The sequence below is a fragment of the Diorhabda sublineata genome, chromosome 10, assembly GCF_026230105.1.
Source record: "Diorhabda sublineata isolate icDioSubl1.1 chromosome 10, icDioSubl1.1, whole genome shotgun sequence".
Classification (NCBI taxonomy): Eukaryota; Metazoa; Arthropoda; class Insecta; order Coleoptera; family Chrysomelidae; genus Diorhabda; species Diorhabda sublineata.
In genome coordinates, this window is record NC_079483.1 from 11,870,241 (window position 1) to 11,942,329 (window position 72,089).

Consider the following 72,089-nt stretch of genomic DNA (forward strand, 5'->3'; position numbering starts at 1 on the left):
ATAATTAACTATGTTAATGAACATTTATGTATTTTTTGTAATATTTTTATTCCTGTGATCATCTAGACGTAAAGTTGTTAATACTAATACTTTTAGACGTCCATGTAGGAAAGAGAACTTGGGATTTGTATACAGTCATATTTATGCCAATACGACTCCTAATAATTTAGTTATAAATTGAGAGTGTGCGAGACACATTTCCTTGAAGGGAGTTTTGTACAAAATAATTCCACAAATAATCTGCAATATAATGCTGTTGCGTCACTGAATTTGATGGATAGCTAAGAACCAACTCTTGCTGCAAAATTTACACAATTCATCAATGATTCACTTAATTTATCAAATTTTCGGTATCTTAGCAACCTTAACGTATTCAGGTTTATCCAGAGAATTTTTCAGAGTTCGAAAGAAATTATTGCGGAAATATTGCTCTTCCGTCTGTTTCTTTTTTGTTGTCCTTCGACTTACCAAAGTTTTCTGCTTGTCTTGAATTATCCTTTCTCTGTCCTCACAAGCTCAACTGCCTCAGCTTACAGTTCTTCTCTAATGCATTTTTAATTATATCTTTTCTCTTCTTCTTCTTCTCCTTTGGGTAAGGATTTGGAAATTGAGGGAAAAGATCTTCTTAATCTTATACAACAGTCGAGTGTGCTAGAATTTGTCAAAAGTCTTGCTCATATCCAAGAACACAGCAGAGCAGTACTTTTTATCTTCTAGACCCGTTTTACCTATTCAATAATGGCGTGCTCTTCTTGAAAACCAAAGTGATGTTCAGGGATCAAATGGTTATCTGAAATTGATCGTTTCTAGTTTAGTTTTTAGTATATTTTCCAGTATTTTGGACAAAATAGGGAGCAAGCTAATTGGCCTATAAGAAGTTACATGTTTGGTTGGTTTACCAGCTTTAAGGATTAAGATGATCTCCATTAGATTGAAAAATGTCCCAACCTCAAAATGGCATTATAAATAACTGGGGTAGTTCTAGGAGAACTTTGGCATTTATCAAGTCATACTCTTGAGATTGAGATCTTTGGTTTCTTTCGGGACTTGGTTTCTAGATAGTTTTGTTAGCGGTAGTTTTAGCTGATACGGGAGTCCGATTGTTTGTTTTAGCTCTTCTTCTTGACCATCTATTGTTAAAGGATTTGGTTAGAAGAACTTTTCCAGGTGGTCAGCAGAAGCATTTGTTGTTAAGTCGACTCTTATCCAGTGGCTTTCTATAGAGCGGATAGGGTAGTTTATTGATTGTGGTCGGTCAACCTTTTTCGTTGCTTTCCATTCTATGACTTAGGTTGCATAAAGATTTCCCAAGTAATTTTCTTGAGTTGAGTTCTTGAGAGGCTCTGTTTCTTCTATCTTCTAGGTATCTTGTTCTTTGCCAGATTTTACGTAAACTTTATGAGCAATTTTATCTCTAATATTGTAGTTAATTCATGTATTGCACCTGACTGCAATTTGAAGTCTAAAACCATTTTGAAGGCCCTTTGAAAATCATTTTCCTCGAAATAAGTTCATAAGGTTAATATTTTATTCGTAATAAATTAATAAAAAACTAAAACGTTCATAATTAAGTGCACACCTAGAGAGAACATTTCATTTTTTTAGTAGGCATGAAAATATAGAATAATAAATCACACATTTTGTTTTATATAGAAGTTCATAAAAAGAAGCCTGGGACATCCTTGTAAGATTGAAGAACTTTTCTTCTCCCAGTTAGATTTATTAAGTGAAATTTCAAATAAACTTAAACATCATTAAATTTGATACCAAACAGGTACCCTTGATAAAACTCGATACTGTGTACCATTTTCGAAATATTTTGGTTTGAAAGGACATTTTGAGCAACTACTTTAATTGAATTCTATTTCATGTTATTAGCCTTCTTTTTAAATTTTCATCTTGTGATGTTTGGTTTAATTAATACATTTATCATTACTTCATACTGGTATCGGTTATAACTTCATAATTTTTAAATCGAAAACGATACACAATATGTAACAAGCGCCCTCTATATTCGTATAAAATTTCAATGCAATGTTAACAGTAGTTGCGACAAAATTGTTAAAAATACGTATTTTTTTTCTTCTCGACCTTTTTTTTAAACATCCTGTATAGGTGGAAGAACTGTTATTTTGTATTTTGATATTGTATATCACTTTTTAGTTTGTGAAAATCCATAATTATTTAGAAGTATTCATTCAAAAACAGATCATTTTTCCTCGTTTATTCAAAGCTTACAACATCAACTATGTGCTGGTATATAATTTTTGTTCAGCTTATAAATATTGTGCTCTGATAGTCTCGCCCTCATTTAAACTTGGAAACGACGGCTGAAAAACTGTATATAAGTTTGGCCGCCTGAAAAATAAAAACGAACGAATAATTATTTCTCAGTTGATAACTAATTTGGAATTACTGTAACCGTTGGTTATATTGATACTGAACATTGTTAACACTAACAAACTTAATTTTTAAAATTACGAACCCACCAAAAATAATAATAATGATATCAATTTTTCGTGTTAATGGAGATACATATTATCTGCTTTATGTCTATTATCTAAGGGTTAATTCAATGAAAGAAATTATAATTCGCATTCTACAATAAGAGGAAATATTTAATCTTCCAGTATTCCCACGCGTTTGTAGAGCACCAGAACTCGCGCTGGATCTACAAGAAACGTAATTATATTATTTTTAAATACATTTTTTCCATTAGCAACCCTTTGTTGAACTTCATATTCGGTTATTTGATTGCAGGGTGATCAGAATAACTTTTTTTATCTTATTAATCGAAAATAACTAATATTTTTACAAGTAAATAGTAATTATGTAACAAAAATATCAAAATTTTAACCTTCAACAGTAAATCTGTTGGTTTATTTTGGTCATTTGGACATTTGACTGGTCATCTGGAATCATATCGATTCCCACATACAGGACAGATAGCTAGTGTGTCACACAAATTTGACAACTGTTTTCGTGTTGTCCTATTTTGAATACAAAAAAAATCAGCTTTCCAGCTTTGGGGGTACAATATAGCTTTGAAGGTACAGTGATTTTTAATCAATCAGTGCAAATTGGAGATGTTATCAAGAATCTTCAAAATTCAATAAACAAAACAGACGTCAACAAAAGACGTATTTAAAGGAGATGAACAGTTAAATATCTAGGACTACTTCTGGATATGAAACTATAAACAATAAAAAAATATATTGGTTACTAGGAAAAAGCTCACATATTACTATTAAAAATAAGATACTGGTACACAAATAATACTCAAACCTGATGGTTTATAGCTATGGAGCTGTACTAGTGTATGTAATTATGCTGCAAATAGTCCAGAACTAAATACTGAGAAATTTACTTAACGCCCGCAATAATGATCTACACCGAGAACTCCATATCAAAACAGTCGAAGAAAAGATAAAGAAGATCAGTAAGTAACGAAAAACGACTTTTCGTAGGCTCAAACGCAACAAGTCTTTCAAACTTTTGTGAAAAGTTATAGTTATAACCCAGTTCAGTAATTAGTATAGTTCTTTCACTATCAATTGCAGAAGCCAGTTATGCGAGAAACAATCAATATTTCATAAACACGTATGGCTCTCATACCAAATTAAGAAATGATGAATAATGTGTACTCCACGTATAAAATTGAACATCTAACAAACCCTCAGTGCACGTGGATCATCATCTTTACACAATTTCTTTGAAATATTCCTGCTAGATAGTCTACGATAAGCAGTGGCGTGGCTTGGTGAGATTTATTTGATTCATAAATTTTTTTAAATAAATATAAATATGGCGTTCTTCAGACCACGGGCAAATGAAGACAATGAAATTGCACAATAAAGTGACAATAGAGAGAAGTATATAGATATATAAATATACAAACACAGCAGTTTATTTTAAATATAATAGAATGTTTAAAAAAGGGAAATATTCAGTAATCTTATAATGCAGCCATAATAAGATTTGCTTAATTAACTAGAGTGAATAATTTTTCCATTTTTCGAGTAGTCACGAAAGGGGTTGGTGCGGATCATTCACAGAACCGAAAAACATGTAAAGAAAAACTGAATTCAGTAGACAAAGCTACACACAAAAAAGTGAATAAATTGATGGCAATAACCGAATAGTCAAGGATAGTTCGATGGCGACAAGATTATTTGCGTCAGATAAAAGACTACAGAAGTTCTGATAGACGAATGGGGTACAAAAAGGGCTCAGTTCACATCTGGTACCCTGTTTAAACCCATCTCCCTTACAGTCAGGAACATTTTACTCGTCTATTTACGTTTAATAATTTAATATTCAGTTGTAGCAAGTTAACTAGGTATGATATCTAATGATTTTTTCCAACTTCCAAGTAGGAATACAATTTAGTGCATCTCTCTAAATAACGGCGTATAATGCCGTCCAATTTATAATGATTCGATTGCCTTTTAACGAATACTTTCTCGCATACGATATACATATTCCTAAAGGTATTTATGAAATCAATAAATTCATAAAATGAGGTATTTACACCTATGGTAGATCAAACAAAATGGTCTGCAAGGGTTTTTATTTATATAAGTTTTTATAATCTGCAATTGATATTGGAAGAACTATAGCCACAATAGTGTAGCGTGCATAGAAATACTAAGGGCAGTAAAGTAATTAGATTATGTTAAATGTAAAATGTCGGTTAATCGCAAGATATGGTGTATCGCTTCTCTCACAAAAAAAAAACTTTTACAAAAACTTATTTTCGGTTACCCCAAATGGAATGGTAAACAAGCGAATTCGTCGGTATTAGAATATGCAAAATCCGTTATTTATGTGGGAAGGTCAGATTCAGTACCCTATTGAAACGAACGTTTGAAATGTCATAATAAATAACAGAATAATAGGAGCACATTTTTTGCTACAACACTCACTGGAACGAGTAATTGGATTGTTCGTGATTCCTTGACCTGGCAAATATTAATAGAGACTTCCCAACGTACGTGGTCTATATGAAAAATTTCCTATCTCAAACTAAACATGTCAGCACTAATCAATGTAAGTTGAGAAATATATTTGCGCATGCGTTGAGAAGCATTATTTCTGTTTTACAAAGATCAGTGTTAGTCAAAATGAAAAAAATTGAGTATCGAACTGTCAATAATTATTTGATTTTGAAATACTATAAACCTATGCAAATGTAAGAGGTGGTTAACTCTGTGTACGGACTCTGCACCATCATTTTCGACCGTAATATTCGTATAATATTCTCAATTCCATGTAAAAATTCAAAATGAAACGTTGCGTGCTTGATACACTTACTTTTGTTATTGCCTGGTGGTTAACGAAAAATAACTTGTAGAATGAGATTTTCCATGGATTCTTCGTATTTGTTATCATAAGCAATAGAACTTTCCTATTTTTTGTATTCCAATACATCCAAGGACACTCGTATAACGTATCTCGAACTTCAATGGACTGAAAAATTAATTTCAACAAATTGTTTATCATGATAAACGGGAGAGAATATATTATACGGAATACAGAATTATGAACCTTCAAAGTTTGAAACTAATTTCGTTTTTTATTTTTATTTCCCGTATTCTTTATCTGATATTCATAAAATTTACATTATGTTTAGAATGAATTTGTATGTTTATTTTGATATGGTGAACAGATTTACAGTATTTCCTTGAAGCCAGAGACGAGCTGTTCGAAATAGCTAGCGAAAATGTACTCTGGTCGACATTTGATACAATGAACTGTTTGGCTAATAGTTGCTAATTTTTTCCTTTATGAAGATTTTCTACGTAAAGAGTTGATGTAATGTAATGGATTAATACCGAAGATTAACCTACTTAGAAATGGTTGACAATGGAACTTTTTAATTAATTGAAAATTTGATGAGAAGTTCTCAAACTTATTTCTCCGGTGGATCAAGTCAATATATAATTTGTTCTGTTAAATATCGGTCAAACCTAAAAATAGTTAATAAATACTTGAAAGTTACAATAGAAGAATTGACTTGTTCACTGTTTAATACGCGGACATGCTTTACATTAGAGGCTTTTAAAACCTAAAATTTCACAAACAAAGCATTGCTATATAGACAAATCGTATTTATTTGAGGTAACTAAAAACATGTATTCATAATTTAATTCAACTTAATAGTATGTTGTATAAAATAGAATTTGAAATTTCGCACCATGAAGAGGTGGCGAAGGTCCAGTAGTGATGTGGGAACTGAACAAGACGCAGTAAATAATTAGCTTTCAAAGAGTGTACGAAAACTATCAACAGAACATAATGTCTCAAAATCAGTTGTTTATAAAATTTTAAATAAAATAACTATTATATCATTTTCAAGTACGAAAAGTAGACAGTATAATAGCGGATGGTTATCCTGCACGACTTTATTACAGTCCTTTGTTTCTGCGACAATACTAAGCGAACGATACATTTATTTCTAATTATTTGTACGCACGAATCCTGCTTCACCAAAAGTAAGTCACTAATTTCCATAATATGCATTTATGAGATATTGAAAATCTACAAGAAATTATAAAACAAAGAACCAGCATGGACTTATTAAGAATGCTTGGACAAGAGTGACTGGCAATCATTTAATTGGCCGGTACTATATTGTCAGTATTTGTATTTTTTGTATACCGAGCTCTGGCATTAAGTTGCGCCAAAACAAACTCGAATTACTTCGTGGTTCGTGTATGATAGGGCGGGCTGGCTCTTCCTCATTTCAACATTTCACCGCGAACTGGAGAAATCGATCCCATTGATTTTTTCGAGTTAACTCAAAAAAACACCTCTGTAAACAAGACAGAATTCGATGGATAGATTTTCGTATCGCTGTTAGATATAATATGGATTACTCTTCATAGACTTACACGTGAGTGGGATAGGTCATATTGAACATTGATCCTTTTTTTTTCGGTTACTTTCAGTGAAATATTTTATGAGTTGTATCGTCACGAAAATTGGACGTAGTACGATTTTTCAAACATTTTGGTTTATCGGCTTCCTTGAGAATACATTTTTTGAGACATGCTGTGTAATTATTTTTATTCCTATCTACAAAATTACATAAAATCAGATAAACACAGTTCATTCTTCGAACAAAAAATTCCATATGAGACATCCCAAAGCCGTACAGAATATACGAACATGTTGTTAGGTTTACATTAACATACTGCAATTTCAAAAAAGTCGGCCGTTCAACAGCTTTCCTTAAATTCAGTGTCATACTAATGTCAGATGGTGAATAATTCATTTTAGGGAATAATTTCCTCAATTGCCGTTTAACCATATATTTCTCCGTTTTTGAGATCCGTATGCAGAGACCTCGAAAACATGAATTGAAAGTTATTTCAGCATAAAAGTATTTAACAAGAAAATTTTGAAGGCCATAATTTTTAAGTGTGAATAAAATTTATTCTTTATGCAGTTTTCCTGCTTCCTACTTCTTTTATTTCATATTCATTTGCGTTTTCCTTTGCTATTTTCTCTTTCGTCAAGTAATGTTTTATCTTCTTGTACTGCTCCGAACGTACTTATTCACGTTCTTCTTTTTTTCACCCCTGATATTTATAACTGTTTGACATTCATGCCGAGTCTTCAAGAAAAGTTAATTAATAATCCGTGAAATTTTGTAGAAATTGTGTGAAGATACTAATATTTTTTATAATTACCCATTTTCTAAAAATATAACTTTACCTTGTCCGCGATTGATTGGCAAAAAAAAGACAAAAATAACATATTAACAGCAGCAGCGAGGAGAACTAAGTAAATTTTAATCGATGCTCCTTGATGGGTGTTCTGAAAACGAAATATTAATAATGATTTAATCAGAGACAACTAGGCATCTACTGATCCCGACAGTTATAGTAAAAGTTTATCCAAATTATAACAATCATTAAGTATGAGATAAATGTAGAAATCAGAGACTTTTCTATCAAAATTGAAAAATAAATCTTCAAATCTTTATTACCAAAAGTTATAGAAATAACTAGCTTCGCATCTCACAGCTTCCATTCACTACCTAGTAATTTATGTATTTTTAAAAACAATTCTTTGTTTTTCTATAGTACAAAACATTTTGACCAATATATGGTTTCCTGGTTCTCTTAACTTGTCCTAGCTTTTTCAAATTTTTATCCTTCAAAAGTATTTTTTCTATTTGTATATTTCTATGGCTGTTCTGTTTTTTTAATTCCAGCATATTTGGTTTTCTTCGTTTCGTCGAACAGAATACCTTCCCAAAACGTGCGTGAATTGTTATGTGTTGGCCTTTTTTTTTTTTGGTAATGTCCCTTCTAAAGTAACCGAGAGTCATCAATAATCATTTTAAGTAGTTAATATATCTTCTAACTTTTGTTGACAACAAATTCTAATCGATGAAATATTTGCGTGATATTTTTCAGTGTACCATTATATGATTTCTGGTGAAGTTACTATGATATAACTGTCTCTATAGCTCATAATTTTCATTTCGTTACCATCTTATCTATAGTAATAATTTGTTAAAAAACCACTCTAACTTCTCTGCGAATCAGAATTTCTCAGTTTTCGGTTTATTGCAAAAAATGATGTGCATTTAGTGCTTAGTATAAGAAAAGGTTTCAATTAATACCTTCATAAATTTCTCTTTTATAAAGTCGAATATGTGTGTAGAGGCCACCTCTCAATATTTTCTTAGTTAATATATTGAATTTTTGCTTGAAATGTAAAAGTTATAGGGTAAAGAATAAAGCAGTATTATATGACTATCTATTTTTTTCTTTAAAATATATTTTGATAATTCAATAATTATTTTATTATTGAATTTAGTTTCATGGATTGTTTTTTTTTTGTACATAATTAATTTATCGTACTTGTAACTCTTCTAAGTAGAAGCCTTGAACTTCCTCGTCAACAGTTTTTATTTCAAACGGTTAAAACATTTCAAAATTGAATTGTGCTTTTTCTATTATATGAATTCCGTTATGATCTTTCTAATCATTGTTTATATATCCGGGTTACTTCAGTTAAGCTACCTTTTTGAAAGGCTGGAGAGGCTTTTCGGAATCAATGATTTTCATTTTCCTCGTAATCAATTTAATTTTTTTTTCCTTTCTAGTCAAAACACTTACTTCAGCGATGCTCTCACATTTTCAACACTTTCACATAATAATCCTTTTCTCCAAAACAGATATTTACGAAGAGGTCGGAGGCAAGATCTTGTGAATTTCTTGGTTGATCAACCAACTCATAGTGCAATTCGTGAATGTTGGATATGGCAATAACCGAAGTGTCAGAAGGTGCGTTGTCCTGATGAATATAATCCCATTACCATCCCAAAAAATGATCCAGGTTCCATCTAAAGTTATGAATTGATGTCCAGAATCTAGCTCATTTTGATAAACTGCCTCAAATTCTTCATTTAAATGCGCTTTTCGAGCATCGGCGTGGCGCGGCTGTCTTATGCATGAATCGATCGGTACAAAGCAAATGCGTTCTTTATACTTTATACTTTTTATACTTTTTTTTTATACTTTCATTATTACCATACCATCAAATTTAACCCACACTCACCAAGCTCTTATCGAATCAATATGACAATGATCCAGTTTCTTATACAGTTGTTTTTAAATACCTTAAATGAATACTCTTTTCCACTTCCATGGACTGCTGGCGCGTTTTACAAAGTGGATTTTCAAGTTTCAAATAAAGAAAATGTCTCTGACCGCCAAATATTGCAAACACAGCAGCTGAGCAATCACTTTCGCCTCGTATTTGTACAAAAATCATTCATAATTATTTTGGAATGTGGAATCACATTATCATGATAAAAAATTCGTAATCGGCCCACAAACCTAGTCGTTAATTATATATTCGCGTCGACGCCTGCCTCAAAGTGATACTCCCATCGCCCATCTGGATAGAATTTATGGTTGATCCACATACGGTAATCAAAGATTACCTCTATTTCCGACTGAATTTGTGGCGGATTTTTCGACTCCTCTTTTTGGAAGCTTTGTTCTTTGGTTTGTTCAGCAGTTTTGACATCAAATTTATATTAAAAAACGTTTTGCCATCAGCAATTATGCGTTTTATGAATGTGGGTTTCTCGGCACTGTTGAGTAACTCGACGTTGTTCATGCGTAGAACTTAGGTCTCTTAATACGAGTCTAGTATTGACACGATTCATACCTAAAATATTAACAAAAAAATGTTAGGTTCATCTATAAGAGATGTTGAATGCCCCTGGCATCTATCTTGTGCCAGAACGACTATTTTGGAGCACCATTTCCTGAATATTTTAATTTTATAATCAGTAACAGAGGTGGATGAACCACTCGCTTGAGATAGGTTTTCAACGGCTTTACGATCTCTAGTGAATACTTTCTATTTAAATAAAATTCAAATACTGCAATATTTTCATTGAAATAGGAACCGTAATTCCAACGAAATTTTAAGAACACTCGTTGTTCAATTTTCTCTTCATAGTCAATATCGCCATTATTACTATTCATACATTGACTTACGTTTCTTAAATTGTAAACACACATCACTCCAACGACTAAGCCTGAAGATCCCAGCATGATGATAGAGTTATCCTGGAATGAATGGATCGTTTCAAATGCACTAAAAAAAATCATCATTATTTCATTCGAAACCTGAATCGAAACATACAAGAAATGAGATATTTTGGTAACATGTTTTTCATGTTTCATTATCATCTCAGATTCATTGAAGCTATAGTCATAATAATAGCTATAGTTATAGTATGCATATTTTTCTAAAAATCAAAATATCGAAAAGAAGTGATATTATCGACAGATCTGAAAATAGGGGCAAACAGTAACAACTGTCTTGAAGTAAGTTGGAATTTCTGAAACCGTTGGTGGCATTCATACTGAACACACTGCTGTTTACACCACCACTACACCAACACTCGCGATTACACTGTCTGACGCGCGTTTTGAAAACCAAATGATTGTCTTCGGAGACTTAAGGTAAATTAAAACCTAATGACTTGATTCACCTGTTTTATACTGAATTTTACCACCAATAAACCCTCTCCCACGAAAATTAATTCCAGCGAGAAAAAACTCCTTGGCGGGAATCTTCACATCCATTCCTTGACTACTAAACTATAGAGTGGACTGTAAGGAATTGGCCCTTTGTCCCTATTTAAGCTACTCTATTAAGGAATTCCCGCTAGAATTTATTTTGGTATTATTTTGGTTTTGATATTAAATAGGTAAGTCAAGTTATTAGGTTTTAGTTTACTTTCAGGCTTTGAAGACGATAACTTGGTTATCGAAATGCGTGTTAGAGAGTGGAATTGTGAGTGTTGGTGTAGTAGTAGTGTAAACAGTGTATTCAGTACAACTGTCATGAAGTCTCCTCGATTTTAGCACCCCATGTGTGAGTTGATCTTATAAATTAATTATGCAGCACTAGGAAATTTGTTATCAAGGACTTAAATTTTTCAAGGTCATTGAGAAATTTTAGCATCTCATTCATGGAAAATTAAAACATGCCATCCGTCATCGAGCGAAAAGCATTCGCTGATAATTGGTTAGCTTTTATAAATACTTGGCAAATCGTAAAATCATCCGATTTCAATGATTTTTTCAAAAATCTTCGTTTTTACGGCGGAAAAATATGGGAAATATCTCACCTGGAGATGTCATATACTTTTATGACTTTAAATATGATCATAAACGCACTTTTTTACAAAGTATCAAACGCAGTTCATATATTTTTTTTGTTAATCTTTATTAAAAACGAATATTTTGAAAAAAAAAAATTGAAAAATGTTTGTTTATCTATTTTTCATCCTATACAGTAAAATAACATTGTTTTAATAATGAAAATTCTCAATTTTTCGAAGTTTCAAGTCAAACTTTTATTATTATTTGATTACAATGAGTGATTTTAAGAATGTTTTTGTTCATATAACTATAATGATTACTTAAAAAAAGATACAAATGATTATATGCGAGAAAAGGTCAATTTTAAGAGAAATTGTTATTATTTTCAATTGTGAAAACATGATAAATCACCATATTTGTAAAAATTCTTTTTTCAATTTGTTCGTTTTTTTTATGTAGATTATGAAAAAAAGTATAATAACTTCATTTGATTATTTGGAAAAACTCATCAACAATTATACGTGAATGAGTGCATTTTCATGAACATTTAATGCCCTGAAACCAATATAAGTCTTCATTTTCTTTTATTCCCATAATTTTTCTCGTAAGTCCGCCGTGGAAACGAAGAAATAATTAGTAATAAAAAATCAATTAACATCAATAACTAAACTTTTATTCTAATTTTTGAACGTTAACAGTAATGGTGCAACTACTGTTACCAGAAACATTTATTGTGGGAATTACTGAATGTACTTCTTTATTTTCAATAATACTGGAAGATGTATAGTTTTGGTTCATCACTTGTACAAAAATTTCCCCCCTTGTATCGTTCTTATTATTTTCTTTTTACTCTCGACGGATTTTTCCACATATCTTCGAGCCACTGATGAACTGTTCCATCCACCATACCGTTTTAAAACATTTATATCAACCTCAACGTTGGCCAGCAGAAGTCCTTCTGTGGCAATCTCCTGTGTACTTTTCTGGGCGCTCAAGATTGAGGTATTCAGAATTTTTTTGTGTGTTTTTGTTTGTAAATTATAAATGTCTTCCCTTCGACACCCTCGGGCAAAGCCAATTAATGCGATAACTTTCACCAGTAAATACTCTTTGTCTGGGGCGTTCCTCATAAATGATTCAACTTCATCCTGTGTTAACACCTTCGACTGGTTTGGATGGTAGTATACATTTTGTTTTTTAAAAAAGCTATTTACTTAAAATAACGGTAAATGTTGACATATTCTCATTTAACCATAATCATTGATTTGACCATAGTGCAAAGCTATTTGATGTTTTAACTGAAAATTTGAGGTTTGAAAAGAATGCTTCTGAAAAACAACTGTTCTTACTACGTCCAAAAAATAAGCCTACATCACATTTTCATCAGCACTTTCCATCTCGAATTTCTTAAGCCAGTCTCAAAACATCACATATTCTTTTTCGTACCTTTTCTTAATTGGAATAATTTGCCCAACTGCTCCCACACTTTTCTCAGAAATTTTATTTGAATTATCAGCAATTTTTTCGGAAAATTCAATATTTCCGCCTTCATTTACAATTTTACCTTAGTGACTTCTGTTAATTTTCGCATATTTAAATAATAAGGGAATAATCAACTTCTCATACTTTAATAAAATTTTGTTTTTCATTTAAAACCGAAAACTTTGTGAAAAAAACATATTTCGATATACGTTTTTTGTTAAAGTCGAATAATATTCTAATAAAGAGCGAAGTATATCGAAAAGTCAAGATTTCATCTGTTTTTAAACAAAATTTTAATAAAAAGAGACCCAAATCAAGACAGATCATCAGGAAATAGAATTATTTCGTCTTCAAACACTTACTTTTGAAAACACAAGTGATATTTAACTATATTTATGAGATGTTCATGGATCAACTCTTGATTAACATCGTTCCGCGTATACAAATTGAACTTCTTATGCAGGTTTTTCTTAATATAAGCCGACAACCACATCAATTGAAAAGTTATGTGGAATGTAAAATAACTCATGAATAGAAGTGGTAAAGTAATAGCAAAACCACCTAAAAAATTGATGATGACGTTAGGTTAGGGAATAGTAACAATATTAAGGCTTGTAAAGTGTAAACTCCTAGTGTAGAAAACATGTACATGAATGCAATCATCATAAAAACATAGTTTTCTTATGTCACGTCAACCGCTTAATCATTTTTTTAAAATCGTAGTTAAAACAATAACTACATGTTGTCAGAAGTGAGATTCTTTTTGACAGTTCAATTTTAAGTTTGAGCTACTCGAATAGATCAATATCATACTCATAATCTTTATAACAACCTAACCCTTTAATGATGTCATCTTTGTATTCACCTTCCTTCAGAGTTTTCACCCTTGCAATAAGTTCTTACTTTCCACGGGGATCAAGTCCTAGGATCGGTGTAACCTTTTCTTCAACTACCTTGAATATAATGTTGTTTTATTCATTTATTGTCATACTAAGTATATCTGCTTCACCTAGAACTGCTATGTTATCTCTGTGTAACTTAAACTTAAATTCTTTGTTCGGCTTAGTTTCAGACTTGCCTTCGTTTTGTTCTTCAAGTGTCTTGGTAACACGTTGCATTGTGCTCTTGTATCTAGTTTTAAAATTAATTTCGCATCATCAACTTGTATTCTTGTATATTCCCATTGCACTTGGTACTCGGTTTATTCAATTGCTCAACATTCTCTGCAGTTATGTTTTTTACAATATCTCTCGGTCAAAATATTTATTTTGTTAATTTTTGACACATTTACTTCTCACTGCTTATACTTTATTTGCTTTATTTTTACCTTCGAACTCGTCTAGTTGTTTGTGAGTTTTTCAAATATTTCCTCAGATTGTTGACAGATTTGGTTGACTCTGGTTTATCTTCTATAGACAATTTCTCTCTTACTTGGATGGGATTCCAAAAAATTCGCTTAACTGTTTATCTACGTTTTATAGAGTTTTGAAAAATATTTATCTCTGATATAAAATATTTGCGCGAAGTCCTCTTCAAACTTGTCTTTAATGATAGGCAAGTCCTGTTTGTTTACAACGCTAAAGTTAAAACTCTGATATACTTCGACCACTTTTTAGCCTATCACTGCCATTAACGTTAGTACCTGGACTTCTGCTGCGTTTTTATCTAATTTAACAGCTATGTCACCCCAGCCAAATTGTTGTAACCACTTTTTCTATCACGTTGATTTGTCCAAATTAATTTGTAGGTTAGCTGCGTCGTTCGTAGCCATTTTACATCTTTCTCAAGTATCGTTTTCTATTTTACACGATCTTCTATAATTCTGTCACAATGTAACAAATAATGCAAGGAGTCATAGCTGAACTAAAGCGATTAAAATTAGAACCAGCCAACTACAGTCATAAGCACATTGAAAACAATTTTGAAGTTAATGTAAAAGTCAGAAACAAAGTTGCTTATGGCCAATGAGAAGAAGTGAAAGTGGTAGAAAAACCTCTACCAAGATTTGCAATCATCGAAAGGCCAAATCCCATGCAGAAAGGGACAAGAGGTGAAACCCCACACACTAGGATTCAAGCTTTTCAAATAAATAAGACTGAATTATCCCTCGAAAATATCACTGGCTCTTAGATCATTATGATTACATAAGTTTGCCATTATTACCCAATTATTGGGAAATAATTGAACAATTAACCAAACATTGATTTCACAAAAGTTACATTAATTTGTACCGTGTTTGCATCCCAATTGAAAGATATTGATAATAGTAAGTCAAAAAAAATTATTAAAATGTTCTCTAAAGTCTAGATTGAAAATATTCTATTACTTGGTTACTTGGTACGACAGAAAAATAAGCATATGATAAATTCTGGTCTTTATTTTGAAATTTTTCAATCATGCTTTGTTATTAAAATCAATGGTAATCCCTTATCATATTTTTATTCCAAGTTCTTTCATGATTTTTCTCAAAAAGCTTTGAATTTATATGAAAACACCCCGTTAATAACATACATCTCTAGATGTCAGGGGGAAAAATTCATATGTAAGTTCATGAAATGAATTTTCAGTAACATAGTCACTCTCATCTGTCGGAAAATTTTTACATTGTCATAAGTGCGAATCTAGGGGCCAACAACTATTCCTTCTTCTAGTTTTGCTTTTATAATCTTTAGAAATATTGTTTGCGGATGCTGAAATACGGAACTAAGTTTTCAAGTCTTCCACATAGTTCTTCAGAAATCTATCTCAGTTTAATTCGTAAAGAGGTTAGAAAAATGTTTTTTGAGTTTCTAACGACTTACACTAGATGGTTTTTTTCGGCTGAAGTCTTGAAAAGACTATTATTTTCTTAAATAATGATGCTCTTTGACCCTGCTCTTTCTACAGTTTTCCCAAACTCACAAGATCAAAATTTTGCACTTTCTACTAGATATTTTATCTCAATTTCAAACCAAACATTGGATGTTGACTAAGAATTGACGGATATTCAGCTTAAGTCAGCTTAATTGATTTGGTTGAATAAAACAAATATGACATGGCATAGTATTTCACTTCGAAGTCTAAGGAAGGTTAGGTGAGGTTAGGTTAGGTTCACTTTCATGCACATTCGTTTCAGGTTAGGTTAGATTACTCTCTAGACTACTACTTAATCCACACTACATGTTAAACTGTTTACTTTGAATCTCTGAAGACGATAACTTGGTTTTTCGTAAATCGCGTCAGACAGCACATTGTGAATATTTGTGAAATAGTAGTGTGTTTATTTTGTACATTAGTGTTGATTATAAAAACAAATATGGTAAGTACTTACCTGCCGCTAGACAAAAAAATAATGAACACGATAAAATAGGATCTGGAATATTGCCATAAAAGCGTTTGGTAGTATAATAGATAAGATCCGCAAATCCATCATCAATTAAGAATGGTGTACAAGTAATATGAGTTAGCATGGCGAAAATCAATACCATAATCGGAATAATATTATGCTTATAGCTTCCTTTCAAAATTTTAGTTTCAAAATCGGGACTTTGCATTTCTAGACATTTTGATACACCATTCAAGTTTGACATGGCTTTTTCTATTTTATTCACAAACTTTAAAAATAACAAGAGACCCACACAACCCTGAAAATAAAAACATAAATGATCTTTTTATAAATAAATTTTACAGATATTATAGTTTTTCTATAAGATTTCATGATTATTTTATCAATAGTAATTCATGACAACTTTTTTCAATAACCGGAATACCTAGATTTAGTATGAGATATTCATCCATTTAACGACATTATACTCGAAGACTTTCATATAACCATTCATCTTATTGAGTCTATCCATCAAATTGTCATTGACTTACTAAAACACACTGTTAGAAACCTTGGAAATGTAGAAGAATAGAACTGCTACTGTAGAAGCTGCTTAGTATGCGTATAATATAATAGTCGGTTCCTTTTAATAGCTGCTGCTTTCGGGTGAACGTTTGAATATTGTAATTAAAATCCTCTCGCTTATTCTTCTTTAGTTACCATCTCCAGTTAATGAAGATTGACGACAATTTCAACATACTTATTTCGGTCCTGAGTGGTCCGAATTAAAGATAATGTGTTCATACCAGTTCAATCGCACTCTAATTGTCCCTTGTCGTACTCCTTTTTCTAATTTCTAATAAACTAGTATTGTCAAAAGGACATATAATTAACTGGGTGGAAAGCTTCCTCATAGTCTATGAAACAGGCATAGATATATTTCCTGATGTTTCGACATTTCTGGAAGAGTATTATTGAGCTGGCTAGTGCTTCCCTAGTTCCTAGACCTTCGCGAAATCCAATTCGGGTATCGCTTTGATCGGCTTCACATTTATTGTAGATTCGGCTCATTAAGCTTATCAGTCTGATTTCATCACATTTCTTGGCATTTGATTTCTTACGGAGGGGAATCTGATACGAGTTGTTTTATTGGAAGTTAAATTTTTTATTTTCTTATGAACTATGTGGCTGTCTTGTTTATTCTGAAGTAATTCAATTTCCTCGCATCTTTCTTTCATCCACTCTTATTTTGCTATTCGGATTTTTTTTCTTATTTCTCTATTTATTTGTTTGTATTTTTTGATGTTGACATGCTTGTGTACTCTCCGATTGCCCATCATCAGTAGTATTTCTTCTATCATCCATTTTTTCTTGGTCTTTGGGCTGGCATTTCATATTTCTTCCTACTTTCACTATTGCATGTTTAATTTGATCCCAGACAAATTCTATATTCGTATTTGGTGTTGTAGTTGACTTTATTGTTGCAAATTCTTCATCAATTCGCTCCTTTGTTTTTGTTTGAGTATCTTTGTCTCTAAGTTTTCTTATGTCAATACTTTTTTTGTTACCCTTTCTTAGCCCTTTTAATCTCACATCGAAGTTACGTTACCTACCTCAGGATTATGGTCTTCCGCAAAATTATCATAGATAAAGGGAAGCAAATCACAAGCTTAATTTTAATATAAACCGTTGAATAGCAGCATAAATATTTATTTATATTTATTTGAAACAGTTATTAGGACGAGATTACTCTGTTGAGGATTATGCATGATAATGTGACGATTAAGACTGTATACCTAACAGAGAATTCGGAAGTCCGGAACTGCGTAAAATCTGATAATTGCTATTACTTTACACTTTATCCCTATCTACAAAAATGATTATGATGAGATATACGACGATATATTGGAAAATTCTCAGCCTACTATAGAACCAAAGAAATTTTAAATGTCAAAATATTTTATTACTCAACATAATTCTCGTCTCGATTGGATACATTTATTTCAGCGAACCAGCAACGTCTCTGGACCTTTCAAAAAAAATGTTTCTTCTTGCCCTGCAAACCAGACCTCCACACCTTTTATTACTTCCTCGTTGGAAGAAAATTTACGACCTTTTAAACTTTATATATGCATTTTATTAGATAATATTAATAAGTAATTTTTTCCCTATTAATAACTTTTTAACAATAATTCTCTATGAATTACGTTTTTTCATTAAGTGTACTACAAATTATACGGTGGTCATGGTTGTATTCGTAATTCGTAAAATTGGTAATTCTGGACCTGTTTTCTTCTTCTGCTGCCTTGCACCTACAGTGCGTTAGCGATTGTCTTATGGTCAGACATCTATTTATAGCGGCATGAGACAGCTCACCGGTGTTATTTATGCCAGTCCAGTGTTTTATATTGCGTAGTCATGACATTTGTTTTCGCCCTATGCCTCTCTTTCCTTCGATATTTTCTTGTAAGATCAATTGGGGTATTGTATATCTTTCTCCTCTAAGAACGTGACCCAAGTATCCAACCTTTCGCACCTTGATCAAGCTGAACAGCTCTCTCTCTCTCTCTCTCTCTCTCAGTCCCCGCTCTTCTTAATACATCCTCATTTCTCAATCTGTCTGTCCATGGTATTCGCAACATTCTTCGAAGGGTCCACATTTCGAAGGCATCTAGTTTATTGATAGACGATATCTTTAAAGTCCATGTTTCCATGCCGTTTAATAAAATTGACCACACATAACATTTGACCATTCTATACTGAAAGTCAAAGGAGAGATTACAGTTACACAACATCGGTTTAAATCTAATGAAAACCTGGACCTATACACTCTGTATACTTCTAAGGACCAGAAATACTTGGTTCGCTGCTTTCAAAATTTATCACGATATCCAACGACACAAAATCAATCAAATAGTTCTCTAAAGTAATGAAATAATTGAATATAAAATTGAACTGGTATATACTGGTTGTAAGAAGGATATCACTGTAAAATATTCCATAAAGATGCTAAGCTTGATGTTTTGGTAGAGACTTAATATTCCTGGCAACGCACAAAATTCCAGTAAAAGGCACATGATTAGACTTAGAAATTGTATTGCCTTCCGATTGAATTTCTTATGATTAATTGTAATTATTCTGGAAATCAGTCTAACTGGGTCTCCTGAAACAATATCACATGATTAGTTTTAATACGACAGCAGAGTTAGTACATATATGAGAAAAGCTCCAAAAAATAGTCCCCTTTTTTCCTTCATCAAGTAAATTGTAGAACTCATCATAGCTGTGAAGAAACTTTACCAAAACACACACACAGGGCAGAGGTGATATTGCTACGGAGCACGTTCTCAGGCTGCGGATCTGGGAAACCTTGTTTTCCGCGTTGCATGGCACAAAGTAGGAGTGTAATGAATTAGCTTTTGCAAGGAACCAATAGAATAATGGGAACTAAATCAATAACAAGCAACTCAAGCGCTGAAACACTTGGGAACTCTTCAATGATCTTAAAGAGTTTGATAAAAAGAGCCTAAGACAAATGTCCGTAAGGCTATCAAAACTGAAGTGGCCATTGGTAGTGCTTTCAGAAAGCTCAAGGCATTTAAAGTAGCGCGCCCTATTAGTTTGGCGATAAACGTTGTTGCAGCGCCAACAACACCACGTAGACGAACTACTACCAGTAGACACTAAGACAGACGCTAACTGCGAATAAATAATAACAACGAACAACGAACGTCACCAGAGACATGGTAAAAAAATGAATGAGACAAGGCCAACTCCACTAACCACTGAAGTAATAAAGTCCACCGAAAAGGAAGAAACAGATTGACAAATAGTAAAATCTAGGAAAGATAAATAACTGCATCGCAAGAAGCCACCGAGATCAGTAACTAGGCCTAATGCACTAATCGTTTGTCAAAAAGACTCGGAAATACGCAGCCGAGTTGAAAAAATATCCCTGTTCAGGCCTCAGTTGATAAAATTCGCAGGACAGCCACTGGAAACTTACTAATAATTGAGATGACATAGAGGCTATGGTTTTTAAGAGACCATTGCTAGTAACCTTGGAGATGATGCGCAAGTGATTGGAAATAAACCACAGATATATCTGCAAAATGCAAACTAAAACAAAGGACAAACCATGCCGGATGAAATAAAGTCACCGCGAGAAACCTACGGTGGTACTCAGCTTTTATTAGTTACATTAGCTTCTGCCATTTCGGATAAAATACTGATAGAGCATAGCAGAATCAGAATGGGCTGGCTTAATTGCTGGATAAGAAAATTGGAAAGATTAACTGAATGTTTCAGGTGTCGTACACTATGGCCATTTTGTTCCCAAATTCATAAGCCAAGTGGACTGATACATTTGCTGTATGAAGTGGGAAGAAATTGGCCACAGAGCCGCAAAAATAACGCCCAATGCTTCTTCTGCTTCGAAAGTCAGGATCCCATCACCGAAAGATGAAAAAAGACTACTATAAAGATATTGCAGATAAAACTTATTCATTGTGAGGCGGTGCATAATTTGCAACCTCTGCGAGCCCTAAACCAAAAGCTTGCATTGATCTCAGAGCTATATAGACAAATTGCTAGTAAACCTTGAGAAACGGACAATACCACTAAGAGTGTCATTTGGTCATGTGGGAAGAGCCCGTTCCAAAATGGTGTCAAGGGTACTGAAGCAGCTGTTTTTGCGTTAGCGAAGCTGGGCGGAATAAACTTCTATAGCTGCTATGCCCAACCCAGCCTCGAACTAGACGAAAATGTGTTATTTCTAGATCGACTGACCAAAGACGAGGAACTCGTAGGCAACTGATTGTTTTACTGACTGTAGCACTAATGAAAACTGTGTCAACTCTGGACATGGTTTTTACATAATACAGGCGATAAATCTACATTTATTAAAGATAAGGCCACCTCGTAAGGAACTATCATCCTACTGCCCTTTCATAATCAACATGGCTTCTAAAAAAACCGCTTGGATGCTATTAATTTCGTCGTCAACACAGCTAAGGACGCAATTCCAGAGAGTAGATGGAAAGACGAAACTAAGAAGTACTGCTTGGTGGCAACGACGAAATACGACGCCGAGACCAGTCCAAGAAAGTACAAAAGGTACAAAAGTACTGGAAGTGTACCTGAAGGCTCCGTTTTAGATGTACTACTGTGAAATGTCAAGCTGGAATGCCAACGGATGTCAAGCTTGTGGTATACGAAGACGATGTAGTCGTAGTGATCGTAGTAAAGCATCTAGAAGAGATTAACTTGGCATTTGACATTACTTTAGAGAATATCAGCCAATGGATGGATAGAGTTAGCCTGAAATTGGCTGAACACACAACTAAGGCAGTGCTCATTACTAGTAGAAAGCAGCTGAAAACGATCTTATTGCAAATTGGTGCGAAATTGGTGATGCGAAATAACATCTAAACAGTAGGCACAGCACTTGAGCGACAAAGCGGCGATGTTCAGAGCAGTCTTAGGACGATATGGGCTGATACCTTTAGAACGGCAAGCGATTTCCGTACGGTGTCTCAAGATACAATGTGCGTTATAGCCGGAATGCTGCCTATTAGCTCACTTGCTGAATAGAGAACTGCCCTCTACCGGCGAAAAGGCTCTACTGAATTTTAAGCAAAGTAGAACATAAGAATGAGGAACAGTCTGAAATGATGGCAAATACATTGGAATTTCTCGGAAAAGACCGATAGATCGTCTTTGTCCACAAATACATACCTGGGTAAACCGTAAGCATGGAGAGGTCACTCGACTCAAATGATATCAGGACATGTGTGCTCTCGGGAATATCTGTATCTTTTCAAGCACGACACATCTCCCGAATGTCCGTTTTGCGCTGGTGTAAGCGAAGATGCTGAACATGTATTTTTTGCATGCCCCCGTTTTGAGTCATTCTGCAGTACTTGTTAATGCAGAAGCTTCGTCCAAAGACCTTGATTAGCACCATTTTCTCTTTAGAGACAGCCTGAGAAGAGACGAGATCTTTCGTGACTGATATTCTTAAGAAACTCCACTGTTTAGAAAGAGATCAAGCAGCTGGTGAAGCAGGCATTTGAAAAAAGAGTTGACTTCAAGGAACTTGAATAAAGAGTATGATTACTAGATTCTTTCCTCGCGAAGTGACACCTAACTGCAGTGCCGCGAGGAAACAAAGGTCGAAGAGAGAGAAGTATATACATTTAATAGTAGACAATAAAGTGAATTTAGAGCTCGAAAGGACATCATTATATTGGTTCGAGGTAGTAAAGTCGTATGTGAACAATGAGATTTGAAGTGATAAGTAGATCTTTTTTGATAATATTTTTCATAAAAATATTATGAATACCTAACAAGATCTCTTTGCAGACATCTAGACCATTCAGATTACTTCATGGGGTTATATAAGAAACAAAGTGTTAGTTTTGATAACATAGTGTAGAGCCCTTCGGCTTCAATGAACTTTTAGTAAGATTTTTGGTTCTAAGTGCAAAGAAGTCCTATCTAGCATCGTATTTAGTTCGTTCCTCCACGTTCCAGAATATCAGTTCAAAAACCTAAGTGCTTTTTATATTTGTGTGAGACAAAGGTTAGGAGTTTAAAATCGCTGACTCCTCGAATATCCTCGATGGAGTAGCAAGTAAGGTGTGGTAGGAATGCTCTGAATATATCGCAAGACGCACCACCTCAAGATATTAGACATATTAGTTTTCGATTTAGATACCAAAAGGCAATTCACTAGTGCGGGCATCATCTGGCGTTCAAAGGCTCAAAACTAACAGCAATAGAAATTCGGACGACAAATGGCTGAGATGAAAGAGATTCTAGAAGGCAAAAGATGTTCTCATACTTCATTCATGCACTATATATTTCCATGCTCTTTCCTAAAATTCGCAACTACAATCCACAATCAAAGGTTTGAAGTAATAACCTAATATAAAAACTAACACTCACTTCTCATGATGTAACGTTTTTCGACTCTTCAATAGAATTAAAGTGAGTTTTTTTAGATCTTATTAGCTTTGCCAATAACTAGGATCGCTTTATTTACAAATAACCAATTAGTATTATAACATTGATCATTACCCTAAGTACATCCGGAAGTAAACATTTGATTTAAGGAAATAGATTATCATTTAGAAAAAATTTATCGACCAGTTATAATGTTTCCATTTCCTTGCCATTGCTGCAATCATACCATGTAATTGATTCCATCGCTATCTTATCATTTATTTGGTTTATAAAAAGCAATTTATTTCAGATTATCAGTTAAAATAACATAAATCTTGGTCTTTGGTATATCATTAATAATGAAAATAACTATGTACTAGAATAAATGATCAGCAATTACAAGAATGTATAGTTGAATCGTTTATGTAAAATATTAATAATCAAGAGATATTGTGAATAAATTAACAACATATTTCAAGGAAAACAATTCAAATGATCTACTCAGCCTCGCTGGTAATGAGCGAATCAAGATAAACACTGTATCGTTTATAGACAGCTAGATATTTGATTAAACTTCACTTAATGTAGAGATTTTAATCATTTTCCGATTCTGCTTCGTTCCGACTTGAAATTAGAGATTTTCATAGTCATTTGTGAATTATTCAATGAGATTCGGATGCAATAGACTGCTTATTTTAAACTCATAAAGTACTATTTGGTAATGAACAATTATTTCAAGTAGATATTTGAATGTTTGGGTGAGATAATAAGTGAGTACAAGGGTTATACCAAACGATAAACTAAGGTGTACGAGGGTTGTTACTTGAGTTTTGAAATAAACAAATAAAAACAAATATTTATAATTGGATTTGTCTTCTCAGAATATTCTACATCAAAATCTATACCCTCGTATAAATAACTTCAAGATATTTAAAAAAATATTAGAAAAAGAAACATAAAAGGTTTCCGTAAGGTGCGTATACTGAAATTATCTTGAACTATACAAGGTTTTGTATATTTCCTTTACGAACCATATGATTTTATAAATGAGAAACCATGTAAATTATACCAAATTCGGATTACGTGTATCTTTTCAAAATTTCAATATAAAGTTTTCTTACGTGAACCCGTTTATGCGAAAACTGTAGTAAATCAACGCTCTGAATCTATTACTTACTGTATTTATGCTAGAAAAAAACTTTCATTTGACTTAACAGTATTGTAATATTGAAGTAAATGTTCAAAGCGTTTACGCTTAGCATCAATGTATTGTTCGAATCATTGACTGACATTTCCCCTAATAAATTGGATTACAGAGAAATCAATTTTCGTTAAATCGGGATTCAGAGCTGGCTGATCAGTTGTTACCCCTGATTTCGAGAAAGGTATTGAGATAATCCTGTGTAGACGCAGTAATATGAACTGGAATCATAATGCAGAAATCACATTTGTCACCAAATATTAAGTGGAACTTTCCAATAAAACTTACAGCTGGCTGTTCTAAAGAAACGTACAATTCCATCCCAAACATTACACGATCACCTTCATTGCCTACTATGGGTTTATTATTCACTGATCCATCTTAATTAAAATTCAACTGTGCATAAAGTACCAAATTAAAAAAAATTCCTTTGCCGATTGATTTTAGGGATGCATCTATTTTTAACACGCTCATATTATCTTCACCTGTATGTAGGTTTGTTTGTAACTCTCCTTTGGACTGAAGATGGTTTAATAAACTTTTACGTCCTCGCTTTCGCTGACGCTCTCGTTTTAGTTACGTTCGACTTCACGTTGGCTAAGTGATGGAACGCGAGTTTGTGTTTATAAGTCACACTTCGTGATCTGTTTAATTTATGTTAGAAGAGGGCGCCAAAGTAACCGCGAACGTAAAGTTCATAAATTGATGTTTAGAGCAAGTAGTTTATTTAATAAAAATTTCGTTCGACAGAGACTTTAACCCAGTGATCTCAGTGTTGGAAATTGAGCACCTCGACAACCTTAATAACTACACCCTTGCAAATCGATACAAGCTTCGATGAAATGTAGGTATATAAGCGGTATCAATTGAAAACCAAAAACTAAAAAACACGCTTGCGAAACATATAAAACTATAAAGTTAAAAATAATTTTTAAAATAACCTTGAACTAATAATGAATGAAAAATACTAGTATTGTTGTGAAAAAAGCATGCGACGTTTTGGTCTAAATATCTCGTACATCGAGCGCCCGGAGCTTATTTGAAAATAAATATTTTCTAGTCCTTAGATTGATCTGCTTTAGAAACGTGTTTTTTATTTTCTTTTTTGAACTATATTCATTGCACGGTGTCATGATTGCTGTCGTGAACACTTACAGGCGGATCCTCTATAATACTCAACGCACACACACACACACACACACACACACACACACACACACACACACACACACACAAACACACTAGGAGAAAACAGGTCGTTACCAGTGTACTGGTAGAACGACTCGATCACCAACCTCCGCAAAGAATGCAACTGAAGGAGAAGGCTAGAGCAACGGGCGGGGAAAAAACCACAATTAGAAGAAATGGAGACAATGTACAAGGAGGCCCGACAGAAATTCAATAAAGCTATCAAGTGGATTAAGAAGTAATGCTGAAGGTAGTTATGTAAAAACCTACCTATGCCACATGACCTCAACTCATGAAGAAAATGATAAAAATTTTGCTTTCAAGCGATCTCAGGTCCAGATAGAAAGGAGGAACTAAAAATTCTGTCTAGTGGCGACGCTAGATATAAAGAACGTATTTAATACAGCTAGATGGGATCGCGTTATGGAGGCTCTTCGAACCTATGGGCGTGCCGTAATACCTGCAGAGGATGGTAGCTTCCTAGATCACCGGCAGAATCCTCATGTATTACACAGAGAGCGGTACAAAATCACTGGAGGGTTACCCCAAGGTTCAGTGCTAGAGTCTTTCTTATGTAATATCATGTACGATGGGCTACTAAAACTGATCTTGCCGAGGGCGGCGAGTCTTGTAGCATTCGTGGACGATTTGTCGATTTGTAAGTGGATTAACTCAGCCTAATACTAGCAAAGCACAAAACAGAGGCGGTGATTGAAAGAGAATTGGGCTGCAAATTGAGGAATACGAGATCACATCCCAACCGTCCATACGTTACTTGGGAGTGATGATTGATGCCAGACTGAAATTTAAGCAGCCAGCAGAGTCCGTAGGTGTAAAGGCTTCTGGAGTAAGGAACATCTTAACTCAACTTATGCCGAACGTGGGAGGTCCAAAACAAAGAATGAGAGCTTTGTTGTCGTCGGTGGTCACATCAGTGAACACATATGTGTTTGGGTTTTATACTATGTATTATATGTACTAAAATGTTACTTTGTATAGTAAAAAAATCTAGTTAATCAATAAAAACTTTTTCCTTATTGCTAGTTATTTTGCGAATTGAAGTACTTTTTGGAACATGAAAACAAGTCTTTTTGTTATACCTTTACAAAAAAGTTCACAACAAACAAGACTTATAAATGGTCAACTACTTTTATTATAATGAGTCCAAAGCAAAAAATACAAAAATGAAACTGAAAAATTAAATGTTTTTATTCGTCTCCTATCAAATAAACATACAGAGCTCTGTATCTCAGTCAATGATATGCTTATAGTGGTATCACTCTGTTTATTCGTTCGAATTAAAAAAATTCTGAACGCATTATAATTATTTCTCTAGTTATTAAAATCGAATATTCGATACTCTTCTATGTCTATCGTTCATTAATAAAACAATATTAGAGACGTTGGTGAAGAAGCTTGATCGAATGAATATCGCCATTTCTATTGGAAACTGGTTACAGGAAAGTTCTTAGTCCAATACACAAACTGTTCCATTATGAGGGGTGAGTTTGAACAAAAAATTGTTTTTGACGTATATATTCATTCTAATTATCAATTCAAATATAAATTTCTCCATGTGTCAAAACTAGGATTTTTTTATTTATAATTTATTGGATGAATTTTTTTGCTTTTCGATCTAATCTAGTTATAAGGATATATAGAAATTATTAAAGCAAATAGTAATTTGTTTTGGCATTTCAATTACAACTGCAATCTAAAAATATTTAGACATGTTGGCCTATCTATATTTCATAACATTTTTCAATTTTACAGTTTAATCCTGCGTTTATGTATTTTTTAGTTTATATTCAAATGATTTCTAGTTAGAAATTTTTTGGGGGATAGAAACCAATCGATTAATTCTTAATATCTTAAATACGTGAAAATTTATGAGGAAAATATCCATAGTAACAAAATATATGGTCTAGAAGTTGCTTTGAAATCACTGTCATATATTTGTAATAGAAATTGGACTATTCGCAATAAACGATCAAAATTCATTGCTCAGCTAGAGAATGCAATACCGGTATACCGATATTGAAGATTTTGATTTTGAAGGTACACCAATTACATCTCTCTCCGCTATTAATACTGCAACTGTTTCGTTAGAAAACAGTTTAGAGAATGTGATTAACAAAGCAATGACAAAGGTTCCAAACTCAAAGAAACAAAACAAAATACTAGAAATAGAACTTAACTTGAAAAGGAGTTACAAATTTTTTTGAAGAGCATGGAATTAGGGTGATGCATGAATATGAATACTTGTTAATAATACCACCAAGTGTGGAGTTAGAGCGATTCTTTTCGGCTGCACAACATATAACTACAAGACGACGGTACGTTGTATCTTATATGTTTTTTATGTCATATTTCAATTTCCTCAAAAATAATGATCACTTATACGAATGTATGTAATATAGATTGAAAAAGTTGGATTTAATTTTGTTAAATTATTCTTAAATGTTAAGTTAAAAATGAATATTTTGATTTTTAGTGTTAGACATATATTTGTACTACACCTAAATAATAACATATCCTATGATAAGTAAATTTTAATTTTGTTTACATATTTTACAATAATACCAATATCGGTATTTTACCGCTATGACTCGTTCTAAAACGAAAATACCGAAATACCGTTGTCGAACATTTTTAACGGTATTGCATTCCCTAGCCATACGGTTAATCGATAATTCGATAATTCACGAAAAAAATTGTACTAAAATGTACTAATTCAGCAAATAACAATATTTTTCTGGTTTGGTTAAAAGTTGAAACATACAACAAGCATTTGCGATTTTTGAGTTTTTCAACTTATATTAAAAAAAATTTCTGACCCAAAACTCCACATTTTTATTAGCAAAAAAGTACACATTAATCTGGAATTTCACCAATAAGGCCTCTGGTAGAGATATCGCTTTTATGTGTTAGGTTCCAGTTTGAAAATTCACTTTTTTCGATTATTTGTATTACTAATACGTGAAACTGTCGAAGTACGATTTTATTTAGTTCTAGTTTCCGCATTTTTTGGTTGGAGCTCTTTATTTTTGTGGTCTGTGTCTCACGATTTTCTTCCAATTCATCTAACTTCCGGAAACGTTAAGGCTGGAACCAGGAGTTGAAATGACCCAATTTCCAGACTACTGCATTGTTAATTCAATAACTAAGATCGTTAATAACCTTTTTTGCTCCTCAGTGGAAACATTTATAGGTTTATGATATGCTTTTGTTAGATATTTTCGTAAATATTCTTCTGTTTGATTTCATCCTCATGCTGTACATGTTAAATTTTATAGTGAGTAGGCATCATTCTATACGTGCCCATATAAATATCTTAATTCTTAGATTATTTTTAAATATATATCGTGAATTGCAATGGCAATGGCAACTTCACGTGTTGTTTCGACTGGTATTGTGAAATAAATCCCAAAGAATTCATATTAACGCAAATATGAGGCACTATCGCGCATATGTGAAATGAATCGGAAAATCAAGTATTTCACCGGCAAGTAATATTGAGTATTTTCTATTTTCACTTCTAATCACTGTCAATACGACTTTCCTTGTAATGTAATTTTCAAAATTTATTTAAATTCTGTACTAGTACCAGTCTACCAAATCAATGCTTGATTCAAACAAATATATTTTTAGTAATGTAATTATAATTTGAAAATTCTTTTTTCATTGAGATTTCACTTTTTCTGCTATAGGTATTCAACTTTATATTCTGTTGAAACCAAAAGAGTAGCAATTAAACATTTTTCGATTATAGATTTTAGTGTCTATAAAAGATTGATTCAAAACATTTATTTCATTCTCAGCACAGTAATAACTTGATTTTTCATAGCTTGACATAGAAACGACATCAATCCCGTTACTGGACAATTTTAAAAAAGTAATTGTATGGTTCATAATTTATTGGTTCTTTTTGAGGTCATAAACACTCATTATAGCACAGCATTTAATGAGAAAAATGTCACATAAATCTTCTATCTAAATTCTATCAAAATATTCAAACTCCTCTTGGAGATATTTTAAAACATATTTAATACCAGAATAACAACAATTTCAAAAGTGAGGTTTATAACTAAACATACAAAATATAACAATTCCCAAAGAATATGTATCATATTGTATTACTTCTAGTTGTTGCATTATATACAACTATCCTTTTAACAGGGTAGTTTGAAAAATATGAATTCAAAAACCGTCCTTTTTCTTTGCATCAAAACGAAACTTTACAATATTACTATATGCCAGACATTTTGTTCCATTGCACTTTTATGTTGTGTTCTTGGAACCTTACTGCCAGAGCTAAAAAAGAAAATTCGAATGCAGAAAACATCATAATTTAAAAATTCTTTTTGAGAACACACGTTATATAAACTACAGAAACAAATAAAAAAATAGAATTATTGGCATTAATCTTAGTACAATTGGTCTTTACGAATGATTTGAATAATATATTCTGATGATGATGATGATGTAGTTGTAGATAAGTATAATATAATTGGAATTATTTTTTTATATGTCATGGGTTGTTGATGTAGTTCCATTTCTATTTATTCTATTGATGATCTTTCAATAACCTTTCTGAATACCGATATGTAAACAGATTTAGATTAGATTTCAGTTTAATGAAATATTCTGATAATGTAACGTTCAAATAATTCAATAGTTGTTGAAAAAGTCCTTGTATATATGGTACATAAAAATGTTCTATGTTTAGTTTGTATTTTGTTTCTCAATTAATTATAATATCTGTTAATTCTTTTTTTGGCTATGTTATTTATATTGCTTCCAGGATAAATATTTTCTTTTGATGCAGTTTTTGCTTTTTGAATAGCTGACCGTCCAAATTCAATATTTAGATAACTTGATCGGCTAAATATCAAGGTAATATAATCAGGGGTGTTTGAGTGTTTTCTGTGACATATAATGACATGCACTGAAGTTGTTTTCATTTTATATAATGTTACGAACGTGGAGTCGGTCCTGCTTGGATATAGTAGAGTTCTAAAATTGATAGTATACCCGGAATTCATTTGATCTTTGTTTTAATATCAGTTTTTATAATATCTGACGTCTAGCATAGCACTTCGTCTATAATTTTCACACAATGTTCTGTCTCCCTTTTATGAATGGATAATCTAATAGCTTTTCTCAATGCTTCTGGCATTTTCTCGGTTTTCTAAATTTGAGAAAGTAAATTGAAAATTTCTTCTTCAAGCTATTCACCACCATGTTTTATTTGTTATTTTGTCACTCAATCATCTCCGAGACTTTTATTGTTTTTCATCTTATTTATCACTTCTTCAACTTCGGTAAGGCCGTAAGTTGATTTTAAAGGTTGTCTTCATTTGCTATTTCTTCGAGTGCATATCATTTTTGACACTAGATATTCCTTCGAAATATTCTTTCCATCTTCTAATTTTTTCTTCTTCATCATCTACAGTTTTTATTTGGTTTCCTGAAGGTTCTCTTTTTTTCATCCTACATAATTTCTTTGATTGTAAAATTCACTAATGCTTTTCTCACCTCTATTTTGCGACACTTTCTGTCTAAGTTTCCTTTTTTGTTGTATTACACTGTCACTTTCATCATCTAGCCACCTTTTCCTTTTTTGTGATTTTTTCGGTCTGAGATTTTTTCGTGGTGGTTGTTATTACTTGTTCAATTTTTTCCCAGTTTCATTCAACAGTTAGTGTATGGCTTTCTTCTCGACTGCTTAAGTATTTTCAATTGTTATCGTATTCTTGCTTTCAATATTTTTTTTCTTTAAAGTCGTATAAAATTTGCTTAATCTTTAGAAAATGATCCGAACTTATGTCTGCTCCACGATATGTTCACACCTTAGTGATTAGGTTCTTTTTTATTAGAACATGATTGATCTGATTTGTATCATTTCTACAGGGTATTATCCAAGTACCTTTATAGATGTCTTTTCTCTGAAAGTAAGTTCTCATGATACTCATATCTATTTCGATTACCAATTCTATCAATCTCAGCCATTACTATTTGACTCTTCGATATTGTATTATTTTCATTGAATGATGGACACCAAGAAACTAACAATCAAGATATGTTGAACTTGATCAAGATATTTTAAGATTTTAGAATATAAAGTTCAAAAATTGAAGATTTTATGAATATCCCTCATATTCATTATTTTGTTTGTAGGGTAGACTTTGTTCCTATAATTGTATAGGATATTGCATAATTGATGATTTGATTGAAATTGTAATTTTGTAAAAATAAAATCGCATAAATTTTCATATATATGAAGAGGAATAAAAATAAATGAAATTAATCAGCTCATTCAATGGGTTGTGCCAATTCAGGTAACGGATTCTCCATGGTAACGTATTGTCCATTGAACATACGAGCGGAGCTTGTCAGGTTTGAAGCTTTCGGTACTCTTTATGTATCCCACAACCTTTCTATTCTGTCTATCCAATATCTTGTTGACGCAGTGCTCTAGCAGTTTTCTGGTCATGAACATGAATAATCCCTTTGGCAGAACTGTATCCTGTTTACATCTCGGACAGAAAATATCGGGAGACTTCTCGACACTGATTACAAAAATTTTCAGTCTGTCCAAATCGCTAGCATTCTCGGTTCTTGGCAATGGGTTGACAAACAAACCTAGCTCCTTGCTGTAGGGACAGATACTTGTTAGACGGTTTTGACGATTACAGTGACAGTCACTGGGTGCGGTGGCTTGCGAATGGAATCAGTGGTAAGAACGGTTGAGTAATTACGGCTGTGGGGTGATGGCTTTGGAATGCGGGGGTGGGCGTAGTCTATATTGATAAGTAGAGATGATACTTGGGCTTGCTCAATATCGAGACGAAGTATTCCCGAGCGACCTCCGTAAACCTAGATTCCTATAAAGCCAATTTAATTCTTGCTCCGAGGTGATGCAGCCATGACGTATGAGGGTCTGAATGTCAGTGATATACGTGGCGGTACTTTCCTGTAGATGGTGAACTCTTCTGCTAAATGGGACCCTCCAAGTCGTAATGGTAGTTGACCGGGAAGAAGAAATCTCGGAAAGTGGAAAATTTCAGGTATAGCTTGCAAAAGCGGGTCGATCGAGATGGCTTGAAATTCATGGATCTCCTCAAGCCTCTCGAGGTAAGAAAGGGAGCCGCCCGTTCCAACGAAACCAATCCTTGGGCCTCAATGATTCGGTGCTCGGTATTTTTACGTTGAAAACTAGCGAAGATATAATTTGGATTCGAAAACGCTAATTTCGTTGTTTTCACGTTTTCGTAAAATGGTAACTTCATAACATATACCATACCCTTTATCTACACTAGCGCCATTCTCGAAGGTTAATGTACTGTTTTTTATCGTATACAGCTAGACGTTTCCCGCATATGAGAAATTCTCCTTGTGTCTACCTTCTATAGTTTGCGTAAATTTTCGCAGTAACATTTCATAAACAATTAAATTAATCACTTATTATTATGATTTATAATTATTTCACAGCTTCCACATTACACCATTTGAATCTATTATTGAACCATTTGTTCTTGAAAAATTGTCATATTTCTCTTTATATCTTTTCAATACTAATTCAGCACACTACAGTTTGAGTCCAAGAACGTATGATCACTCAAAGTACCGCGGCTTATTCTGTTGATTGACATACCAATTCACTCATAAAGTGTTGCCTGCTTTGTACTAATAACATCGACATTTTTTAGATGACCCAGTTGGATTGATAATGAATATAATAACATTAGGACAAAACCAAAATCATTTGTGGATAATGGAATACATTTATTTATTCGGTTTTTCCATCATTGAGATTACTTTTATATTCCCTGGATTACATCTTCTAAAAAATAACTCAAACATTGAAATGCTTACAGAATACTTCACGTTGTTCTGCTTCTCACAGTGTGTAAGTATATATTCATTTTCATATTTAATTTTTATACATCAATATCGACGTTTATACTTTGATTAACAGAAATTGAGATGAGAAACAGATAATTGGTGGAGGATTTTAGTATTAACACAAACTTTTAGTATCCGCTATAACAACTAGCATTTGCTATATGAACTTATATTTTTTACGAACTTTTCAATGACCATGTATACGGTATACTTTTGAATTTGAAAAATAGAATTTGGGTAGGGCCCAAGGGAATAAGAACATATCCAAAAACTGAATTTCTATTTTCGAAATATAACCATACAGAAATCTATTTTCTTTGTTCCGTTTCCAATATAAATACAAATCTACAAGAATTTGGGTACACAAAAGTTGCTGGTAAACATGTTATTCAGCTTATTACGTTTTTCTTCAAACACAATATTCCTTTGTTCACGTATTGTGTCTCAGCATTCATTTCTATTTTCATTCTAACATTCGAGTTTTTGAGAATATTGATTTGTTATCGACCTCACTATTCAATCGAAGAATTCAATAAAATCTGTATATTATCAAATCGTCCTCTAACTGTCTACATTCCACAACAATTATAATTCAGTGAAATTTGTGGTGATCCTATATTCGCTAGAAAGTTTTTCTTTGCTGTTATATTGTGTTCACACAAATACCAGTTAGTTTTGTGGATTTCCTTTTGATTCAAGCGAATTTCGTAATAGTTTCCGTGTAAATTTATTTGGGGAACATAATGAATAGAGTAGAATAGATTTCTGTTTGGTTTTATTTTAAAAAAATATGAATTCAGTTTTTTTATATGTTGTAACGTAAGTTCCTTTTTGTATAAATCTATTTCACTTACTCTTTCATTTTTCAGTAATTTCCATCTGTATTTCCGTTGCTTTCTTTATTTTATTTTTCCCCAGTTCTACAGCTGCCAGACTGGAATTTGAATCACACCCAAAGGACTTAACTCCAACAACTGGGAATTTAGTTGAGGGATGGAGCTATTTCGGATGCACATAGATAAGTCCCAATTTTATCTTTAAAAAGAACTAAGGGAAGGAAAGGCCTACGGCATCGGTTTGTGTCCAAGCAACAAGCTTTCGAAATCTGTTATAAAATTGTTTCGAACAATTATAAATGTCCTAGGGTTATTACGACTGGAAACAAAGTCAAAGAGTAATAAAAGCTTGGAAATGATATCATTCAAAGTACTGCCTAAGATTGTTAATGAGCAATTTGATTGTTTTGTGTTTTGAATGATAGGAATTATTTTTCTAAAACTAACTTTCCAATACACTATTTATTTTTGGCAAGAGGATGAGAAGACTTGAAATGTCCATCTGGGAAAAAAAAAAGCTCATGGCCCATTTCCAGCTCTTTTACTTAGTTGGAATTCCTGGAACCGTTGGTGATATTTATGCTGAGCATACTTTTCACACTTACACTCTCTGAAGTGCGTTTCGATAACGAAATAATCGTTTTCAGAGGAAACTGTTAACCTTGAGTCTCTAACGATGATAACGGATCAGTGTGATTGTTAGTTAATTAGTAGTAGGGTGTACAGAGCGTTCATTCATGTTTCACAAATGTCCCAGTCACTATTGTCCCCTTTGGAATGAACTCGTATAGGTTGAGTGGAGTCTAATTTTCCATTGATAATCGAGAAGTTTTCTCATAGTCATATTTTCGGAATAGAAGGCGCCAGATTCATCTTGGTTTTTTGAAGCATCTATGATTAATTTATAAAAATTAGCGTATTCACTCAATCTTCTCTAGTTTTATTATGTTTGTTGGTTTTTCTAATTTTTTGAGGTGAGCAAGTTCTAGGTCTGTAGTACAAATATTGTCCATGATAGCATCTATTGATGATATATTGAAGATATTTCAGAATTGCATATTCATACTGGATAGATATGTGTTGACTTTGTGATAGAGAGGAGTAGTGGAGCTGGTTGAATTATTTCTTAGAATTATCAGATACGACGTTGGAGATTACAGGATTTTTTGTATTTGATAATACAAAGATAGCGTATGAGATGCTGAGATATGGTCTTCAGTAAGAAAGTGGTATGTCTCCAGATTCTCCATATAAGCTCCAGGGACTGTAGAAGAGTTTTTCTAGCAGAGTTGTAGACGAATTACAGACTGGCATTGTTTCTTCGATATCAGAATATGTGCTTCTGCAACTCATTCACAAATTATAAGTATTGATGCTTTTTTCCAGACAGATAGTTAAATCTTCAAATGAGACTCTTTTTCTTAGATGCATAAATAATTTCAAACTTTCTTATTATTTTGTTTTTGATGGTTACAAATGACAAAATAGATCCACAGCAATTAGAAAAAAATTTGATGTATTATATTACACGAATTACACTCGAAGACACTCACCTGTTGCTTCAGATATTTCATTTTTCACTACTTATGAAGTTTCCAGCTCACATATATTGTTTTTGGAATGATTAAATACGTAGAATATAATTTCTCTTGTTGTTTATTGCTCAATATCCGTTAGCTTCTTCCAATCACAATATTTCAAACACTAGTCCTTAGGTATGAGATTGATGAAACTCAATATTGGTGGAATACGACTAATTTCATAATTACTTCCTAGTTGGCGCATGCTATACTTCGATACAGAACGATCTTTATTTAGAAAATGGTTATCGAAGTTATTGATAAAATTTTATGAAATGTATTGAAAATTTCTAGATAAATTCAATCTTTCTACTATATTTCTTATGTTCAATGACGAATTTTTTCAGGGATGCGCTGGTCTCATTATTTCTGGTCACTTTCTGTCAAAATCGGTAAAAATTGCATCAACTTTGAGTATCATTTCAAAAGTCCTAGAAACGCAAACTTCAAATTTCGAGATAAAGATTTTAAAAAAGTCTCGCAACTATAATATTATATCGATAGTGATATCAATATTGAGCGTATGCGTTCATCTTTTATGTCTACCTTTTCTCATTGATGATGGATTCGAAAATTTCACATTTTATACTGTTAAGAGATTTTATGGCGACGGTCCTGATATTATTTATATTTGGCTCATCATTCCATTGTTAATAGCTGGTAAGTACCACAATTATATTTTTCAACTCATACTTCATTTAAGTCATAATGCGGATTGTCTGCACGTGATATTATATTTAATTATTTAACTAAAAACTTCATCGTATATAGATACGACCTTAATGTGAGATTAAACAATCATGTAAGATTTTGTGTAAAATACATTAACATATGTTATGACTATCTTGAATAATTTTTGTATTAATTCTACTAATTCGTACAATAAATTTATGAATATGTTTTTACTGACAAAAAAGTAATTTCTGCCGCTTCATGTGGCTCTTATGTCGTCCAGTGAGTACGGCCCAATTAGAACCAAAACCCACGAAAATTAGTTATGTCGCTGATTTTCTGGATCTAGGTAGTTCTGAGGGTGCTCTATCGATACAGTGAAAGTTAACATCAAAATTTTGGCTGCTAAGCGATATATTTTTGTTTAAGTTTACAAAATTTTGAAATTTGCAAATAACTCGGAATCTCTGCCGAATTTCGAAAAAAGTATAGGGATCAAAAATGTATTTTAAAAAATTTCTTACATCAAAAAATCTCTGTGATTTTTTCCTAATCTCAAATTACAAGAAGCGAATTTCGTGTTGCTGGACTTTTTCAATAGTGCATTTTTTGCGGATAACTCAAAAAAGATTTAAAATTTAGAGGTAAATTTCTGAAATGAAATGCCGAGCTGGAATTTAAAGATTTAAAAAAAAATTGTTTTGGAGCTCTTGGCGAGTTTCCAAATTCTTGATGGGTAACCGAAGGTTTAACGAACTTATTTGAAGAGGGAATTGAAGCTCGACAACTCAGCTATAAAATGTATGCTTCAGTTTTTTCATTGTTTTACTAAAATGGCTGGTATTCAACAACTTATGAAAAAGTAACTTGTCAACTATGAAAAAATCTAATATTAGTAAAATTAGTTCTTTTCCTATCACAGAGTGAGCTCAAAGGTATGATTAGTCTCATTTTAAAGGTAATCGTCTAATTGGCGACCTCAAGCAAGGGTTCGCTGCTGGGTGTTCACTCAAGCAAACAGCAAAAAACAAATCCGTTTGTGTTGTTTTCCAAGAAAATTTTACAAGTATGAATTTTTTTTCAGATGCAATTAAAAAGTAGAGACTGTAACGAGTAAAATGCACTTTCGTCCCGAAGTGTTGAGTTTTCTAGGAGATACAACAGTTTCTTTTTCAGCCGGAGCCGGAGACGTTATTTCCATCAGACTCTACGTGGCGCGAAATTTTTTTAGTAATAAGCGACCCCGAAGTTTCAGCATATTTTACAAATAAATGACAGCTCTTAGGGAAAAATCGCAGGATGATTCATTTTAAAATAAAAAAATTGATTATTTTTCAGGATAAAGGACAGATCTGACAACAATGTAAATACCACCATAATACCAGCGGTATCACAAGATCCTAGTACACAAAAATTGATAAAAAGCGTAAAAGCCATTTTCGAGATAATTGGGGCGTTTCATACATAAAACTCACTCTGTATAATTAATATCAATGGTTATTCATATAACACGGTACGCATGTAGAGAGATTTCAGTGGACGAATTACAAGTACAATTAGATTACTTTGATATTTTTTTAAAAGGATTTGAATAAAATTTGAGGGGTCGCGTGGACATATCGATGCATAATTAATGATGATATTCATTTGATATATCGAGTTAATGAGGTAAACAATGTTTACAGGAAAAAATCCAAATGTCTTAGAGTACTTGTTATTTGTTAAAATAGTTTTAACAAATTCGTGATTGAAAGAAGTCATTCCATTTACATATTTCAGAATTCCTAGGCTAATTTAGAGGCTTCTCTTAAGAAATGATTGCACCCCATCCTTGCCTACTTCTTTGCGAGTTCTATTATAATCGTGTCCAATACTATTAACTTTTTTATATTAGAAAGTCAATCCATGAATTGATTTAACTAATTAGAAAACGTGAGTTTCAATCTTAACTGATAAGATGGAAGGTCTTCCTAATTTCGGAACGGATCTGTAGTTTTTCTCTCTGCGCGCTCTCAGTATTGTCTAGTGAATGTTAATTAACCTGCAAACTTCTCAAATTTTTCTTCCAGAATCTATAGTATCAAGAGCTTTCGTGAAGTCTCCTCGGTTCAAAGAGCGATAATTGGTTTTCTTACGAATTTGTAATGAAATAAATCTAGTGTCACAAAAAGGTTCATATCCAATAAAACAAGCGTAAAACTGAAATATACCACATCAGATTTGTTTCAATATGTGTGCAATACGAGTCTCTCCAATTAGAATTGACATTCAGCGATCGCTTGGACGTATAGGGTCAAGCGTACAATTGCCCGACATTCCTAATTTCGTTTCTTAAAAGAATTTATATTCAAATTATATATGATCGCTATTGTACTTAATGTTGTTTAAAATACTTAAACAAATTCTCATTGAACCTCATGGACGCTTGTGGTGAAAGCTAAGATTAATTGTAAAATATAATTTTTTATTGTTAAACATGTTTTATGTACATTTTACTACATTTTACTATCCTGTGCTCGAATAGAACACAAATTATTTGATCATGTTACGTAGTGTGAACGCGGCCTAAATGAATAAAAGCTTCAGTGTATAGTAGGCGACCAGATAGAATCCGCAAATTAGGGAAGGACATTTATCCTGTTACATCTTATCACTATTTTGATTAAATTATTTTTAGTGCTTGTGTTTGTTGAATATCAAAATACTGGACTTCTATTTCAGCTGGATTAGCAACCGTACAGCCACTATTGTTTTTAATTTATTTCACATTTCATATACAATTCCAATTGACGTGGCTCAATGAGTATGTTAAACAGAATTTACACAAGAAAATGAATATTGATACGACAAATGGAAGATATCAAGAATTAATCCACGATTATCTTTCAAATGTTGTCAAATATCGGTGTTGTTTCAAAACGTAAGTATAGAGTATTCGGCAATCTAAATCAAAACTAAAATAAGATGTTGATTCATTCATATTCAAGAAATAAAAATGAATCCTCATTATTTAAAACTATGTAAATGATCTTTTATTCATCTTGAGGTGCTCCGGAAGTAAAATAGAGAAAAGATGAGATATAAGAATGCTAGATTGAGATTTTACGATTATTACTCGCTTAATCGTGAAAGAGAATGAAAGAGAGAAAAGATAGTCTTTATGGCAAGAATAAAAAATCTACCGGTTCTGTAGAACTATCTTAAAGTAAGTCGTGATATCATTTTCAATTCTGTTTTGATAAATTTTACTTTCAACATAAAAATAATTTTTTCCAAATGGTCCAATTGGGTGAAAGAAATAATATCTACGGTTCTGTCAAATATATCGATAGAAAACATATAACGTAAAGTCTGCACTAATACTATATTCTAAAATATTTGAAGAAATGTAAAGTTTCTCCAGATTCCAGTCCACAACCTTTTTTCCAAAAATAAACTTAAACAAATATAAATTTACTCAGGATCTACCATCCAGATTCTAGAAAAAGTTTAACGTATCTACAAATAAAGTCTTAACTGGATTATTTTATTCGAAAAATGATAGTGAAGAACCATAAATTTCTTCTCTATATATTGTGATTTATAACTTAATTCGTGCGTTTTTTTCAAAATTTGAACGTTTATTTAAATAAAAAGTTACTCAAAGTATTGCCCATCTAAAGCTATGACCTTTTCCCATATTTCTGGCACCCATCCTAAAAGACTGCGCCGGCTTGGCAGCCAAGAATGAATCAAGCCAATTTTTGATATTTTGCTCTGATGTAAACCGTTTTTCAGTGAGGGCGCTCTGCATCGACCGGAACAAATATGGTAATCAAAAGGGGTAAGGTCTGGACTATAAGGCGGGTGAGGTAAAACTTCCCATCCACTGTTTTCCAAATTGTTCTTAAGCGAAATAGCAAGGTGGGGCCGAGCGTTGTCATGATAGAAAATTATTGCCTCATGACTGGTCGCATATACCGGGTGTTTTTAAGCTACTGCTCTCCTAAAACGGATTAATTGTGTTCAGTAGAGTTCTCCATTGATGGTTTTACCCGAAATTAGTAGCTCATAATACAACGTACCCTTCTGATCTCACGAAATAGAGAGTATTACCTTCGCACCATGGATATTTGGCTTTGCTGTTAAATTGGCTGGTTGGCAGGATTTCACATATAATTTTATGCACATGGGGTTGTCGTAATGGATCCATTTTTGATTACCAGTAAGAATCCGATGCAAATATGACTTCCTTCTGTGACGTTCCATCAGAATTTCGGACATGCAAAACCGCCTTTCGACGTCTCTCGGCTTGAGTTAATGTGAATCCCAATTTCCTTGCTTTTGAATATATCCAGCTGCTTTTAAACGTTTGGAAATGGCTGCTTCAGTGATATCCAAAGATTCTGTGAGCTCTTCTTGTATTTGGCAAAAATCTTCATCAAGTAATGCTTCCAGTTCTTTATCTTCAAACTTTTTTGGCTGCCCAAGACGTTTATCGTCTTCCAATCAAAAATCACCACTTTTGGCACATTCGCTAAGCTAAAGCATGTTCACTATAAACCAAAATACGATGACTTTCGGCAGCATTTTTCTTCATATTAAACACTTTTTCGGGAACAAAGTTCGACATATTTGAGTGAAAAGAAATTATTGTTGTTGACGCTTCAAATGAATGACAAACATATTGAAAAGATGTTCAATTACAATAGCTTTCCAATGCAGGTTCGCAATATTGGAACGATATTATACAAGTTACGCCATCTCTTATCAAACCGCACGAATTATGGTATAGACCATTTTTATAATTGAGAGATGCACTATTCCAGAGAAAATAAATAAAAATTTAAGACAATTTGAATGGAATTGTGTTAGAGTATTAAGATTTATTGTATGCGATTAAAGACCACACTCTATAATAATAGCAAAAGAGCCTAAGAGGGGATTTTCAGTAGGGTAACTTACCCATGATAAGTATCTCCAGCCTTCATGAAACCTTAATAGAGAAAAGTGTGCTCAGGGGACCCGTCAGATTAGTAGAAAAAATCGATTCTCTAAAATAGTCGAGCGCGTCAGATTAGGATAAGGAGATTATTTACTATATAATGTGGAAAATAATTAGGGTTTGCTTGGTAAATAATTTCTGTAGTAGTATTGAACCTAATTTTATACATAATACTTTGTTAGATGGTTATACTCAATATTAAATAATCGATTAGTCTTTTGTTAATAGACGTCTTAGTTAGGTCCGTTGGTTGAAACCGCTTCCAACGTCATACTTCGTTATTTGTATGAAACGATTTGCATTCAAGCACATTACTGTGAGTTCTACGAGGAAATATTGAACAATTCTTAGCCTACTATAGAACCAAACAAAATTTCAATGTCAATATATTTTATTACTCAACATATTCTCCTTTTAATTGGATACATTTATTACAGCGAACCCGCAAAGTCTCTAGACCTTTCAAAAAAAAATTGTTTCTAATTTTTTCATTTCTACTCGATCCATTCTGAAAAAAAGATAAATAGAACGGATATTATATATAAATAACACATACATATCTACGGGTGAGTCGGGAGGAGCGCACCAAACTCTAGGAGTGTATTATACACGTGAAAATAATGTAAGAAAACTCATATGTTCTTATCCGATTTTCATTTGTTTCCAAGTTATAGCATATTAACAAATAAACAAATTATCACATAAAAATTTTTTTAATCATAGCGTTCTTCCAATAAATGTTCAAAAATATCACCATTGACTTCTAAACATTTTCTGCTTCGTCTACGAAGAGCTTCTGTTGCTCTCGCAATTGATTCATTTCTTTCTTCTTCAATATTCTCAATTCGTCTAATTAGTGCATTCCGTGTGTCCACTTTTATTTTGTGGACTTAATCTCTCATCCATCCCCATAAATAAAAATCTAGTGGTGTGAGGTTTGGAAATCTTGCATGCCTATTAATGGGACCTCCACGACCAATCCAACGCCCTGGAAAACGTTCGTCCAAATGTTGCTTGATCTGACGAGAGACATGTGCAGGAGCTCCATCGTGCTGATAGTACATCTGCATTCTAATATTTACAGGAACATCCTCTTGTAGGCCTAGTAATTCATTTTGTTAAAAATTTAGGTATACCACACCACACGTTTACAGAAAACCGATTTTGAAAATTGCCTTCGACTGTTGCGTGGGGATTTTCGTCCGACCATACATGATAGTTACGAGTATTATTTATGCCATCACGGGTAAATGTAGCTTTTACGCTTCATCCGTAAAGAGTATACTCGATACAACACGATGATTATTATTTATCCACCGACAAAACTCCATACGGTTAGCGTAATCATCTGGTTGTAGGTGCTGTACTCTCTGTACGTGATAAGGATGTAATCCTTTTTTATGGAATTCCCAATTGAGTGGCAATCTAGTAGTTGCAGAATATAATACATAATAGTTCTTCCACTAGATGCAGCGCGTTCAGATGATAATATGTTAGCACAATTTGTTAAAAACTCTAATAAACTTTGAGCCTCGAACTAGGCATACTTTGATAATGTTAAAATTCTGATATAAGTGAAAAGCTAGATGAGTTTTTTCACATTATTTTCACGTGTAGGATACACTCCTAGAATTTATATATCTACCGACGCGCAACGTCTACCTAACCTAAACTAACCTAACCTAACCAAACCAACTTTCTCTGTCATAGCTTAAGACCAGTATATCAACCAGCAAGGTGGCAGAAGTCTTAAAAAAGCTATGTAGGGTGTATGGCTTTGCATTCAGTAACTTTAAGTAGGTTGTTTTATAATATATACAAATTTATTAATACCATGTTTCTGTGTGGACCACATGCCGTGCTGTTATCACATTAGTTGGACGAATATCAATATACTTCTTCCATAGTTTGTAAAAATAACCAGTCACAGTATATTTTCTGGCAGTTTTTGTTTTAGATTTGGGTATGGTAATTAGGAGGGTTGATTCAAAATCTTGAATGTCTTCCCATTTCAAGCCTTCATTATACCTATGACAAATTCAAACTCAAAAAATTTCGAATGTGGCGTAAAGCACAATAATTTTTACATAGTATGTATGTACTTGTTAACTTTGTTGCGAGGGATACATCATCTGGAGCTTCTATGATATAGTTATTTATTTCTTGTTGGGTAAATGTTTTCGGTAGTCTTCTTTTCGTTGAATGGAAGCACGTTCGAATACTATGTTAAATTCATTCCATGATTCAATGTTAGCGTGTCCTTTTACGAAATTTTTCGTAAAATAGGCCGTTATCAGAAAAAGAAATTACTTTATTGATATTTCTCAATTCCATGAAAGCCGTATATGTTCGATTGTAGTGTTTCCTTGATTTTCAGTAGAAATTACCCAAGAAAATTGTTAATTGTTCAAAAAAAATTTTATAACAGGTTTCGAAAGCTTGTGACTTGACAGAGACGCGACGTCGTAAGCGGAGGACTCTTGTCTGTAAGCAACAAGCTCCAGAATTTATGAAATTAATCAATGTTCGAAGGTTTTGTTTTCCAATTATACAAAAAACTTAGAGAAAAAACTATTTGCAATTGCAATTAACAAAAAAACAACAATTAGAAAAGTTAATGTATGTAAGTTATGTGAATATGTATTTCCGATACGCATGCTGATAATAGTTTGATTATGATGTTCTTCGTCAATATTCGAGTAGGGTTTTCTTGAGTTGCCATTGTTGTGACCCGTAATTTTTATAATTTTTATAAGCTCTTGCTCTTGTACATTTTAGGCTAATCGACCAACCACAGTCGATCTATTGGAGTGATTAGTAATTTTTCCTTGGTATTCAAACCAATCGCTTTGGCAGACCATTTTGTCTAATTTTGAATCGTATTTCCTCCAATGAGCATGTTGTCTTACCAGTGATCATTTTCGGATTCTCAGTGACAATTAATTCTGTTTATTATAATATTTGAGTCCCTTTTGACATCAATTTTCTGAATAATCTGACAGGACAAACTTTGCTGTCGTTTTTATCTGCTGAAAATTTGCTTTCAATACACATTTTTGAACCACCTTGACAAGTCTTGCTGAATACATGGTTGTTTGATTTAACACAAAAAAGTCAGTCAAACAAGCAAGCAGCTTCTATACCTTGCTAAGCTTATTCTACTGCGGCCTTGATAGAATTTCTGTTGTAGTCTTTCAGGATTATTTTCATTCCATAAATTTGAAATTTTCGTTATTTCTACGGAACTCAATGCTGTCGAACCTTGTTTCCTCTTGCAGATATCTGATTGCAGTTTTTATCGTATAGAATAGCTCGCTCTTGTTGAAATACGACACTTTTGAATGGGTCAATAATAACTTTCATTCCTTTTGAACGTAATTTCTTCAAAATGTCCTCAGCCCATACCTTTAAAATCAACTCCAGTACTTCCACCGTCCGATCTCCATCTTTTGATGCTTTCTACCATTGCCATAGTCCATAAATCCTTTCCATATAATTTTTTCACTTTAAACGATATCTTTTGGTATGTTTGATTCTATTATTTCATTATTATTCTCGTCAGTATTAGAAACAAAAAGGGTGACATTCTAAAATAAATATTTGAAACTTCAAAATCGAAATAAATCGCAACGTGATAAAGTGAAAACAGATGGGATTTCTTTTCAGGATAATGTACTGATTTATTGTCTTCATTCAGATGACTTTATTTCATTGAATTGATTTTCGATTTTAGGTGTCCTAATGAAAATTTATTTAACAAAAAGAGTAAATATTGGCGTTTCGTTCTATTTCGGTCTTTATCAAAATATGACTTGACATTAACAATAAAAACTCTATAATAAAAATATAATAATGGAAATAAAAATCTTTTTCAACTCCAAGAAATAATTTTTCTTTGTTACATTTCAAAAATACGAGTATACCAATTAAATTATTCGTAGTTGCATCAAAAACTAATAATTGTTACTATGAATTTTACTTAGGTATTTTTCCTATGTTTGTGAACCATTTCTAAAAATTCTCTTTTCCTGGTATTTAATTCCTTTTCAAGGATTTCTCTTTTTTTTAACAGCATCATATTTATTACAAGGGACTTAATATATAATATTATTTCTCTTATTTTAGAGTGCTCTAGATTTCAGTTTAGTAAAACATTCTGATAATGTATTATGCTCTCTGTATTTATTGAAATAGTTCAATAGTTGTTGAGAAAGTCCTAGTAAATATGAAAGGAAAAAATGTTGTAGTAGTTGAGGTTGCAGAGCACTTACAAATAAATGAAAAAATACTTTATCCTTGGTTGATATATGATTTTCAGAGCATTCGATAGTATCAAGATGTTTCAGAACTTCAGTATGATTATACTGAGTGCAACAGGATCAATGACTGCAATAATGTGTACTTACAATATGAGAAACGTAAGTAATAGTTAAACTTGGTATTATCAATATATGAGTATGTTTAACATATTTTTTCGAACTTTTAATCCAAACCGTTATATTCCATACAAAATTTTCTAATGTGGAAAAACATTATATCGATTTGATTTCAATTGGCCAGTGATTGTACATTTTTTTTGCACCGTGAAATATTGAGCTTTTAACAAAATCTTAACGTCGAGTAGGTAGGTAAAGGGCGTGCTCCGGATTTTTAAGTGGATAGCAACGATCTTTCCGAAATTGGAGAAGCGTGCTTACAAAATTGTGTTAGGAACAAATAGTTACGCCAATAACGAAATAAGGAATACAACTATTCCCAAAGATTCAAGAAGTGTAGGATTGTTTGACCACTAGTGCATTTTTTTTAATATGTTCACTATTAGAATATTCAACCAATTACTAACCAAAAGAGTCTGCAAAATGGGGCATATACGTTTTGGCTGACTTCTCCCATATTATCGTAATATTACCTTCGATAATCATATGAAACCCTATTTCCCTGTCAATACTCGAATTTCATGGTCCTGGAAAGATAAGAGACAGATAAACAGCAGTATTAACTCTAGATTCATTACAAAAACAAGATTTGTTAGAACAACAAAATGAGGAAAAGCCAAAAATTGTTGTTATCTACACGGCTTCAATGAGTTGTGTTGATCGCGCGGAAAAATACGCATCATCATACTGTTTCCTAAGAAAATCTTTCAAGTGGTGGAGGAAAATATTCTTTTGGGGATTGAAGATGTCTACCATAATTTTATAGATTTTATATAAGTGTGTAAAATAGCGAGAACGAAAAATCACGGTTCCATTTGAAATTCGACGAAATAATAGTGGATCAACTCGTAGATGAATTCCGCGAAGATCGATCACTTTGTTATGAACGTGTCACCGTCCTAGAGTCGGTTCTGCGTAGATACATTGAAGTTCTAATATTCGGCGAAGGCATGCGCGGCGCCTTTAACTTACTTTGACTTAAGGTCTATTGGTTTATTTGTTTTGTTTCTTCAATAATTTCGTTTGTATATATAAGCGAGCTCGTTTAGCGCAGTTAAGTTCAGTTTATAATAAGTAGTCGTAGTAAACAGGACGAATTAGTAAAGTAATCGAATTATTACAAGTTAGTTAAGTGTAGTGTCTAGTATTTAAATAGATAAAGAACGTAAGAGACAGTGTTTATTAATCAACCCCACGAATAGATATCGTATAAGTAAAGAAGAAAAGAGGACAAAGACGCGATACTTTGGAATATTGTAATACTTGCTTGGTAAACGCGAATGCATATGGGTAATTGTTTCGGAAGATACACACTAACAAATTCTAGCCCATAAAATTAACGTTTTTATTTTATAATATAACCTAGAATATGTTTCCTCATAAAATAGCTGAGAAATAAATGTTTTTTTTTTTGGAGCTACTTCATTTTTCTTCTAAATCACAACTATGTACTTGTAAATAAAAAAGCAATGGAGTGCATAGGATGTTACAAAAGCAAATTTTTTCCTTCCGTATATTTTTTTGCCTAATTATAATGTGAAATAGCAATACAACTCCTCATTAATGAATATTAATGTTTTTTAGAACACGTATCAATCAAAATCTATAAAAATATATTTGGTGACTGCAACTTTTCTTTCAATTTCGGTATTATTGAACATCTGTGGTCAAAGTATCTCAGATCAGGTAATTATAATTATTATCGTTAGTGAAATAGGTAGTATGACAGTGGAATATGTTTATTACTATATAATATAATAGTACTCAACACAAAGAAGAAACTTTCGCATTTTTAGGTTATTTTTATAACGTCTCTGCGTTTCTTAATTGTTTTGTTCACTTTACACTACTTCTTTTATTCTGATAGTTTTTCTTATATTCTTTTATTTTTAAATTTGTATTTACATTTATTTCGTTGTGTAGATTAGTATTTTTTAAAAAACTCAGTTACTTGTATAAAATATGTCTGTGTCTTTTCAAATTTTTTTTATTCATTAACTTTTGCTGGTGTTCCATTATACTATAATTACAGAGTGTAGCTCCAAAAGTTTCATTCCAAGTAATGGCGGATACAATTATGCTGAAAATCTAAAAGTACGAGGCTGTAGATTTTGAAAAACGCTGAGTTGGAATATAAGATTGTCATGTATGTGACTCTTTTGGCTAAACCGAAAGAAGGCTTCAACATTGTTCTTTTAAATATAACCTAATATTTTTTATTACATTTAAGAATACCACATAATATTTTGTATAAAATTCTTGCACATTGTCCCATACAAAAAATGGAGCATTTTCGAGATATTTTTCAAAATTTTGAAAGAATCTTATTCCACGTTGAATACTGATATTTCCATTAATAATGAAGCTAATGACGTGAAATTGCAACCATAAACTCTTTTCGCTCACTCAATTTATATAGTACTTCAAATTCAGCCGTTAACCTTTCATTTCATCACTTTTTCCGATGTATTTTTTGAAATCAACTCTTCTGGTATCGATGTTCTTTATGTCTAAATCCTTTCACTTTGGAAATATCTCATTATCTTAGTAAAAACATAATAATAATTAATTATTACATAGGTAAAGGGTGGGCTATGTCTGTTTCGATATATATCTCTACCAGTTTGTATTTAATTGTGTTTTTGGAGAGTGATATCCTCATCAACCAAACTCACCTGGTGATATTGTAAGAAGATTGCTTGGAAACTTTAGTAAGTTTGGTCAATTTAAGAAAAAAAATTATTAAATATAAACAAATTGACATTGATATAAGCGAAATTAATGTTTTTTTTTGAACTATTTCACGGTCTTTCCAAATGCCTCCATTAAAGATTAAGGAAGAGATCTTATTTTGTCGAAAAGAACAATTCATCTATCCTAAATAACCCATATCATTGGGAGCAACAATTAAAATCGGGTGATATTTCTTGAAGGAAAGAAAGAATTCTTCCATAAAACTTCATTTATTGTTATATATAGTTATTTTTGTTTGTGAATTAATGATTAAATCAACACAAATATCTGCCACATAGCATTCCAGACGTTTTTTTCCAGTGATCGAAGCAGTTTTCTTCGATGAGTGCCTTTAAGAGCTCTGCCGCTTTTTGCTTTACCGCTTCCAACGACTCAAATAGGATACCTTCGAAACTAGACTCTATCTTCGGAAATGAAAAAGAGTCGCACAGTGCCAAATCTGGTGAGTAGGGCGGGTGTTCGAGCACTGGAGTACGCTTACCGGCCAAATACTGCTTTATAGATAGCGCGTTATGGGTAGATGCAAAATCGGGTCGTTTTTTACCAACTCGTTCTCGCAGTATTACCAAAACTGAAAAATAGTAAATCTGGTTGAGAGTCTGACCCTCTAGAACCCATTCAGTCATTACAATACCGTTAATGTCAAAAAAACGATCAATTGGTTCATCTTGAATTACCCCCGTTCAAGTTTTATCCATAATTGGAATATCATGGAAATACTTGACACTTTAAGGTAACTTTATACAACATTTCTTAAACTAAGTCAAATTTTCTACAATATTGATGAATAATGTTGATAATCGAGTGAAGTTTATTGCATTATTAGTTTGACTATACTTAATGGAATTCCAAATTTGATTGGCTACGTTGATTTTATTATAGAATGATTTTTCAATGTAGCTTTCGACTACTGACGTGTTAATAATACATATTTAAAAAATCAATTGAAATATATGAGTAGAAAGAAACGAGATATTCCCCATACTGTACAAACTGCATTTATAAAGAAACTGGAAAACAAACCTTATAAAAGCTGTTTTAGAGGGTGTTTCCCGTGATTCCGTCTCTAGGATTGATAGAAAACTTGAAAATATTTGGGTTTTGTTCAGTAAAAAATTTTCGTAATGCCATCCGTATTCAAGATGAAGTTAAAAAAAATTATGCATATGCTTTGGAAGCTGATACATCCTATGATTTCGTTTTAAGTCTGATTGTCATGGAGGGCGCTAGTTACACGGTTCGTACCAAGTAGTATTGAATATAACAAACTCTAAATATTTTTCAGTTTTCTATCTATTCTAGAGACAGTATCACCTTTTTTGAAACACCCTGGATATATTTCTCTATCAAAAACTATGAAAAAGCTAACTCTAAGTAGAACTTTAAGGTTACGTATTGATATGACCTAGAAATACACTTTGTTTTTTAATTCTCAAAAGGATTGAAATTATAAAACATTTTTTGTACATTGTATACTACGATGAGCTAGAACTATATGTAGGTGCACTATTATTATTATAAAAAAAAAAATATAAACGGAAGTATTTCGAAAAACCTGTTTCAGTTATCCACAACTTCCGGATATGCTGGAAATGAATTTCTAATCAATTTTTCGAAAAATGGAAACATATATATACAAGGAATTTTCATATAACTTCAATCAAAACATCTTATGTCTGGAAGGGTTGCAGTTTTCTTCAATTTCCAGTTTGAGCAATAACACACAATAAAAATTAGTCGAACTGAAATAAACTGGAATTTCTAGAACCGTAAATGAGATTCATACCGATAAAACTGTTCACACTACCTCTCAGGTCATAATAATGGATGGAATGTTCACTGTTAGTGAAGTCAATTTGTTCTAATATACAGGGTGTTCCGGGCAAAAAATTCGGGAGTGAGTAGATGACATGAAAATATTGCTGTGACCTGCGGAAAATATTCTCATACGACCCCTCGTTACAGAGTTATAGGCATTTAAAGTTGCGAAGTATATTTTCTAAATTATACATTCGAACATTATGAATATTCAATGGATGATTACTTATGTCCATGTTGTGTGTTTGATGTTATAAATATCTCTACACCACTATCTGAAGACCATTGATTAACAATCCGTAACTTTTATAGGGATAACCTGTACAATCTAAAGGTAACAAAAATGATTTTTCATTCGATTTTGCAACATCTTTGTTCAACTCGATAAAATGTAAGGTTCAGGAGATGTAGATTTTTAGATCGTTGTACACGCCAAGGAAACCATTCGACATAAAGAGACATTCTGAAGAAAATTATCATAAATTATAGATGCCGATACATCTTAAGAATGTTGCCAAGTATCGGCATGACCCACTTCATATAATATAGGCAGATCTTAGATCTTCCGATTATTTTCTAGTCAATAAAACTACGCGACATATTATACAAGAGTTCTTGGAGTGATTGGAATATAAAAAACAAGAAAATGTTACTGATGATAATTACAAATATAAGGGATCCATGGGAGATATCATTTCATAATTTGGTCTCTGTCAACCACCTATTTTTAACACAGGTAAGTTGTTAATATCAATAGTTTGGCTATGAATAGTTAAACCTTAAATAAATCGACACCACATGAAACAAATACCATATCTTTTTTGGTTATTTCAGAACCAATTAGACATATTAGATTTTCGAAATATTCTGCGGCCATCCTTATAAAATTTTTCATATGCATATAATCTGAATCACTAAGCAAGGCAAAATTTTTGACGCCGGAAAAACCTACATTTTTCGTTCTATTCTTTTTTTTTGTCTTCCTTATAACCCTCTAATTCCTCTATAATTAAAATGCATCAGCGGATATGGTAATATCAGATGCACTTAAGTCAAAAAAGTCACAAACAAACCCGAACTCATTACTGGTGGAAACGCAGTGAACACCAAAACGTTCCGCGCAAAATGTTTTGTTATAGGGTGCTCGGACCGCGCGCAAATATGATTGTTTGGAGGGTGCGGTGCGTTTGGTTCGTTCGGAGTGCTTTGTTGCAAGTGGATACGCACAGAAATTGAATGCAAGAGTTTTTAAAATATTCAGCAGTAGATACTAGAAACATAAATTTGTACACTCAACCGGCGAACTGTTCTAATCACAAAGTTCGATCAATTAAAACATTTTTGCACTATTCGTGATGATAACAATATATGACTGTTACTAATTTTAAATGCATTTTTTGCAGTTAGCCAAATTGGTCTACAGTGTGGCCGCTGTCCTTTCTAATTTGAAATAACCGAGCATCTCTTTTAATATCTGAGGTACACAGAATATTAGGAATTCATTGTTACAATTTCGGAGCTCCTAGAAGAAGCTGAAAAAATGTTTGGTTTGAATAATTATGTAATAGATTATAACAATATATAATGTTAAAACAAAATTTAATTCAGATGGAACAGAGCTGAATTATCTTGGTTTACATTCAATTTTATATGTACATAGTTTATTGCTACCAATAAATAATATCTCTGACCAGTTTATTTCTGCATTTCTTCCCTTAGGTTACCAGCAACCTGTATCACTCAGCTCAGGAATAAACTGCCAAATTTAGCATACCTGTACTTCAGTGTATTTTTATTAGAAGTTGTATCGTTTCCTCAAAGCTTATGAAATAATTTCCCTCAAAACTCAAAAAAATATTCTTTGGCTTTTTGTTGAAAAATGTACCCTTATCCCGTTATTTGAGATTAAATACTCAAATACGTAAAACAAAAGCTATTGAAGTATCTACAACTTGCTTTAGGTAGAACATAAGATCTTAAAATATAGCTAATTGTCATTGTTTTTTTTATAAGCTTCATTTTTGTTGATCACACTTTTTTCGATAAAATGCATAGTAAAAAACTATTGAAAAATGCGGTTTTTATCACGAACAATCGTACTTTTCAATTGCGTATAACTCAAAAACGATACTTTATATGACATTTTTTACTTCAAATTTGCTAATCTTTCGACTTCTGGCGTTATTTTGGGTAAAAATTTTTCACCCCTGAAAAGGGGGTATCCCCCGAAAAGGGTTGCACACTTGGCACCATGTAGATCTCGCTTTTTGGATACACACCTATCATCTGTAAAAATTTCAAATAAATCGGTGCTGCATCAAAGAATTCGGATGAGAAATGCTTGAATACCTAGCCTAAACTTGAACCTCCTTACTATATGGAAAAAAATAGCGTTTTGGGTGAAATTTGTTGGGAGGCTCTTGAAATTGAATTAAAACAAAATATCTAACTTTTATTGGCACTTGGGCACTGGAAGATCTTATGAAACGGCTTTATAATCTTTAACACAGAGGGTTTTTAACGAGTCCAAACTTTTTTCTATTGTTCTGTACATCTTATGGTTATAAAAGTACAATAAAAGCACTAAAACTTGTATTAACTCAGATACATTTAGATATCTAATATAGATAATTAGATATAATAATATCTAAAATGACCTTACCAAGCTTCCAATTAGTAACTAGGTTTCATTACTCTCATACATAAAAATAGATTATAAGAAAAACTAAAAATATATACACGATATGTTGCTAGCGACATTTTAGTAATAAATCGTTCAGTGATAATCTTTTATTTTATCTATATTCAATAAAGGTGTTACTACTATAAATAATTTGTATATCTCACACACTCATCAATTCTTAACAGAAAAAACTTTATTAGAAAAAACAAATACTAATACAATTTCAAATTAAGCTACTCTACCTGTTAGAATTATGTACTGCGGTCCACGAGTACTTGTTGTCATATAATAAATAGAGAAAAAACCTTAGAACAAAATCTGTAGACTTTGAAATTTTCTACAAAAATAGTCCTTATGATTTTTTTTCTAAGAATCACCATTCCTGAGATATCGCGATTCTAAAAGTTATATTATATATGGAGCGCCAAAAAACATTACATGCATTGATAAATACCGTTACTCAACTTTTGAAAAATCACGTAAAACAAGAAGCAAGTTTAACTATCATGTTTTTCTCCAACATCGGCATTTGTTATTCAACACTTGTGTCGAGTATACTATCAAGCTCAAACATAGCTAGGCAATCAACTGAACCTAGAAGACAGAGGTTGGAAATTGATAGATAATATCCTGGAACCGATTGAAACTTTACTGCCACCTGCTCCAGATAAACTCCTAGATAGTCGGGTTGCCATTTTCTCTAGAGTGTACCAATTGACAAGAACAATTGAGTACAATAGAGGAACATTCCTAGGATTTTAAAGAAGAGACCAATGACTCAGCCACATTTGAAAAATTTATGAACATCTAGCAAGAAGAAGAAATCGAAGAAGACATGACTGTTGAAGTAGACTTTTAAGAGTATGAATCTGATTAAAATATCTTAAGAAAGCAAAATAATAGTTAACTCAAAATTAATAGCAATATCAATAATAAGGTAATTCTAGAAGTTGATAGGACAGTTAGTGGAGTAGGCTTACGCCGAGTACACTACCTCTCAAGAAGTTTAAGATCTACAGCTTTGGTTTGAGGCTTTTTTTTGATAAATTCGCCGTATTCGTTACCGAAAAATCTAAAAAACCAAAAATTTTGAACTTTGACCTCGAATAACTTCTGAACCGCAGCTCTCCACCAATATTTGGCTTCCCGGGAATTTTTGTTATTTTAAATGTCTATATTAACCGGAAAATCAGGTCTACACAAAATTTCAACTTTCTACTTGTTTTAAAAATTGCCTCAAATTGAATTTCGCGCTGTTATGAAATTTTTGGCTGAAGAAGAATTAACACCAACCGCAAATCAACAAAATGGAGGCTGCTTACGGTGACTGAAAATAATTTTTTTCTCATCAACCGACACGAACCCGCGGGTAATTATTAATGTGAAATAAGCTATAAAACTTCCATTTAATTTCTGTCGAGGTAGATACCTGAGCGAGTTAAAGTAATTTTCGTAATTTCTTTAATGTTTTTCATTAAAATAATTAGGAATATATGAAAGTTGAAGCTGAATTAACTTAAATTATGATAATAAAATTGAATTATATGAAGATTATTTATTGATTTTGTTTAATTAAAATATTTGTTTAAAAAAAAAAGAAGTTTTTCCATGGACGGTCGTTTCAATTGATCGTCTTAAGATATCTTGGGTTGAAAAATTGAAAAAAAAAACTTATGATGGACAATCACAATAGAAATTAATAACAACTTAACCAATGAAAAATAAGGGACATTTCGAAATTTCAGATATTAGTACATGTCCACCACCGGCACCGCCCTACTGTGTTGTGGTGTACGAGTGTTTTCACTCTAAGCACGCCTCGTATTTTTATAGTGGCATAGAAGCTTCAGTCAGACGTTCTGAAAAGTATGTGAAAATGAAAGGAGAGTATAAATAATCAGAGTAATTCAGTTATGATCTTTTTTTGTTAGGCTAAAAGCTCATGGACCACACTACGTATATATTTTCCAAAATTATTAAATATTTAATTGGATATCACGTTCTAGTTTGCACAAAGCCGTGATTATTTAGCAATCAGCCCATTTGTCGTGGTTTATCCATCAAATATGTGCTGGTATATTATTCTTGCTGAATTGATGGTGCTTCTGATATTTAACAATAAAATTTAAAGTATCTCATTTTCATTTAAACTTTGAAACGACAGCTGAGAAACTGTATATAAGTTTGGCTGCCTACGAAATAAAAACGAAAGAATTATTATCACTCAGGTGCTAACTAAGTTGGAATTTCAGGAATTGTTGGTGATATTTATACTAAACATATTGCTTAGGCTACCAAACTTGATTTTCAAAAATACAATGCTACCAAAAACAATGATAATAATTTTGATTTTTAGTTTCAATAGAAATACATATTTCCTGCTTTATTTCTATTGTCAAATTACAATTTGTATTCTGAATTATGGAGAAATATTTGGAGAAATCTGTTCAATATCTATTTCATCCATTGAGGCATATTTAGCTCATGAATATTTATTTTTCCATTTTTATGAGAAGGGTTAGTTTTAACCCCTAAAAAGCTTGATTCCAAATTTTCGTACAAATTATATTATCGAAACAAATTGCGAGGCAATACTCCATTTTCACCATTGGTGACTGAATATTATGAGAAAATTAAAATTGAGTTGATATATAAATCAGGGATTGGAAAGGATAATTGGAAGTGATAATTTCAAATAATTAAAAATCTTTACGTTCCAATAATTCCAGTTTATAAACGGGGCCCCATATTTGACATTGAGGAAAATTGAATTTGCTTATCTAATAAAGACGATGTATTAGGCCCTTTTTTTAATCAGCTATGGTTTATTTCAAATGTACACGATTGCATAAAATACGATTTACTGTACAAGAAACTGTCGACCAATGACTGGAGCTGGAAAGTCCACCGTTTTTAAATTATTGCGGAGGAGAAAGATAGCATGCCAAGTGGAACCTCCCAAGAAAAGTCCAGGCAGACCAGTAAAAGTCCTTGAAGAAGACACCAAAAGTGTAATTCGAAGAAAAGTTCAATCTTTTTATTTTAAAAAAGAAATACCTACCCTAGATAAGATTTTAATGGAGGCATGATGGCCAGGATGACAGTATTCCGTTGATAACTAAAAAATTTTTATGGACCACTTTGAGAAATATAGATAGCACTTTTACTGGAAAGCGATGAAATTGTTGTGAAAAATCTTTCATCTTGATAAGACCTGGATTAATGAAGGTTATACAGTACGCAAACGGTGGCAAGACAAAAATATAACCAGTGCTAGCCAAGCTCTCATGGAAGATCTGTCAACGGGTATTGAGCTGTCTTCAGGTAAAGGGTAAAGACTAATAATCGTCCATATTGGAAGCGAACAAGGTATTTTTAAAAGAAGGTTTGCTAACCTTTCAGTCGTGCCATACGGGAGATTAACAAGAGGACATGGAATCGTATGTTTTTGAAGACTATTTTGGTGAAATGATAAAATATCTTCCGGCTGATTCAGTAATAGTTATGGATAACGCAAGTTATCATTCTCGGCGTAGAGAGAAGACTCCAACTTCATCTTGGAGAAAACAAGAAATTATTGACTGGTTAACCACCAAAAATATTGAATTTGAATTTAATTTGATAAAAAAAGAACTATTAGCTATATCAAATTTAGACAAACATCGTTTTATGGAATACGCCGTAGAAGATATAGCAGAAAAACACAGTGTAACTGTGCTGCCCACACCGCCATATAATTGCAAACTAAATCCTATAGAACTTATATGGGCGCAAGTGAAAGGACACAAGACACAACACGACATACAAAATTAAAGACGTTAAGCTACTGTTTGATCAAGCCATTAAGGAGGTGACACCAGAGAACTGGCGAAAAGCAGTCCAGCATGTCATTAAAGAAGAGGAGAAAATGTGGGATCTTGATTACTTGATCGATCGAACCGTCGACCCGAATTATAACGTCAAGAGGAGATGACAGAGGTTTCCGCAGCAAGCAGTCCACAATAGATAAATTAAATCAACTACTCAACACCTCTGAATGTTCACATACAAAATTGTAAGCTGTAAGTTTACAAGAAAACACTCAATGTGGTTTCGGCGTTAAACCAAAAGCTTTCTAATAAAATAACAGTATAAAACTTCTGTCCATTTTCATTTCATGTGAATATTTAAAATATAACCTTGTTTGTTACTCCATGGTATACTTACTTTCGTTATTGCCTTGTGATCAACGAAGAACAACTTGTGAAATGAGATTTTCCACGGATTCTTCGTATTTGTTATCATAAGCAATAAAACTTTCCTATTTTTTGTATTCCAGTACATCCAAGGGCAATCGTATAACATATCTCGGACTTCGCCGGACTAAAAAATGAATTTCAACAAATTGTTTTTCATGATAAACGGGAGATAATATAGTATACGGAATACAGAATAATGGACCTTCAAAATTTCAACTTCAATTGTGGTTTTTATTTTCAATTCCTGTATTTCTTTGAAATTCATGAAATTTTCATCATATTTATAATGTATTTGTACTTTTACTTTGATACTGTGAACAAATTTACAATGTTGCCTTAAAGCCAGAGATGAACTACTAGCGAAAATGCCCTCTTGCTAATATTTGCTACTTTATTCAACTTTTTTCAAATCAATTTACGTATACATCATCTATCAAGAAATGTATCCATACCATATCGATTCACCTACTCTAATAGAAATGGATAACTAATAATAAAAATAATAATGATAATCTTAGAAACACGGAAACTTTATAACTAAGCTAACCTAACCTAATCTAACCTAACCTAACTTAATCTAACTTAAGCTAACTTAACCTAACCTAACCTAATCATTCGTATCCAATTGCCACGAATATTAGTCACTCGTGTAACGTTGTGCACTATCAGCAAGCTTAGATGAAGAGTCATAGAATAAATTACGAGATATACATAGCACTATCATCAATTCATTATTATTAATAAATTTTTTGTATAATTTGTTCTAAATGAATGAAAAAAAAAATGGGATTAGAAATGGCATATATGTCAGATTTTATCTATAGGTGATATTTATCCGTGGATGATATTTGTCCGTGAATGGTATTCATCCATGGACAGTCTTCATCTGCGGACAGCATTCATCGGTGAGTTAAAGCTTATTATTCATTCACGGCTGAAATTAGTAACACGTATAAAGCTTCATTCGGCCCATTTCTTTAAAAAAGTCCTTGTGTCTATGGTTGAAATTAGAGTCACGGATTTTTCCGTGGAGGGTGCCAATAGACATTTCGATGATCTAGCAACTAAATCTAACAGCCTATTACTCGAAAATTTGATAAGGTCTCAAAAATATTTCTGTGGTACATGTAAGGATTGACGTGTCCAAGCTACATTAAGGTTGAGAAGCTTTGTAAATAAACATTTCATGAGCATTGCTATAAAGACGAAAAGTATTTATTTGAGGTTTATAAAACGGGTATAGATAATTAAATTCAACTAAGCATGTTGTACAAAATAGAACATCACTTCTCAAAATCAGTTGTTTATCGCATTCTAAAAGAACAACTGTTGTATAATTTTCAAATACCAAAAGTAGAAAGTGGTTATGACAGCAACTGGCCATCCTCCAAGACTTGAGTATGGTCCTTGGTCTCTGCAACAGAACTAAACTGACTATATCTTTATTTTTTTATTGACGAATCTGGTTCATCAGAGATGCAGTCAATAATTTTCATAATATGTTTTTATGAGATAGTGAAATTCCACAAGGGTTTATAAAACAAAGCACCAGCATATATTTATGGTGGATGCTTGAACAGAAATGAATGGCAACCATTTAATAGGGCCGTAATCTATTGTTGCAATATGTATTTCTTCTTAACTGACCTCTGGAAGCTGTTTGAAGATGTGTCACAACAAATTTGAATTATTTTATGATTTCTGCTTGATGGAACTCCTCCTCATTTCAAGATTGGCTACGAAGGTTCTTTGCAGTTGCCACCACGATAATGACGATTCATTTCTTTTGAATTTTTTGAGTTAGAAAGGTCATATTGAACATCAATCAGGTCAATATTACATTTTTTTGTTGGTTAGTTGCAGTAAAATGTTTCATAACTTATATTTTCACAAAAATTGGTACGATGTGCGATTGTTGAAGATTATGTCAATTTTTTTAAACGTTATGTTTTTGTTATTGGCTTCCTGGAGGGTACAAGTTTTATTTCAAATATAATTTTTGAGACAACCCTTGTCAAAATTCTGGTTTTTAACTACATAAATATCTTTATGTATTTAATGCATGAGCTACAGAATCAAATAAAATTATATCAAATAAACAAAATATTTTAATTATATTCTGGGACATTCTGCACCCGCACAAACATTCGAAAATGCTGGTTTTTAGGTATAGATTAACATACAGTAATCTCAAGAAAGTTGGCCGATCACCAGGATTCCATATAATATCAAATAATTTTCTATGAAATTTATCTCAACTACTTGGACAACTCTCCCATATCCATAAGATAAAACCCTTTCTCATCAGTTCGTCGATCGTCACTCTTCCAGGTTTCCCTGTAACCTGGTGAACCGATTCACCAGCCAAATAACCGACGATAAGGAATAATGCAACCGCAGTTGTACCCTCTTGCCCCCGAATTATATTTTTCAAAAAAAAATATATTTTCAAAAAATACCTTTACCTTGTCCACGATTGATTGGCAAAAAAAAGACAAAAACCACATTGTAAGAGTAGCCATGAAAATAATCAAATAAATTTTAATTGATGCTCCTTGAATGGTGTTCTGAAAAAAAAATCTTAATAATAATAGAATCAAAAACAACTAGGCATTCACTGATCTCGATAGTCATAGTTAAATAAAATTTGACCAACCATTAATCCTCACTGGTCAACAAAAAAAATTTTTTTAAGTAATTCAAGAGTTAATAGCATATTGTGATAAAATGGACAAATAAGGAAATATGACAAAAATAATTGTTACACGTAAGGTTTTTTATGTTACATTTATAGAAACATATTCATTGTTAAAATATTCAATATTTATTTAAAAAACAATTTCATCAAACCAAATTTAATGTGATGGAGAAGCAAAAGGTCATTTTTGCGATCTACAAGGGGCACAAACTTAAAATTGTGAGATCCCGGTTGAAACTCACTTCTTGCTTGCCAATTTTTTTTACATAGTGTTGATCTACTACCCGACTGTCCCATAGATAAAGAATGTTTCGTAAACCCACCCTGAAATCCCATCAAAATTCCAATCACCTTCAAGTCTCCACATATCTGCCACTTGTATTTAATTTTGTCTAAAAGTAAGCGAATATTTTTATAAGTTTCTTTCATCTTCACAGAATGAGCAACTGGTGTAGACGGTTTTAAATTTCCATTGTGTAATAATAGTGCTTTTAATCTGTATTTAGACGAGTCAATAAATAGGCGCTACTCACTGGGATTATTATTAGACCATTAGACAAATTTTTGTCTCTTTTGCTAACAACTTGCTTTCCGTCTTAAGGAATGGAATTTCAAACTTTAGCTTTAATAACCTCTAATTACGCGCTAAATCATTCAACTCAACTTGAACATTCAAATGTGTTTCGCCGGAACTAGTACTTGGAGTAAAAATAGTGCATTGCTCCTCCGAGCTTTCTGATGATACGTTGTCTCCAGTATCTCCTAAAACAATATTTTACGGATCTAAAGGCTCAATCTGTACTGGTAAATCTTCGTTATGGGAAACAGGTCGTATAGCAGGCGGCACATTTGGATACTCGATCTTGTGCTTTCCTTTCTTAGAAAAACCTTCAGACAAAAATAGCAGTCGTAAAAATCCTTATTATGTTTCCGCAATACCATTGGAATTGCTTTTTTTCTTTCCATTTATCCACTGCACCAATGACACGCTACAACTAACACAGCAGGCGCGGGGGCCCACTGCTTGTCTTGGTCTCCAATTAAAGTACCAAAATATTTGTGATAGGCTTTTTCCACATTTTCGGAAAATGGCCTGGCTTGCGATTTCACCATAAATTCTCCACAAATATAGCAATATTTGTGAGGAGAAGTTATTTTAATGTTTATCATTGTGAATAATACAGTTCAAGTATTTTTTTGTCCATAAAATTAACTCCCCTTTATAAAATTACCTACCTGTTAATGGAAACAGGGATCATTAAACTAATAAAAATTAAAAAGTGGTACGTGTTGAGGCTTAATGAATATTTTTTCTATTATTGGACGGGTATTTCCATTTTAAAGATAAAGGTCTCGCCTGGGTTACGAAAATCTTGTCGGCCAGTGTTATTAGATAAGTATAGAAAGCAGTGATTTCCCTATTACATTTGTGAAACAAATCTGAAAAACTCATTTTCAATAATTATAGAATTAACTGATTTTTCATTACACAATTTTTATTCCTTGTACCTTGTAATTCATACTAACGAATTCTTAGAAAAAAACATTTTTTACGGCATAAAATCTTGTTGACCAATATTATCAAGTCCCGGTGATTTTTTTTAGTGTGAAGTCATCAAACTGCATCAGAACGATATTCAATCTCATCTTTTCGACTAGTATCCAGTCGGCGTTTCTCTTGTGCTTTTGGGAGTCCACCACAATAAAGATCAATACTTTTCCAACGTCTGTTTCGATGACTTAGGTTATTTGGCGTAGCTCCAAGCTTCCCGTAAAATACTTTAAGTTTAATATAAAAAATGTTATTCTGTTCCTCCGTTTTCGTGCATTCATTGTATTTCGTTAACGTTTAGATTTCGATTTAAACTTTTGAAAAAGTAAATTAATATCTTCATCTTCTTCTTCTTCCTTCATGTATGGTGGGTTTAAAACCTGTTTTCAGTTTTAGCCTCCTGGTTCCAGATTGTCACACCATCTCTTTCTCGATCGACCGACTGTTGGCGATTTATCCCTTGCGATACGCACCAGTCTTTCCAGTGAGGCATCCTGCTACTTCATTTGTTTTGTCAAAACAAAACAAAACAAATTAATATACTCACGCAAATGTTGTTGATGTTCTGGATGCTATGTGTGAGTAATAATTTCCTCCAATATTTTTATGATGTGATTTCTCGAGCGATTAGAGGGTGATTCACAATTCTTGTACTTCATTAGGCGTCCCAGCTCACTCCTAATGGTATCGATGGAACGTTCTAGGCGGCATTGCCAACAGGGTTTTTGTTAGTATCATTGGTACAGATATTTGTCACGTACATTTACTGATTATGTAGACGGACTAATGCACTAGCTCCACTATAAATAAGTGGATGAAGCCACTTTATGGTCATCATTTAGGTGATTTTGGACGACGTACAGTGTTTGTGCTCTCAAACCCCGCTAATGCCTTGTACAATTTTAGTGACATTTTATAGACGGTATTTGGTTAGGTATTGTCAAAATCGGGTATAGTCTGATTGATGGTGATTACATCTTCGTGTTCGCCGTTGTTGGTTTTAGCGTGTGTACCGTTTGCATCTTGTGCTGCGAGATGATCTATTCCTTGAAGATGTAGAAGGAATTCGTCACAATACTTCTTCCTTGGTCAACTATTCATTATTCCGTTAAGTGCTGGCTATCTCTCAATGAAATCACGATGAATGGCGTATCGGTAGGTGGTCATATCGGTCTCCATGTTGTTTGCTCTAAAATAGAAGCGCATAATAAATGATTTCAACTTAGTAGTCTTCCTTTCTAGGCAATCCGATTTTCGTTGTCGTACGCACATGAACTTGCGTCACCGTAGAAACAGCAAAAGCTGATGGAGGAGAGTTATTGATATGTTTTTCCATTATGTTGATTACCACAGTAGCCCTACGCGGCGATCTCCGCTACCCGAAGGCATCTGTAGCTCACTTTTTGAACGGGACCCTTTACCTAAAGGAAGATGTGAAAATTGAAAAAGTGGCAAAGGGATGCCCAATAAAGGGACTAAAGTTGTTACACTACAAAAAGACTGGTTGAAGAGATCAGTGAAGTCAGTGAAGTAATGTGACGGGGTGATATCATGACTCACTTACGTTTCTTAAGTTGTAAACACACATCACTCCAACAACTAAGCCCGAAGAACCCATCAGGAATATAGAGTTATTTTGGAATAAATTCATCATTTCAAATGCTCTGAAAAAAGGAAAACTTAATGATTTTATGCAAACTATGTCATAGTTTTTGTCACTAGGCTGGAGATTAGACAAGTGACAAAAAGACTTCAATGTCGCGTTACTTACATAGAACAGAATAGATTATGAGTGTTGCGTTCAGTTATACAACTCAATAATTGATTATTTTAAAAAATTAGCATGCAAATTTTTTTTTCATTTATTCATATTATTAACGCTTGGGCCAACGCTGGGAAACCCGCCCTTGGCACACCAATAATGGCCGAAGCCTGGTTGAACTCTATGTAACTTTACTTCGGGCACCCCATATTCACCCAAACCTAGCTGAGCTCTGGGTAACCCAACCTCCGCCATTCTATAGTTTATCGATTAACGCAATGTACAAACCTCTATTGTAATTCAAAGATGGATAGAGGTTAGTCTAGGAAACAGGATAATAGAAATAGAGCATACAAACCATACACAAAGACCCAATGCTGTTGGACAGGTCCAAAAGAACGTGGGAACCTAATGGTAAAATAACCCAATGGTTGTACGTAGACATAGTTATGCCAATGATCGGTAAATTTGGTAAAAGACAAAGACGGAGAGAATGTGGACTATGAGATTATTGAGGAACACCAAAACGCTAGCTTATCTGCGTGTCCCAGGGGCCATATAATAAATAAATATTATAATAAATAAATAAATATCTGACGAAATATACCTACATATATAATCCAGATATACGAGCGAAGTATAGGAAGCTGATTCCAATACTGGAAGAAATCAAAAGACACCGTGTCCTCAATTCTGTAATGTTCATCTCTAAGTTGGTATAGAATAGTGTGTGTGTGCTCTAAACATGCTTGGTGGCTGATAGGGCCATAGTACCTGTGGGTACGAAAACGCGAATGAAATGGTTAAATGAGCTGCTTTAATAAAATAACTCAGACCTGAATCTTTTAAATAACCGAATCAAACACGAAATAGTCAGACCAATTTTTGAAATTAACGGCAAATCTTATAATACACGCAAACAGCAACAACTGGGATGATTAAGTTCTCAACAGATCTGCCACGACAGACATACAGCAGAAATTGTAATAAGGCCGTTAACAGGGCGTTATAAGCTCGACATTTATCTAAATTTGACGCAATTGTCAGAGTAGTGCTTATGTAGAATACAGGAAGAAACTGGAGAGCACAAACCATGTAACATACAACGCACAACGTAACGTAACGTAGATGCGTTATCATAAACAATCTGTTCCTTCGTCGTCTTCAAATACTTACTTTTGAAAACACAAGCGATATTTCACTATATTTATCAGTTGTTCATGGATTAATTCTTGACTAACAACGTTCCGCGTATACAAATTAAAGCTCTTATGCAGGTTTTTCTTAATATAAGCCGACAGCCACATTAATTGAAAATTTATGTGGAATGTAAAATAGCTTACGAATAGGAGTGGTACAGTAGCAGCAAAACTACCTAAAAAAATGATTTTTCCATTAGATGGTAGTAATAAAATATCACGGGCTATATTAAGTATAGACACCTAGTGCGTACATTAAAAATATGGCTTTTGTATGTCACGTCGACTGCTAAGTTATTTTCTTTAAAATTGTAGTTAAAACTATAATTACAACATCACATGGTGTCCAACAAAAGTGGTATTCTTTAAGTTTTGGATTCTCGATTAGGTCAATATCATACTCATCATCTTTATAATAACATAACTTCGCAGATGGTCTTTTCACAATTACTTTCCTTGAGTGTTTTCACCATTGCAATGAGCTGTTACTTTCCACAGGATCGGTATAACCTTGAATATAATGTTGTTCTCTTCATCTTCATTTTTTATTTTACAAATAAGCTTTGCTTCACCTATGACTGCCGATTTCTCTTCGGATTGACTGATTGAATATGTTTTTCAGTTTCAGATTTGATATAAGGTTTGTTAAATATAAATTTCTTGCAGTCAAAATTATCATTTTGTTTATTTTTGATGCCTTTATTTCTCATTGCTTATACTCTATCTGCTTTATATCAGCTTCGAACTCGTCTAGTTATTTGGAAACTTGTTCAGTAGATCACAATTTCTCTCCCACTTAATTCGATCGGAATCCAAACACTATCTTGTCTTTTAGAATTCTGTTAAGATAATTGTTAATTTGATAAATTCGCTTTTGCTTGCCTGAGTTTTTACTTACCTATCTAAATACACTGATTCTAATACTATGTTTTTGATAATATTTTTAAGATATCTAATTAATTATTCTTTTGAAAATGCTCCCATGGAAGGAGAGAAACGTTAAGTTATACATAAAAATTTCATTATTGTATCTAAACAACCTACGAACCCAGGAAATTACAAAGAGGAAAAAAATTTATATATATATATAAGAACTAGGTTCATGGGTTGAGCCGCATTGGAATTTTGAAAATTCTCGACGTTTCAGCTCCCACTTTGGACCCATTATCAAAACAAGGGTGGGGATAGGGTGGTGATTCGTTCATTGGTAAGAAGTGATCCGATTCCGTTGTCTCAATCTGCCTACTTTACGCAACGAATCATCCCTTTTTTGGTTGATTCCAAGGCCTCAATCTGTCTACTCCTTGGAAGTTTATAGAGGAAATGAAAAGCTGTTGACACTAACACACTCACAAAAGCTTTCAGACTGTCTTCTTCCTCTTATTTCTCCGTTAAGTCCAATGACTTATGTTTACTGGGTAATGTTTAATCTTATTTGTGATTCTGATGACCAGCTATCCTGCCATCTTTTTTGTGGTCTTCCTCTTGATCTTTCCCCTTCGGATTTTCCATCTCTTATGATCTTTCAGACTGTATTTTCCGGAATATACGTATAATAATAGTACTCCCTTCCTGTCCTAGAAAAATCCGAGTTAACCTTATTGATGTTTCTGAACAAGGTAACTTCCATATATGGTGCTAACAAATTCCATTATTGTTAGCGAGTTTTAATTTTACATCATATCTTGATCATTGTGAATTTCTAATAAGGTCATTTGAGAGAGCTGGATCAATTATATGTGACAGAACTTACCGTAACAAATTGGACATGGAAGGTCTGATCGAATGTAAAATTGGCTAAGTAACAGAATTATTAATTTGCGTGATTCCTAAATTCTCTCCACAACACAATTGATTCAAATGGAATGTACACATCATCTTCGGCTGACCATTCAAGTGAGAACATTTTTTATAGCTTTCACAAAGTAACAAATCCACAATAATGAGAATCTTTGTTTTTAAAGAATCTGCGATTGGTTTGAAAACAAAAACCGTCCACAAACACAACAAAAACTATCAAAATTTTGTTTTGCACTTTCTAATAGATATTTTATTTTAATTCCAAACTAGACAATGTTGATGTGGATGTGGATGTTGATACGTTTATGAACATTCGTTTCAGGTTAAATGAGAATTTTCACAATTTTCATACTTGTAACTAAATTTGGATTTATGGAACCATATTCATTATCAACCCACTGTTCACATTACCTCTACATCTTCACTCACAATTACACTACTTGGTAAACTGTTTACTTTCACAGACGATAACTTTGTTTTTCGAAACGCGCGTCAAACAGTGTATTGTGAGTGTTGGTGAAGTGGTAGTTCAAATGTAAACGGTGTGTTTATATTGTGTGCTAGTGTTGATTATGAAGACAAATATAGAAAATACTCACCTGCTATTAGAGAAAAGAATAGCAGAAACAAGTTAATAGAATCTGGAATATTGCAATAAAAGCGTTTTGCAGTATAATAGAGAAGATCTCCAAATCCATCGTCAATTAAAAAAGGCATACAAATGATATGAGATGATATATTGAATATCAGTACAATAATCGGGATAATATTATGCTTACGTGCCTCTTTCAAAATTTTTGCCTCGAAATCGGGACTCTGCATTTCTAGACATTTTGATATATCACTCAAGTTTGACATGGTTTTTTCTAATTTAATTGCAAAATTTAAAATTAACAAGAGACCAGCACAAGCCTGAAAATATAAAGATATCATAATTTTTCTATAACATTTTTATTTAACTATTTCATCTTATTACGAACTACTCTTCAAGTTCCAGTTGACTAACTAAGAAATTCGTTTCTACAAACATAATAATCTTGGAGAAGTGGAAAAATAACCAGAACTCCGTTGCAGCTACATGGTATACTTATAATAGTCAGTTTGAAACTATAGCTGATTTGCTTTTGACGTTTGAGTATTTTATTGAAATCCGTATGTTATTTTGACAAAATTATCATAAATAGAGGAGAATGTATCATCACATTAGTTTTCGTGCAAAGGATTGCTTCGAAGCATGAATATTTGAATGAGTTATAAAGAGCGAATTTTTCTGATACCTGCATACCTATCAGGTTGACTGCTTTTCTAAAATATATAAGCCCCACAACTGTGCATTATCTGTCCCCTGGAACTGGCGGTTTGACGCGGACATGGTGCGATACCGGTTTTCGGGGCCCGATAAAGACGTAATTAGCTTTTCAATTTCTATAGTTCAACGATATGAATTATAAAAGGTTTAAAATCAATTATTAGAAGTAAAAACATGTGAGAACTTACTGTTATTATTCGTTTTGTGATCAGTTGTCCTGTTAAAGAGTTTTTGATGTGTCAGTTAGCTTACTATTTCTTACAGATTTAGATAAAAACATCAAACAACATGAAATATTTCATAATGCTTTATTAGTATAAATGCTATTTTGAAATAAAAAAAAATTGTAAACTAAATATATTGCTGGCAAAAAACAATTCAGCTCCAGAAATACTATTTTTTATGAATGCTATAATAGCAAAACAAACACATTCCTGGTTGTCCAGGACATTCATTGCAGTAACTTTGTAACCAAGTTACTTGCATTCTGGTTGGAATGTGTTTCTCTTAATTTATGATAGCATCCTTGGCATTCTCTTCTACTTTTCTTTCGTGGCCTGGACATTTTAACAAAGGTATGTAGAACTTTTTTGGGAGTAGTGGTTTCTTCGTGTACTACTAGAGTAACAAGTAACTCCCGTGCCAATGTTCGTCTAAATTCCTTTATAAACAACTTTAAAGAAGAATTAACCTTGTTATAGATAACCCAAGTATTTACAATAGCTGTTCCGAGCAAAAATTCAAATCAAAATGTTCGGTACCATTTCAAAGATTTTTTTAATACGGAATGATAAGAACTCATCTGATCATAAGTATTTTCTATTTCAATATTATCATCGAATAAATCACTGGTACTTACATCACTACCCGATTTATCTGAAGAAATTACATACTTTTTGTCCATAACAAAATCGTCCGATTCAAAGAGTCATCCAGTTCATTTTCACTACCTGCAAGATTTACCACCACAATTGGGTTATTTTCTGTATATTGTATATTTTCAGCTGAAGTACACGGTTCGTTACAATCTTCACAATCACTTTTTGTGATACTTGTATTGGCTTTTTGAGTTAGAAACATTATTTTTACAACAAGAAATGACATTTTCAGCGCAACAAATCGCAGGTGTAAACACACGTGCAATTGCAATACAACTAATACAAAATGCCGATTGCTTGCGCATACATGTAAATGTAAATATGTACCGGTCTCCTAGAACCGATCCAGCACCAGATTAACAATGTCTGTGCGTTACCGGTCCCCAAAGCCCGGTACATTTTCTCCTTTTAAAAATGATCTCCATACTCAGTTACGTATAATGGTATATTTAGCATTTGAAATGAACCAAAATTAACGAAGATATACTTTCCCAAATCTTGAATATTTTCAATTTTCGTATACCGCACCACATTAATGAACCCAGTCCCGGTCCCCAGGGACCGGTAACGCAGCCAACCTGCTATCAAAGAGCTTACATGCAACGCAGACAATTTATATCCATTGAAAGGTCAAATTTACACAAGCAAGTCAACTGATCACGAAATGAAATAATAATAAAATATTTAGCCACATACTATAAAGGATCAGGAAGCGATATTTCAATTAATACTTTTTTAATTAGTTCATCTTTAGCAAATCAGTTACATTGATGAAAATTGACTTTGACAATAGACTAACAGATGGTCTCCCGAATGTTTTTAATACTATCGATAGATAGATACATGATTTATCACGAAAATAACAAAATTATATAAAAAAAGACTAACGAGCACAAATTATTTTCAAGTCAATTGAGAAGAGAAGTTTCCTGGAAAGAATAAAATAATAGGAAATAATAGGCAATCGAGGGTCTCCTGAGAAACCAGTAAACTCTACACACAAAGCAACATCAAGTGGGTCTAGTGTGGGAACAGATTCCACTGGATGAAAAATTGTTGTACTATTGTACAGTATTGATATCTAGTTAGACTAGACCAGTTTCATGAATAAACAAAATGTTGCGTTAGCAACGAACAATAAGTGTAAAGTTTGACGTCAAAAAAAGTAAATCAGAGTTAAGCAATAAATTAAAAGGAAAAAGATGTCCACCGACATTGTGAAATTCGAAAAAGTGGAGTATCGAGCCATCATTAAGTACCTGTATTTAAATTAAATGTCCTTCGTATACGACCGTGAAAAATTGGACTGCAAGCTTCAAAAGAGGTTTCTGTGTCAGTCCCCGAAAATATCGCATGCAGTTTATGACATGATTTTATCAGACCGTCGAATTGGGCTAAAACTGATATCTGAAGCTCTGAATATTCAATACTAATGCGTTCATCATATAGTTCACGTCAATTTGGACAATAGAAAAATTGCTGCAACACGGATCCCCAAATGTTTGAATGTTGACCAAAAGCGTGCAAGGGTAGAAGTATCGCGTTCGATCTGTGTTCGATTTGAAAACGATGTAGACTGCTTAAGCCGTATTGTTACTATGGATGGGACTTGGGTACATTTCAACGATCCAGAAACAAAGTAACAATCGAAGGAATGGCGATACTGTGGTTCTCCGAAACCTAAGAAGTTTCGTGTCCAAAAATCTGCTGGAAAAGTTCGTGCTTCAGTTTTTTTGGCATTGCCATGGAGTGATCATGATTGATTTTTTTTTATAAGGCTAGAGCAGTAACTGTAAATTACTATTCGACATTACTGACCATTCTATATTTTTTTGATTGAATGTACTACAAATAAAATTAGAATTACACTGTCGTCATATTTGTATTTATTTGTTACAACGGTGCACTCTGTATACTTCTAATAGACTTATTTAGAAATACACGGGTCGTTGCTTTCAAAATATAGGGTAAAGCTGGTAGAGATGACAATTCTTTGCCTGACCTAGCAAAGGCAATTTTGCTAATTAAAAAAAAAACAAAGACATGGGTACAAAATTGTAGAAATGGAAAAAACTATTGCTTAACTTTTCGTCGGGGGCGTTTAATCTATAAATTGAGTAGAATCCATTTTGGTCTACCAAGTTTTTCAACAAAGGCTAGACCTTCCAGCTTTATAAGAGTGATCGGCAATCCTTGGAAGAATTGAGAGGTTATGACGGATAGTGAGTGAAACGGTTCATTAATTAGAATAAATAGAATAAAATTCCTTGTGACGTATACTCGATTTAATAATATTAACAGCAGAAAGACTCAAGAATAATTGGCAGTTCACCATATGGTCCAATCATTTGTAAATATTGAGATAAAGTTGTCCTTATTATTTGGATATGGAAATGATGCAATTAGAAGCACTCACATACAAAGTTGTTCAAAATATCGCTCAGCTGTTAAATTCCCATAAAAGAAATATAGACCAATAAATTTCCCTACCCAAATATAATTTTTTCAGGGCGCTGGGTGTGTTTTGATCGAATCCAGTGGGGGTTTTCTCAAGCCCAGTTGGAAGAATTGTGTATATTTACTGAAACACTTGAACAAAACGTTTTAAAATACTACTGTATTTAGATAATTCGAATTTTCATCACAATGCCTCATGAATATTTCACAAAATTCCTTTCTCAAGAGTTCGTGAACAAGTGGAACTTTGTATGCGTACAGTTTTTATTTCTTAAAAAACTTTACTACAAATAGACTGACTAATATTTTATTGCAAGCCAATTTCTGGTACGTTGTCTTTTATTGACAGCAAAATATGAAAATTTACGTCGTCGCTTATTCCTGGTCTCATTAAATGAAACTTATGCTTCGAGTTACCTATCGTCCTTAAAACTTATAATTCTCTTTTTCGGTTAAGAGAACCATAATAAGAAATGTACTTGATCTCTCAGATAAATTGCGTCCATTCAGCTTACGAATCGTATTGCGCCTGTCAGAGGGTTACAATCGAAAACAGAAAATCTTTCATTTAGCCATCTCCGCTTCTAGGATAAGATGCTCCTTACGTGGTGGTAATGAAATTATTATTTACTTACTCCTTTTTGTTTTAACCCTGATGCAGTATTCGGGATTTGTAACCGTAAAAAGCTTTTCCCGGCAGCTTCATTTTTAAATTTGTGTGAAATGTGTAGAGCATTTGCGAATCTGTAGGCTATTTGCC

At 32.9% G+C, this 72,089-nt stretch overlaps 1 protein-coding gene across 2 annotated transcripts; it reads left to right on the plus strand.

The window, feature by feature from the left end:
• The first annotated feature begins 26,925 nt into the window (after window positions 1-26,925).
• On the plus strand, window positions 26,926-52,446 carry LOC130449496 (uncharacterized). Of its 2 annotated transcripts, XR_008910446.1 has the most exons (10): window positions 26,926-27,267; window positions 33,478-33,677; window positions 36,437-36,749; window positions 39,483-39,681; window positions 46,064-46,163; window positions 47,766-47,867; window positions 49,236-49,377; window positions 49,438-49,668; window positions 51,173-51,489; window positions 52,157-52,446. XR_008910446.1 is itself a non-coding variant. In XM_056787348.1 (8 exons), the coding sequence occupies exons 1-8, from the start codon at window positions 27,261-27,263 to the stop codon at window positions 52,205-52,207; spliced, it is 1,128 nt and encodes a 375-aa protein (XP_056643326.1). In that variant the 5' UTR covers window positions 27,018-27,260; the 3' UTR covers window positions 52,208-52,446. The 2 variants fall into 2 exon arrangements, 1 of the variants encoding a protein (XP_056643326.1); XM_056787348.1 differs by lacking the exons at window positions 49,236-49,377; window positions 49,438-49,668 and having other exon boundaries at window positions 27,018-27,267; window positions 51,334-51,489.
• Window positions 52,447-72,089: the final 19,643 nt, after the last annotated feature.

Excerpts from the sequence above, each read along its gene's own strand:
- LOC130449496 (XM_056787348.1), top strand. Across the intron at positions 33,678-36,436 it reads TGTTCTGCTTCTCACAGTGT|GGATGCGCTGGTCTCATTAT; the intron begins GTAAGTATATAT and ends GAATTTTTTCAG. Across the intron at positions 46,164-47,765 it reads GTACTTACAATATGAGAAAC|AACACGTATCAATCAAAATC; the intron begins GTAAGTAATAGT and ends AATGTTTTTTAG.